At 38.2% G+C, this 72,089-nt stretch overlaps 2 protein-coding genes across 2 annotated transcripts; one reads left to right on the forward strand and one right to left on the reverse strand.

Annotated features, from left to right (window-relative positions):
• Window positions 1–20,150: 20,150 nt before the first annotated feature.
• On the forward strand, window positions 20,151–36,123 carry aga (aspartylglucosaminidase). Its single transcript, XM_028009521.1, has 9 exons — window positions 20,151–20,415; window positions 23,602–23,755; window positions 24,753–24,865; window positions 26,382–26,494; window positions 28,705–28,813; window positions 29,234–29,309; window positions 30,970–31,077; window positions 32,999–33,132; window positions 35,787–36,123. The coding sequence occupies exons 1-9, from the start codon at window positions 20,307–20,309 to the stop codon at window positions 35,885–35,887; spliced, it is 1,017 nt and encodes a 338-aa protein (XP_027865322.1). The 5' UTR covers window positions 20,151–20,306; the 3' UTR covers window positions 35,888–36,123.
• Window positions 36,054–55,763, reverse strand: neil3 (nei-like DNA glycosylase 3). The gene is made up of 10 exons (XM_028009520.1): window positions 55,532–55,763; window positions 54,512–54,621; window positions 51,823–51,957; window positions 51,236–51,449; window positions 50,435–50,509; window positions 50,174–50,340; window positions 46,998–47,161; window positions 37,489–37,903; window positions 37,007–37,181; window positions 36,054–36,901 (listed from the first exon to the last, which is right to left on the reverse strand). The coding sequence occupies exons 1-10, from the start codon at window positions 55,634–55,636 to the stop codon at window positions 36,719–36,721; spliced, it is 1,743 nt and encodes a 580-aa protein (XP_027865321.1). The 5' UTR covers window positions 55,637–55,763; the 3' UTR covers window positions 36,054–36,718.
• Window positions 55,764–72,089: the final 16,326 nt, after the last annotated feature.

Consider the following 72,089-nt stretch of genomic DNA (forward strand, 5'->3'; position numbering starts at 1 on the left):
ATATTTTAGACCATCAAACAATCTTTAATACCAGACAAACAGAACCTGAATGGATACAAAAAGCTGTTTTCAAAGGTTGATTTATTGAGGTCTTCCCAGCAGTCCCAAAGCTTTAGTAATGGCTTTGTATTCTTTTTCTTTTTTGTATTTCTCTCTTTCCTTCATTCTCTCTTTCTTTCTTTCAACTATCATTTGAAACATGCGTCTTGTATTAACTCAGGTTACCTGTGGCTCATATAAAAATTTTGTGAAAATATGAAGCATGTAAATGTTACATAAAAAGCAAAAGAAGAAATGTCTAATGGCAAAAAATACTTTCTACAGCACTGGACATTTCAACCACACTTCTTCAGTCAATGAAAAATGAAAAGTAAATCTGAAAATGTGAGCTATAAGGCACTTTGTCATCAAGGCTGAATAGTTGGGTCAAAACGTTCTGTAATGTCTGCAGAAAAGAGGACAATACAGAACCCAGCAGGCGCAAAGGTGCAGAGCAGGAGAGGTTGTAAAACTTTATTCCTTCATTTTAATCAATAACATTTTAAGATATCATTGGTTCCAACGTGCAGCAGGTGTTGTGTTTGCATTTATATGTGGTGTGAAGCTGAATGGGGAGATCTGAACAGAGAAAGCAGAGTAAACTTCATGAATCAAAGTTGAGGAATCATCAATACATTTGAGCATCCGGTTCTGATTTTTAATGATATCAATGGGACTATTTTAGGTGTTAGGAAAATACTATAATACATCTATAAATACGAATATGAAAAAGTTGATTCATACTCATCCTGTTTGCTGTATGAATTGTTTAAACTAAATTTAGACTCTTGTTTTGCAGACTTTTCTGCTTTGGAGGGAAGTTGATCTTTCTTTGACTTTTCAATTATTTAATGACTTGCTTATGAATTATTTACTCAAGGACTGGGAATATGTTTAAATATTCAACTTTACTTAATCTAATGATTGTATTCATTATTCTCCAACACAATAATACTTGTTAGACAATGCATACCCAAGGTTTATTAAACTGAACAACAACTATTTGATGTGGAGCCACCCACCTGGTTCACCACATATATATTTTTCAGAAGATGAGACATAGCAAAAAAAATATTTTTGATTGTTACTATTTATTATTATTATTATTATTATTATTATTATTATTATTATTATTATTATTATTTTATTTTTATTTTTTCATTATTACTATTAGGCTTAAAAATAATGATGAGCAATAGGATCCCCAAACCACTAAAAAACAGCCCAGCAGAATAAAATCACATTAGGGTAAGATTTTTAGGAAACTTTAAAATGTTTGTGTAATTAAATAGGCAAAGATATTTTAATGCAAATTATATTAGTTAGAATGAAAAAGTAAAGCTAATTAAATAAAATCTGATCAAATTTGTTGCTTATTGGTATTTCTCAAAGGATCCTTGTGTTTGTTATTTGCCAGACCCTGGTAATGTGTACAGTCTGCAAACATTATAAAAAAATACAATATTTATATTCTTGGTTTTTGTTTGTGTCTGGGATTTTGGGGATTTACGTAGACTTTAGGATTTTGGCTGGATTTTTGTTTGATAAACAAAAACATGGTAAAATTTGTGCTCTCTGATTTAACTATACCACATCATACCAATTTATTTGGTCAGCACTTCAGAAATACTGAACAAAATTATACAAGACCAAACATAAAAAGCACAGGTCAGCGCCTGACAGACATCAACACAGAAACGTGTATATAAAATATTAACATTTTGTAAACTATGTTAAATTTTATTTATTTTAACACCTAGTTAGGTTATATTATTTGTACATGAAAATCCCAGAATTCATTTTTTACTAGGACTACACCAAAGAAACATAACTATACTTTTGTAAAAGGGTTTAAAAGTTGAGTTTTAACAAAATCACCCACCATTTTTAGTTCTTTTGTTTTACAAAAAGAAGTTTTACTTTATAAAATATTTTTTTGCTTCATTAGTAAATAACAGAAGCAGTATAATTATTCAGCTTGGCACAATGACTTGAGACAGTAATCACCATTACTGAGAGTAATTACTACCTGGGTTATTTGAAACATAATCCTAGATGTGAACAGAGACCAGTTGTTAATGGGCATCTTGTCCCTGTGCTGAGTGATAAACACACTCATAAGAACTGAAAACATAAAGGTGAATCTCAGGCGCATTAAAACCTCGTGGCTATTTGTTAACCTTCTAACCCTAACAGAGCTGAGTTACTGCGAACAAAGTCTTCCTAGATGCAGAGACTTTAAAATATGATTTAAAAGAAAGCAGAAAAGCATAAAAAAATATAAAAAATTGAATTTATTCTCCTGCAAATCCAGATTATATTCCACTAAAAAAGCTTCTGTTTGACATTAAGTATGCTGTGATAGTTTTCTCATATTAACTTGCCTTTAAAGGAGCTTACCTCTGCAGGTGCAGTGCAGCATCAGGACAGCAACATGCCGAGCCATTTATAGCGCAGATTACAGCACAAGCTATTTTCAGGGGCAAGACACGGTGGCATTTGTGAGTAAAAGACTTAGTTTGTTTTTTTTAAATCAAAATAGTATCTTTTCAAATGAGTCCAAGTAAATTTAGATCAAATAGTCTACTTTCTTATAATGAACAAGTTTTTCAAGAACAAATAAATAAAAAACTATTTTTTATCAACAGTATTACCGTCCATCAGGAGAGGTCAGAAGTACAGCCTCTGGCAGCGAATCTTCACTTATTGCTGCCTGTCTACCTGACAAAGGCTGGATTGACACTTGCTTTCCTCTGTTGCAGGATTTCTAGTCTAAGTTGTCAACAAACTTGACAAATTGCTTCGTAACCAGACTGTTCAAAAGAAACCATTGTCATAACCGTTAAGCATCAACAGGAGAAGGAGGAAAGAAAACTCTCTTCAGCTTAGGACCAAACCAGCCCCACACACACGCATGCACACACCCTCACAAAATGGAAAATTATTATTATTAATATTATGAAAAGCAATTCCTAGTTTCATAATTTTTCAAAAAGCTAAAATAATACTTTCATACATTTAATTTATTCTCTGTTCTAAATAATTGTCATAAATGTTCCAACACACATTGCTCTTACTTCAGAACTACCACATTAACAGACACATAGTGCTATGAAAAAGTTTTAGAGATATCATCTGTTTTAGTCACACTTTAATGATTGAGCTCAAACTAATTTTAATATCACATATAGATAACCAGAGTAGAAAAGCTGTTCTGAAAATAGGATTCTATTAACTAAGGGGAAAAAAGATGTCCAACCCAAACTGGTATTCTGTGGAAATGAAATTACTCCTTTTATTTTTAAATATTGTACTAAACGTAATATTTTAACTTTTTTATTGTTTCAGTTTACCACCATCTTACCTGTACAATAACAAAACCCAGAACCTGTCAGATAGCATGAAGTAGGCTGAGCAATATCTGATCTGATCAGAAGATGTTTGAAACCAGGCTGGAAACATTTCAAGTTTCAGGTAGTAAAGGGTTAAAACTGAGTTTAGAGGCTCGAGTGAATCACAGTGAGATCCACCATCGACCATTAATGCAGGTCGTCACAAAAAACAGAACAACATCAAAAGCTTTTCATAAGTCAGTGTTCATGATTCAACAATAAGAGAGAGACGGGGCATCAACGGTCACCACCAGGTCAGAACCAAGGCTGCCCTGTTGCATCTGGTGCAAAGCAGAATTATCTTCCTCAGAACGTTTTGACTTTTCATTAGTTGTATGCAAAAATCATCAAAATTAGCAGAGACAATTGCTTGAACCGTTTAATTCTTTGAGTTTTAACTCTGAATTCAGTAAGTGAAATTAATTCCGTTTAGGATTATATTCTAACATATTAAGATCCACTTCAGCAAGAGCATAAACATTTACTCTAACTTTAGTACTTAGGCAAGGAGAGCAAAATAAGGATTTTCTAAACCCCACAGAAAATAGACCCCAGAGTCTCGCAGACGAGCATTAAGGCATTGAGGAGATTAGATGGTTTTCCTCTGCCAGTACAAACATTGTTTGGGCTAATTAGCACATTTTCTGGTATAATTTTCTCTAAGTAGGTTGTTTACAAACCCCCTCACTGTCACACCGCATAAAGGGGAAAGGTGACTTAAACAGATTAATACCTACACCCTTTCATCCATTTGCAATGAACAGAAAGGAGGTAATGTAAAGGGAGACAAAGAGCAAAAACTTGGTCAAATTACTGCATTAGGTAAACTTTTATCTCCTAATGGCCGGGTGTTTTATGTGCCTGCTAACAGAAAACAAATTAAGCAGCTAATGATATGGATTTATGCACATTTTTAAAATAGGTACTGACTTAATAATGGCTTGTTCTTAGGAATATGAAAATTGGATGTTGCAAATTTAATCGAAGAGGGGAAGTAAAGCAACAGATCATAATGAGGATTTACACAAGAACAGGGACCCGGAATGTCCCTGACAGACTTTAAGTCTGTAGCTACTTTAAAGACAAACAGTGCATTTCCATCTGATGGCTTGATTAACAGCAGAAGAGTACAACTCAACACAGACTGAGTGAGCGCTGGCACTGCACTTTAACAAAGCTATCAACTTCTTACAAAGCCTTTATTGATCAGCTGTGCCTCAGTCAGTCAGCAACTGACACAAAGACAAAACAAGGTATTGATTTGCAAATGAAAGAAGAAATTCACAGAAATTGTCTAAATTTAAGACAACTTGAAAATTGACAGAAGTTACAACAACTCTGTTCTCTTATTTCTAAAAGCCTTACGTAAAGTTACAAAAGATGTTAATCATCACTCTGTATAAAACCTTTTTCACCTCAGCTCAACATAAAGTTGGGTCCAAAGATGCACAGGTCTTATGAAGGAAGTCAGCATAAAAAGTGATCTGCAAAGATTTTCAAACTAAATGCACTTTCCAATTATTTGATATCAATTCCTTCTCAAGACAGTTCTTTCAATCCTTAGGGACTCAAAGAAGAATTTATCTCATTTTGGAACAAATCCTACAAGATTTGGAGCCCAGAGACTATCTTCAGGACAAACTCCTCACTGTTCCAAATTTGTTTTGGCACTCTGAGGGTGCAGAAGTAATTCTGTGATAACGTTCCAAATTACTAAAAGCAATGATGACATAGGACCTAAGAAGTAATTATTTACTCCTTAAATAGGTTACCAGGTTGGCCTTAAGCTGCAAAGGCTAATTAATAAGGTGGTAGGCTCACTCTCTGCTGGGAGGCTGTATTCCCTGTGTGCCTCCAAGTGTTTCCTCTTTAGTGCAGAACAACATTGAACACAAAGCCCTTGACCCCAAAATGGTCAAACTTAAAGCAAATAATGGATCGTCAGCTCAGATTGAGTTTCTCCTGCAAAAGGATCAAATCTGCAGACAGGTGAAAATAACTGCTTTATCCCGCTGGTGGATGTCCATCCACATTTCACTTTAAACCAAAGATTACACACTTCTGAATCAAGTCAAACATGACTTATTCTCTTTTCAGTGAAACTTTATAATCAACAGTAGTCAAAGCCTTTGTTATTCAGCAACATTTTGCCTGTTTCCTTGGTATTTTGACAGTTTACCTATAATGACTCGTTTTAAGGCATTGAGGTTGGAAAGCCTCTTTGGCATCAGCCTAATCTTTCGTTCCTTCCATAGATCCTGGGTCACCCCAAAACACTGATATTGCTTCCAGTCAGAAGAAACATGTTGGTGGAATTAAAGATTATTTTAAGCCTAAAACAGCTGGAGGTATGAATAATTAGGAGCATAACTGTTCTTCATCCCTATTCAAGAATCATTTCTGAATGATCATTTCATCATTTCAGATTTTATCTGGATCTTGACTATACAAACAGTTTGTTTTTCCTCTGAAACTGATGGACTTTTCCTCCTCCTCACATAGTGGCTTGACAGAAAATCTCCAACAGCCCCACTCTTCAGGTGCTGGTTGTCTCATCACAACACTACACCACGGAGTTAAAAAAGATACAGTTAATCAGTCGCTCCATCAAACAATTTGAATTCCTCCTCAGCATGCTAAGGTTACTCCTCGTCAGGCAGTTGTGCGTCTTATCAGAACATTTCAGGCAGTCTGGAGTAGAGAAAAAGGGAAAAGACAGACATGACCCTGCCAGAGCTGGAAAAAGTGCCTCTTCTTGCTCTTTTATGCGTGAAGAGGAATTTCAATCTCAAGAGTAATACCTGTGGTTTTGTGATACATCTGCCAAGACATTTTTCAACTAAAGACATCTCCATCCTCTCCCTCCCTCTTAAAAGACCCTTTGAAGATGTTATGGGATCAGGCTTTATGCAGCAGTTGTATCCAATGCAGCAGGAAAATCCAAGAGTTTGCAATGTAACAACACTTTACTTTCAGGGGAATAGCCCCACAACCATCCCATTTTCTTTTTATATCATGTTTTTATAGTTGTTTTACCGACGTTCAAATAACTCGCACACCTCAGTAGGCTGTCAAGCAGACCGTAGCCTCATGGAAATCTGATTCCGAGTGATCTTCAGCTTTGTCATGCAAGTACGAGACTGCAGTTTTATTAATCTGTGTCATAAAAATGGATTGAACAATAGCACCGTGTGGTTAATGCTTCAGCCCCATCCTCTGGAACACAGGCACAATTACATTGTGATTGACTCAGCTGGATCTCTAAAGCTACTCATGAACACCGCTCTGCCTCTTCCCTTTGTCTAACTGCTTTTTCCCCTCCCAGCTGAGTGACCTTAATGGACCCGTGGTATGCGAAGTGCATCTAAAACCCTCTACCCGCGTGTTTAAATGTATCACTTGTGACAGCGAAAGGAGGAGTGAAGAGTGATTTCAATAACTGGAAACAACAGCACAGAAGTCAATGCAATAGAACTAGGAAGTCTGGTCCCAGAAGTTATCCTGAGAGGTTCTATTCTTTACTCCAACTTACAGGCTGCATTCAACGTTTCGCATTGATGTACGTCTTTGTTCAGTTTTATTGAAATCAACTCCCAAGATGAAAAAATAAATAAATAAAAATCATACATAGAGGAAAAAGTGAAATAATAAATAAGAGCACTGCTCTCATTCTAGTTGTCGACTTATAATGTGTAGCAAAAATGCAACGACTTATTGTGCCATTAATCATAAACTTACTGCACAGCAAAGGAATGAGAGCACATTATACTTTATTAAACACACTGTAACCTAAGCAAATAACTGTCTGGATTTAGATTCAATTTATTTCTTATTTTAAGAACAAAAAGCTTGCTTATGTAAGAAAAAAAATAAGCTGGCAGATTGTTCATGAACAACGGTCAGGGACAAATAGGCTCCTCCACTTGAAAGGAAAACATCAATTACCAACAACAAACAAAGTTAACAAAAAAAGGTCACAGTATAGAAAGCTACAGCAAGACAACAAAATGGTTGCCTTAACCTCTGCATACATTTTAGTCACTTCAGTGGACTGCTATTCAAATGCTGTTTTTTCCATCTATATGTTTGCTTATGTCAGACTTTCATATAAACTCCTTCCCTTGGATGCTTAAACAGTGGTTCTATAATCTGTCATAAGAGGAAACAAATTAGGATTCATTTTTCAAAGTCATACTTTAACCAAGTTATTCATTCATTTATAAATGTTAGTTTCAAACTATTTCATTAGCAGTTTAGCAGTTTGGTTTAGAAACTAAATATTTAGCTCAGAACAAAATATTTAGTGAGGAAACGAAATAATTACCATTATTTAGTTTAAAACAAATTAGCTTCAAACTAACCTTTTAGCTCAGTGCTAAGTACTTCCCTAATATGCAAATTCCCTTACTGATGACGACCAGAAGAGGACTGCCAAAATAAAAGTTGGGTCGTGGTACCTTTATCATAAACCTCTGCTGGCTTTACTAATTATCTTAAATTTTTGCTCATGGGAGCCAGAGCAGAACAAAAACCATAAATCCAATGAAAAAAGCCAGCAGGGAGTGTGAGCAGGAGAGGGGTTTAAATACTGAGGGTGAATGCTGAAACAAAAGATCTGATGAACTAACGGGTTGAGAGCAGAAGACAGGCTGAGGAGAGAGAGAAAGAGAGAGAGAGAGAGAAATATAAACATAAGTAGAAACACTTAGGAGGACTGAGCTTAAGTAAAACAGAAACAAGACTGATCTAATCAAAGAAAGAAACTAAGGAACACAGAATAATCAAACCTAAAAACAGCTCAAAACAACCCAGGAGATAAAAGAATGAGCCATTAAAATGCAAATACAGATGTTTACCTATGACTGTACCACAACACTGACTGTACCAGCAAGAGTTTGTTTTGAGAGGTTGAGCTTTTATTTTGACAATCCACTTCCGGTTATTGCCAAGTATCTTTTCGTATTAGCTAAGTATTTACCTCTGAGCTAAATATTTAACTAAATCCATTTTCAAGCTAAACTTTTAAATTGAAACTAAATATTTACTATAAGGCTGAATATTTAGCTTGGTAACTATTGGTTGGAGCTATATGTAGTTGGAGTTAAATACTTGGCTTACGAGTTAAATATTTGATTTAAAACAGTTACATTTTGTAAAAGAAAATTAATAACATTGTGAAAAGAACTGAAAAATTAACTCCAAGTTTTTGCTCTAATGTCAGGCTAAAGAACTACAATTATTCCTGTTAATTTTTGACTAACTTTACAAACTGAACCCATATTTCTGAAGCCTGACCCTTTGGGTGAACTGTACTGCATATTTAGGTTTTTCTCTGCCTAACCTTAATTAGCAGGTGATTACAAGGTTTCAGCAACATGATCAGGAGGTAATGAAAAGTGTCCAGGAACACAGACACATAAAAAACATAAAGAACTGAGCAGGACTGAGAACCACTGTTCTGTCATGCCTTCAATTGCCACCTAACTGGTCAACTAAGATCAACAAAAACATATCAAAACTCATGTGACAGATGCCACACAATTACAGTCACATTTTCTGATAATAGATTTCAAAATCCATGACCAAGTGTATCTGAGTCCATCTTCCTAATGGTGCCCTCTGGAGTCTCAGAATCAACCCTATCCCTAACCCTACATCTGCAGGCATACAGAAATACTACGCACCTTGGAAGTGCCAGCCCTTTACTGGTTTCAGATCCTCACAGGTAACTTACAACACCTACCCACTTAATAAAAACACATCAGTAAAAGATCATTTCATGCATGAAAAGGTTGAATTTATTCTGAGAGCAGAGATTTCTGTTTCTTTGCTCTGCAAACATTGTTTTTCCAATCCTAAAGTGAACCTGGACATCTTTTGTGTTGAACAAAACAAGCTGTGTGGTTGTGTTTTCCAATAAGCAGTCATTTGACCGCAGCCCATGACAACAAACCATTATGCAGCCCACACTGTGGGGTACGCTCCTGTATGAAACTTGCTTCTTCTCCCCATGGGGCAGCAGCCCAGCATAAATGACATCTAACTGGCCACCATCCTGCTCCTGCTTAGCTATGCAAGTCATTAGAAGTGCATGCATGGATTTATCTTTAATCCTGCATGTCTGACAGTCTGTTCGGCAAGCTTTCACAAAATAAAAAATAACCAACATTGGATGCTCTCAAACATAAATTTGCAGGCGTCTCAAACATTCAGTCACAAATAATACAGCTGTATCTAAGCCCCTGCAGACTATGTAGATGCCTCACTGACTGTGCAGATTTAGCAATATGATCTGAAGAGCTGACATAACGGAAGGTAAAAAATGGTTTATGCAATCGACGGGCTAAAATGAGGTCTTGTTATTGAATGACATTGGCTCTTCTTAGCATATGTGCATAGTATGTAAATCTCTATATAGGGTAAGTGCATTGTCGGTGGAGATCGTGCATCAAAAAATGCAATGCAAGCATTTATGTGATTTATCTTAAGGCTTCCCGACAACACGTGAATAATAAAAAAAGACAGCTTCTGCTTGGCCTAACAAGACCAGGATGGATTTTTCTTTTCTTCACCGGTCAACATTTCTGACAAAAGCTTTTATTTATTTTTTTCTATTTACTTTCTATAAAATGAGAAATGCCTATAGAGCCATATAAATATATCAAAACAGTCAGCTCCATGGGGTAGATTTACTATTGGTAGTCATTTTCACCAAAGCTTTGACATAAGCTCCTACATGTTATGAGAAGTACCAGGGTGTAATAAATTTTTTATTTTGTTGTCCAATTAAATTATTAAAGCCAAATATGAGACTAAATTATATCAAAATAAAAAAGGAACCAATCGGCTCCTTCACGTCTTCATACATCTGTTCCCCAGTATGAATATAAGCCAAAGGCTCAATAAGAGGTGCATTAAGATTCCTTTATGTAATAGACAAATCACTACTGCATAAATGTAAGATGGTGCTTAGCCTCCTTCACTCTCAGATCCCTAAACTCCAGTCACCTAATTACCAAATGAAGAATACCTGGGTATAATTTAAGATAAGATGCTGTGTGAAGACTTCAGAGGTTTGATAGAGAAGATTATTGAACAAACTAAGGAACACAGCAGATGGGTCAGGGATAATGCAGTAGATAGGCTGAAAGCAAAGTTAGATTATAAAACAATATTCCAAGCTTTGAGCATCTCAGAATTTTGTTCAGTCCATCATCTGAATCTGAAAAAATGTTGCACAACCACAAATCTACCAGACAAAAATGTAGGACAACTATTAGTCTTTCAGTCTGCAAATCTGGACCTTATGAAATCTAAAAGCCATTGTGGAAAGAATATTTTTCACCAGTCATGTTAGGGACACTGCAAATATGATGGTGTTCTGGTCAAAAGAGACAAAAATTGATGCAATATGTGGAGGAAGACTAACACAGCACTATCAGATTAATTATGTTAAAATGACCCCATCAAAATCCAAATTAAAATCTGTGGATAGATATGAAAGGTGATGATCACAGCAGCTCCCCATTCAGTGAACCCCTAATATCACCAGGGATTAAAGGTGACAACTACTTGTGAATAGTTGCAATCCACAAATAAGACCCCCTGTTAAAATGCTTATAGCTGCCCATTTCACCACCCCAAACACCAAATACCTTAATGTGCATTGGCATGTACCATCTCAGTACTACTGTAGCCAACATGTACAGTCTACATTATCTCTACTTATGGGAGTACAACCAATCAGCAGCAAGAAAAATGTATTGTGTTCCTGAATTGACTGCCAATACCAGCCAATAATGTGTCAAGTATCATTGAAATAGTTGGTCCAAAATACCTCAAACTTTGCCCAGCCAGACCGTCTTAAAAGCTTACACAGAACAAGATACAACTCAGATACAGTAACTATCATGCTTAATGTGACTACATCCATGACAATAGGAACATTTTCATTCTTCAAATGAAATCTTGACCAAATCCCATGGGGGTTGTATTTAATAGTTAACGCCAAATACATCAGCAGATTGAACACCGCAGCTCAATGACAATATCATTTTATGAGTCCAGGGTTACTCTTAGTTTCCTGTCATCTGGAAAAAAGTAAAACTGTAAAGACATTAAACATTAAACCCAGATGACTTTTTAAAATATAAACCTTTCAAAGCAATTAACTGTAATCAATTCCAAAAAAGCAAAAATAATTAATAAAGCATGACAAGTTACATGAAAAACTAAGCCACAATAAATAATTAGAAAGGTTTATTTTACAATAAATAATTGCTAAACATTTTTCACCATGATATTCATCCCAGTTCAGCTTATCTGCCTTTGGAAGATCCGTAACTTTGGAAGTTTGCTTTTCCACACATTTGACAGTTTATGGGTGTTTTCACACCTGAAAATCTGGTAGACTCTTGGAATTGGGGCCAAAATTGCCACAATTTGTTAAATTTGTTAAATAATATTTTAGAGCCGCTCTGTCATAAATAAATAAAAATATATATAAATATAAATATTATTTACCTTCTTCCTAGCTAATTAGGATTTCTTGGCTATGTTTCCAAAGGAAAACATTGATAGACCAGTTGCCTTTTTTTCTCCTTCTTTGTAACTTCATGAAAGAGGAAACCTAACTTTTCAGGTATTGAAGGATTCTACTGATGTTAGCTGACAGACCTAACTTGACTGTTCTCTGAAGACAGATCTGTTCCAAGTCTGTGCCAGACCATGAGGTTTTTCTATATTCCCTTCTTGGGTCTGACAGCTGGTATTGGATCTTATAGTTGGCATTTTACCCCATTAACAGGCTTTGAAAAAGTCAAGTTGTGTTTTAACATACCTGTCAAAGCCTTCAGAACTTTGGCAACTGGGTTACAATGGCAGGTGTCTGGACTAACCTTCGAACAATCCAACTCCAAAACCAAAGAACAATGTTTAATAAGAGAAGAAAAAGACAATTGTGATATATAGCAACATATATTTACGTGTTAAAAAAAGTTATTCATGCTGAGGAATTGGTTTTGTTCATTTAGGGTGTCTATGTAAATGGCTGAAGGGAAACCAATTCTTGTTTAAATGGAAATGTTTTTTTGTTACATGAAAAACTAAGCCACAATAAATAATTAGAAAGGTTTATTTTACAATAAATAATTGCTAAACATTTTTCACCATGATATTCATTCCAGTTCAGCTTATCTGCCTTTGGAAGATCCGTAACTTTGGAAGTTTGCTTTTCCACACATTTGACAGTTTATGGGTGTTTTCACACCTGAAAATCTGGTAGACTCTTGGAATTGGGGCCAAAATTGCCACAATTTGTTAAATTTGTTAAATTTTCAGTTAGTAGAGTTCACTTTCTGTCAAACAAACCAAACCCTTTGAGCAACCTATTCACTCACTTGCCTGTGGTGGCACTGTATCAAGAATCACTGAAGGAAATGACACAAAAACCTCTGAAGAAGACACTGAATGCAACTCCTCCCTTTACAAATCCATCCATCCATCCATCCATTTTCTGGTCACCCTTGTCCCTAATGGGGTCGGGAGGGTTGCTGGTGCCCATCTCCAGCTACGTTCCGGGCGAGAGGCGGGGTACACCCTGGACAGGTCGCCAGTCTGTCGCAGGGCAACACAGAGACACACAAGACAAACAACCATGCACACACACACTCACACCTAGGGAGAATTTAGAGAAACCAATTGACCTGACAGTCATGTTTTTGGACTATGGGAGGAAGCCGGAGTACCCGGAGAGAACCCACGCATGCACAGGGAGAACATGCAAACTCCATGCAGAAAGACCCCGGCCGGGAATCGAACCCAGGACCTTCTTGCTGCAAGGCAACAGTGCTACCAACTGCGCCACTGTGCAGCCCCCTTTACAAATTGTAAACAAAAATAGATTTTAGTGGTTGTAGGATTCCTCTCTTGTCTTTGGCAAATGACAATTTCTCCCACTGGCTCTAGACCCACACATTTGTTTTGGTGTATTTACCCAGGATGCCCTAGTCAGCTTCCTGCTTTTGGAGCGGCCTCCGGTCCGTTTGGTGCCACATATGCATTCAAACTGCACTAGAGTTCACTGCAACAGAACCAAGATCTAGGATTGTAGGCAGATCAGGTTTTGCTTTTTTGGTCTACATCAGAGTTCAATTGTGCATTCACATCTAAAAAAATGAACTGAACTTTCAAGGCAAACGGATTGGAGTTAGATTACAGCGGGCTACACAGGGCTGGTGTGAATGCACCCTGTCACACTGATCCTGAAATCCAGGCCTCAAATTTCTTGCCACTTCAAGACACGTCTCTGGTCCAACGGATATACGTTTCGTAGCATTTTAAAGTTACCAATGTTAAAAAAAAAAAAAAAAAAGAAATTCAATGTCCAGTTTCCTGCAGTGATGTTGGTGTAGAAAAATGCTTTAACCTGTTTTCTGCCCAGACATTTGTCAGTGTTGCCGTTTAGACAGCAGGTACTGTCCATCAGGGATTATACAAAGTGCTTTCTGTTCTCTAGTTCCACATGCTTTTTGTTCAGGTACCTTTACAGTCACCTACACCAACACTGTCACTACCCACAGAGACTTCTGACTGATTTTAAAAAACAACTTGAGAGGACATTGTGATTGATGAAGTTATTATTAACAAGTTTCTTTTATGTGCTGGTCTTTAATTTGGATCAATAACACAGGTGAAAGCAATACTCTCTGTTCCTCTCATCCATTTTTTCTCCATCAGATACCTGTCAAATCACACTACGACTTCCTATTGTTAAAGAAAAAGCAATGAATAAAATATTAGTGAAAATTGTATTTTTATATATATGAATAATGTAAGAGGGTGCATGCTGTTAGCGTCCACGTCTCAAGGTTAGACTATATTGTTAGTTTCCCCACCATGGCTCAGGCTTTGTTCTTGTTTGGTACAAAATCAGAGAATCCAATTCTATCAAGTTTTTTTTTTGTTCTAAGGGACATTTTGCCTCATCTGCCAGGATATGTTATTCCTGGAACTTGAAAGAAAATCCCAGCATGAAATATGTAATGTCAAGGCAGTACCATATGGTATCATTTGGAGAGTAAGCCAAACTTTTCACCTCAGCCTGTTTCCTTCTCTCTGTCACAATCAGCTGCCTCCTACTGGGAGCTAAATTGAAGCAGATGAAAAATAAGGACTAATGGAAAGAAATTTGTGATATATGCTCAAGTGACTCGACAAATAACTAATAACTTTATGCCAAAATTGTTCCCCAAAGGAAACTTTCTGAAAAATCCACATCATCAAGGTTTGACCTTTTTTATTTGTCTCCATCGATACTGAGTATGAGGGAGAATAAACACATTTTCCTGCTTGATTCTGCGTAGAAGGGAAGGAAAGATAATTGTTTGGCCTCAGCTTTTTATGTATTGTAAGACAAAAACATTGATAACTAAATAGAGTGCAAGGACTTGGGAGAGCAGTACCTGTCTGTCTGTTGACGTCTAAGAAGCAGGTCTCACAGTATTCAGTTAAACTAAGTCAGTAAAAATGTCTGTTCACTATGGTACAATCAGTTTCCATGGTAACCAACTGTTGCGTACCAGCCTGTGGGTGGCGCTCTCCACTCCTTCCATTATTTCATGGGGATTTTAAATCAGGCAATCACTAGAGACCTGAACTGGATCCCCTGTTTTGTGGATTTCAGTTGTCAGCAGTAGGGATGCAAGTTATCATGAATGAGTTCATCTAAAGTTGATTGAGCTTATGCATCGACTAACGACTAAATAGTATTCAGCTATTTTCTTAAAAATATTAGTTTTCTTTTGTATCAAGAGGGTTGACAAAAAAGCAGCACGCCATTATATTTTAATTATTTATAAAGGATGGACTTTATAATTTCTATCATTTCTTCCACCATTCTCCAATTATCATTAAAGACCATCGTTATTTCCCTCAAAACCCAGAATAACCCTTCTTTGCAGTGACTCAAGTAACAACTGAAAACCTGTAAATATGTGTACAACCATATTATTTAAATACAACCATAGTATTTAAATCTGATAATAACCTCCTGACTGTAAAGATCTAGTTGCTTATGTGTGTTCAAATACTTCCTGCTAAGTGTTGCTCCCTACAACCATTTGAGTTATTTTATTGGTCAGCTATAGCAATTTACTCAGTCAAAAGCATCCACTCTTCATCAGCTATGCTGTAATGAAATTGTAGGCTACCATTTTATTGAAAATACTAATAAGAAATGACTCTTTTGCCCTTTCAGAGCCAGAAACACGTGGCCCTGAAATGACAAATGAGTTACATCTAAATGGACATGAAAAGAATGTTTTATCAATCCCAGATGGGAAATGATTTTTCCTCTGATGTTAACAGAATACGGGCTGCACAGTGGCGCAGTTGGTAGCACTGTTGCCTTGCAGCAAGAAGGTCCTGGGTTCGATTCCCGGCCGGGGTCTTTCTGCATGGAGTTTGCATGTTCTCCCTGTGCATGCGTGGGTTCTCTCCGGGTACTCCGGCTTCCTCCCACAGTCCAAAAACATGACTGTTAGGTTAATTGGTCTATCTAAATTCTCCCTAGGTGTGTGTGTGTGTGAATGGTTGTTTGTCCTGTATGTCTTTGTGTTGCCCTGCGACAGACTGGCGACCTGTCCAGGGTGTACCCCGCCTCCCGCCTGGAACGTAGCTGGAGATAGGCACCAGCAACCCTCCCGACCCCATTAGGGACAAGGGTGAACAGACAATGGATGGATGGATGGATGGATGGATATTAACAGAATGTGGTATTTACTAATTTATGAAAGAAAAAGCAAACAATCAGAGCATATGGAAAAGCATGTCATTGGTTTTATCTAGAGTTATAGCAGCAGATATAGTCGCTGTAAAGCGTTGTATCAGTGGGCAGGAATGACCTTTTGTACTTTGGATCTTGTTGCAGAAAAAAGGCTCACAGTGAAGCCACTTCATTGTTTAATCAGTATGCTTTAAAGGGTGTGTACTGCAGTGTATCAAGCTGAACATCTGCAACTATTTTTTCTCAAAGCTGTAAGGCCTCAAACACCGTCTCCAACACGTCATTTCTCTCAGTTTAAGTTTCTTCTTGTCTCAAGCTTTGATGTTATAGCACCAATATATGACTGAAAGGACAAATACACCATCTATCACAAGCTGAGATGTGAAATGTCCTCTTCTTTTCTGTAGAAAGCATAGTTATTCCTTTCCAGACCTTTCCTGCTGGGGTGAACAATCATGAAGGTGTGCTGGTCTGCTTTATGTGAGGAAGTAACACTGCACATCATCTTGAAAAACATCCCTATGGCAACATGTGGTGGTATAAGCATCATGCTTTGGGGGACTTTTAATCAGCAGTGACACAGAAGCTGGTCAGAGTTAATAGGAAGGAGAGTGAAGCTAAATTTAGGGCAATACTGGATGAAAACCTTTTAGAGGGTCAGAGGTTTATCTTCCAGAAGGACAACAACCCTAAACATTCAGTCAGAACTACAGTCAAGTTATTTAAATGAATTAAATTGGTCTAGTCAAAGTCTCCAGACCTGAATCCAACACAGAACCTGAGGCAAAACTTAAAAATAGAAGAGGACAGACCTTCTTGGTATATTACAACTGAGCTTTAAAAATTTCAAAACGCAAAAAATGTTAACAGTTTCACTTTCTAGATGAGCAAAGCTGCTAAGGACATACAAAATGAGACTTGTAGATGAAATTACAGTAAAATTGGTTTCACAAAGAACAAGCAAGGTTTGATTTGCAAAATCATTTTCCTTTGACTTAAAAAACACCAGACAAAATGTATTGAAAAAGCCATGAATACACCTGCAAAACACTGTGATCTTTGCAGGTAAAGTCCAATCTCTTTTCACTATCTAGATTATTTACACACTGGTCACAAGTATTTTTGCAGAAATTAAAGCTCTTATTTGTGCTGATGACAGAACTAAGAGTTCACCTGAAAGTTTGAGTTGTAGAGGGTAAAGAGAAGTGCTGAGTTTCAGGTTCCCTGCGGTGCAGCCGTTCTGCCAACCACCTCCTCAAACACAACTCTTCTTTCTTACGAACTGTGATCTGTCTGTCAGTTAGTCAATAATCCAAGCAGTTGTGGGGGCAACTACCTTTATTTTCTGGAGTTTCTCACATAGTGGTAGTGAACGCTGAATTGTGTTAAAAGCACTGGGGAAATCAAAAAAACATTATCCTCTCAGTGTTGCATGCTTTGTCCAGAGGGTAGTGTGCTCACTGAAGAAGGCAGAGAAGTGCTCATACTGACGCTCAGTAAAGAAAACAAAGCCAAGCAAAATAATATAGAATAATATAAAATAGCTGGGATCATAACACTGCTTCCATGAGTTTGGGGACTGGCAGTACCCATCGTGATGCAGCAGAGAACATCTGGACTCATCAGACCAAATGACCCAGTGCACTTCTTCAGAGTCCAGTCATTAAGCTGTCTAGGCTGCCTTTTTAACTTTTACTACGAACAAAGACAATCTCCCAGAACCCCAAATTACTGCTGATTTTCCTTTATTCGTTTAAGTGTTTGCCAATGATGGTAATTCTAAAGTTTCTTTCACTTTTTCCCACTTGAATATTATGTTTTATCAATCTCCTTTAAGGTTTCAGTAATGCACTGCAGCCTTGAACCAACTGTTAGTGTTTTTGGTAACATCCTGAAATGTTTTTCCTTTTTTTTCTTAGAAGACCAGAAAAGTAAAATATAATTCTGAATCAGAATGGCATTGATCTATAATTTACTCTGCTGTCTTATTATTTCCATCAATAGATCCATTATGGGATGCACAATTCACTAAAAACATTCATGGATTGTAATGCAGGATACAGCAAAATTAGTTACCAACCTTACATTTTACACAAGAACAAATTAGGACAATTGAAAATGACAAACAAATTCTAGGTAAATGAAAGGAGTCTATGCATTTTGGGTCGTGTAAAAAAACAAATAGGTAACGACAAAGCTCCAGACAGACCACATTTCATGGTGAATCAAAACTTCAGACGTTTTGTTTAGATCAATCAAATGGTAAAAGTATCAGAAACATCAAATCACAACAAATATAACTTCAAGGCATTTTACAAACATGTCATTTACATATAATGGAAAGTTTTTTATGTCGTAAATTCAGTTCAAGTTAAGTCTATTCATTCCAGTTTCATGCAGTACAATACAGCACAATCAGTCAGTAGAGAAATTGGTCAGTTACTTAGTACTTGAATTGCGTTTTTGCTAAATACCTTATCATTCTTACTTGATTAAAAAGATGTCACAGTTTTTGGTTGCTCCACTGCATGTGAGCCCCAAAATAAGTTACATTAGAACTGCAGGTCAATTTCATGAGGTCAGAGTGAGTGTGAGACAAAGCAGTTTGTTTTTCAGATGCTCTGGTTCAGCATTAATACTTAATTAAACAGAGAGTAATAATTAGTACTACTTATGTGTGGAAGTATGCAACAATTTGTTGTGTAAAATAATAAGTTTCTGAATTTTGTTACAACCTAAAACCGCACAATGTTTTTGTAGATTTTTCTGCAAAAATATGATCCCATAAAATGATGCACTTCCAAAAGAGGTGGTGCAGATTTAGGCAGGCACTTTATCAACTATGAAACGATCCTAAGGACAACCGTAAGAAATGATATACATTCATAATACAAACAACCTGAAAATGATTCAAGCTACAAAGAGAGCAGTAAAAAAAAATCATAAAATGATGTGAGCAATAGCCAACAAGGGCTGCTTACTCAGCTTGCTGACATTTGCCAAGCACAAACAAACCATCCAACATCTACAAAAGCACATGCAGCAAATACTTACCTTGGTTTCCTTCCGTCTCCAATGTAAATTAAACCCTTGAGAGGAGTCACGGAGATCCCAATCTGCCAGCAGCATAGCAAGGTTTCACTTCGCACCGTTTAAGTGGTCAGCTTGGAGCATGCTGGTGTAAATAATGAGCGTGCCCTCTGAAGCAAGTCAAAAGGATGCGCACCTATATAAAAAAGTGGATGCCATTTGTCAAGTAAGTTAATATGAGAGCAGGTCTGTGTCCAACTACAGCAACATTTTACAAATGTTAGAATAGTTGAGTTTAAGGGTCACAACATGATAGTTCTAAGAAAAAAATAAGATTTTTCCAGAAACACTCTTGGAAACGTTAGCAGTTCTGCTTTAAATACAACTATAGATGTAAATTTTGCCTTATTTAACACCTCTCTCTGCATATATGATAAAAACTAACTAAAAACAAATATTAATAGCAAATCAGAAATATGTGTAAATTTAAGTATTTAAGTACAACAGAAAAATTACAGCAATGTCTTTGACTAATTTGGGTACAGAATATTATTACAGCTTTGATCTTTCTTAAAAGCATTCCAATAATAATATAATGGTAACGTCTGCAGATGTTGACATATTAAGTCAGGTAAGTTTATATCTAAGTATTCATTTAAACTGGTGCAGGATCAGCTTATTGAAGGACAGTCCATGGGACAGAAATGTCCTTCTCCTTTTTAACGCACCACAGTGGGGAGATTCAGGAAATGCAGGATACAGTCTGTTTTTATAACTGTGCAACAATGCGAAAATGTTTCCTTTTTAACCCAGGCCGTCTTCTATCTAATTTGGTAAAAGTAAACTAAATGCGTGTTGAAGAAAGATGTGTAATGTCTCTTTAATGCCGACCCCGCCCACTCAGCATGTGACACAACAAGGAAGTCTAAAGTCCTGACAACTACAAGAGAAGTAGTTCTCTTTAAAGCTACTTCTCTTTGAAATCTCCTCTTTATTTTTAGTTTGCTGTCACCTGACAGCTTCATGTTTTAGTGTCTATAAGTTAACAGAACAGAGCAAAAATGCTTTTATCACTCCATTTTTTCTTTTCAATGCTGTATCTTCGGCTTGGACATACCTCATTACCGCTTGTCATCAACACATGGCCATTTAAGAGTGCAACGGCTGCAGGTAGGTCACAATCTCCTCTTGTGTGTGTTTACATGTTCACTGAACAGATTTAAAAAGGTGGGGTCCGCATCATTTATATGCCGCTGTAGGTAGCTGTGCGGCAAGTGACGTGGGTGGAGTTTAAACACAAATCCTGGTCATATAAGAATATGGTCCTCATTAGTTTCGAAACAATATGTTGGTGCATCCGCCTAATTATGAGTAGCAAATTTACTTTGAAAACTTAGTGGGATTATATTTTCTAACTGAGATTTCCTAATAAAAGAAACATGAATGTTTATGTAAAACAAATTTTAATTGTTTTATATCAAACAATATAAATTTTAGTTGTAAAAATGGCGATAGAGATAAAAATGATTTATTGTTTAAAATAAGATAAAGCAATGAAACACGGATTTACCTTCTCTGATTAATTTAAGTTATAGTTATAATTGAATTTTATGCAACAATATTATTTTATAATACTATTTAAAATAAATATTCTTGCAACAATTTATCAACACCCTTCTTCCTGAGAGGACAAAGAGTCCTTATGGAATGAATAAAATCACTCAATTTGGTGAATCATGCTGCAAATAACTCAATTTATTACATTGTAATTATTATTTGGTTTTATTAATCAGTTTTATTTGAATTACAAACATTTTCTTTTGCGTTCACGTGAGATAAACTCCTCCTTCACAGCTTGTAACTAGCCCTGCTGACAGCTGCTGGAAAAGAAGCAAATCCATTCTTTTAGTTTGTGCTCAATCATGACAAAACGTCAATCCAAGACATTTTTTAAATGTAGAAATGTTTTTGAATTGTTTGACAGAGAATATTCTTTATGTGTTTGAGTGGAAAATGCTGCATTTTTACCTTATTCAGTTTGATTCTCCATTAGTCTTTAAAATTCAGTTTACTCAGCAGTTGGATGTTTAGATCAGCTTGTAACCAAATTGTAATATTTACTGCTGTTGTAAAAATGTATATTGAATAATTACATTTATATTTTTTTTATTTCAAGCAACCTTCTTAATTTTCTTGTAGACCTTTGTTGCCTTACATATATAATCTTCAACCACTGTGATATCTGACTTGCTGACAGTGATTAGATCCACCTCTGTTAATTATAATAGGTTAAAATGTCACAATGTGAGAAATTATGAACAATGACATTTCTGTAAATATTCAAAATCCCTTACTATTCATTAGCAAAAGTTATATGTTTTTTACTTACCTCTTGTGGACTAAATGATTAAAAAATCTAGGAAGTATAATGAAAGTTTCAAGCTCTGAAAATATTTGTGTTGTCACATCTTAGCTGCAAACTTATTAATACCTGAGAAATGAATCCCTTGGACTAATTTTCAACCATGAAAGCAGAAAACCGAGTGTGTGTGTGAGTGTATGTGTGGTTAAGTTCAGGCCCGGGCCGATTCATAACCGCTACTTTCACGTTTCTCTACTCACACCATTAATTTTTTTTTCTTGTATACTTGTGATTCAGCTAGAGCTTATCCGTATGAAAGACCAGCCGAGTCTTAGATGAGGGTATGAAATAGGCTGAACCCACGAGGCTTCATAGCTGCCGCCAGCAGGCCTGCCCTCACTCTGTTTGATTTCCTTCAGGGTGATACATTGGACATGTTCAAATTGAAACTGAAAATATTTCGTCGTCGCTTGTGACTTATCCATCAAGTCGATTTCCGGTGGGTGCACAGCTCAGTGCCAAAAATGATAGAAACGGTATTCAAAACATCTTAAGCATTAACTCAGTTGATGATTTAAGTTCAGCTGAGAGTCTCGCTCTTGGATAGATGGATGCCCGTTAATACATCAGGTGTCTGTCAACTCTTTCTTTTTTTTTTTTCATGCAGAGGAAATGAAATTGAAAAATACACCCGGGAATATTTTGTGGGAAATATTTAATGATGCAAGCCGCAAACGTTAATTTACCCCAGCAACTGTTTTCCATTGGGGGATTACAGTAACAGGCATCAGTGGGATCATCTCCACTTCTATTCTGCTTGTTTTTGTAAAAGAGAGGAAAAAAAACATAATTTAGGTTTGGACTGAAAAGAAAATAACGCCAAACTAACCAGAGCATTTAATGGGAAGATGATGGCTGTAGCATCAGTTGGTGTGTTGATCCCTCAGGGGCTCTTAGGGGATCAGTGACCAAATGCTTTTGAGCCCCCCTGTTTAGCAGGAAGCCGTCGCATTGGTCATCTCGGAGATCATGCAAAACTGACTCGTTTTGGCTCAGCACAGATTTGTGTTTTTGCCAAATCCGCCTTCTTTTTCACCAACTTTTCCACATTTCGTCACGTTACAAAAACAAAGTTTGCTGTGCTTTGGGGGGATTTCATGTGACAGACCAACACAAGGCTGTGTAGAAATGGAAAATGGAAGAAAATTATAAATAATCTTCTTTTGTTTTTACAAATAATAGTCTAAAGTCTGGAGTTCATCTCTATTCAGCCCCCCATTGCTCTGAAACCCATAAATAAATGCCTGTGCATCCAATTCATTTATCCATTTTGTAAGGTTATAAAACAATACTTCCAGCTTTGAACTTTTCATGAAGAACTGTGCAGTCTGCAGACAAAAAAAAGAAGAATTACCAAATGCAGTCTTGCCAAGACAAGAAGGGCAATAATCATAGAAGAAAGCAAAAGGCCCGCCGTGGCTCTGGAGGAGCTGCAGAGATCTGCCACCTCAGGTGAGCGAATCTAGTGACAGGAATCATTCGCAAAGAGGCCAGAAGAAGATGTTCTGCTCAGAGGACCTGAGAGGCAGAAAAAGGAAACCTTACCCCTGCACATTACCAAAATACACCATCCCCACCACCAGACATGGAGGTGGCTGCAGCATTCTGTGGGTTCACTTTGCATTAGCAGGTACAGGAAAGCTGAACAAGCATGGGAAGTTGAAGTTTTTTCTTCTTATTATTTTCAACTTGGTGGGAAATACACTGGAGTCTGTGGTTGTAAAATTATTCTAGATTCCAAAAACAACAAATATTTTCTATTATTGACCTAAAATCAGTTACTTTCCATTGGTTTATAATATTTCATTTTATTGCTGGTTGGGTAACTTTTATCTCACACACTTTTTGACCTGCAGAGTATTATTCTCATGCTGTTTGTGGTATCTTAAACATATTTCTGACCCTGCATCCTGATTGGCTGTCTTTCTGTGTAGCATGGCATGCCCTGCAGTCCGGCGGCTCCGTGTTGGACGCCGTGGAGAAGGGCTGCGCCCGCTGTGAGATGGACCAATGTGACGGCACTGTGGGCTTTGGCGGCAGCCCTGATGAGACCGGAGAAACTACACTGGATGCCATGATCATGAACGGGTAATGGGCAGACACCCTGCTTTCACACAAAGAAAAAATTAGAATTTATAGAGTAAAATCATTTAGAAAACACATACTGTATATTTACAAGTGAAGTCAACATTATAAGCAGAAAATGTTTTTCTTATATGGTTATTATTTATAACTAGCTACCATTTGCACACCATGTCAAGCCACTGGAAACAAAACCAGCTCAAAGCAGCTTTGTTTTAAGTCATAATGCTTCAATACTATCTGATGTGAGCGTGAAATATATTTAAATTGACAGAAAAAATGATGTGAAAAGGTTTAAAATTAGAATGTATGTTTACATGATTCACATCTTAAAAATGCTAATCAGTCACATGCGGCTATCAACATATTCCTTTTTATTTATTTACTTATTTTACAATTTGTGCTGCTTATTTCCATGTATCTTTAACATTTCCACACTTAACTGGCTGACCTTTTCTTCAAGCCTTCTGCAGGGAAGTACTAATTAAGAGTCTCATTATGATCTGAAAGCGTTCCAGTTATTAGGTTCTTAAATACTAACATTTACAGTCTCAGAAGTTATAATGAGAAGTAAATGTCAACTTACAACAAAAGACGAGTAGCAAGATGTTTATTCTTTCTATAGTGAATGGCCCCTGAAATTTTACCCTTTTTTGTTTCTCAGTTTTGACTATGTTGTGCGGGGATATTTTCCTTTACACGATTCAATATACATGGAGAAGAAATTTAATAAACACCAGCAGACACGTTGTACATTCATAAGAGCAGGAATCCAGACAAACACCTGCCTGATGATCCAGTAGAGCAGTCAACAGATAAATACTGTATCTGTGAGAAAAAAAACTATGAGCACTCTTCAGATTCAAGCTGTTTTTTTTGTTAAATATGATCTTTGAAATCTTCCCCAACACTGATTTATAATGGAGATATATTGCTCACAGATGGTATTTGGCTGGAGTCAACCAACAGGAATGTTTCTTGTCTGTGTGTGCTTTCTGAGTAGTAACTCGATGGAAGTGGGAGCAGTGGCAGACCTGAGAAGAATCAAAAATGCTATTGGAGTCGCCAGAGCCGTGATGGAGCGCACTGAACATACGATGCTAGTGGGAGAGTCAGGTATGTGGGGATTGTTGTTCATACACCCTGGGTAATACAACCAGGAATAATGGACTCATTTATTTGAACAACACACAGAATGTAAATTGCATTTCTAACATAACGGCCTGTTTTAGTATAATTCTATAGAGTGTAAAAGGAACCGCTTTCAGCGTCTGAGGACGCTCGAGTCTGCATTAATGATCTCAATTAGAACCCAAACCTTTTAGACACAGCATAGGCTTTTAAATGAAATGACAATCATTAGGAGTAAGTGAAAAACACATGGGTCATATAGTCCCCTGAGCCTGAAGAGCATAATTGTGCACTAGTCGTACAAAAAAAAAAAAACTGTATAAGAGCGCCCTTTATGCTGTGGACGAGGAGAGAGGGACGAACAGGAACTGAAGGCTAAAACTGAAGCTTTTTACCCCAGCATGATGTACAGTTCTGTTCACAATGTTAGCAGTCAATCATCACAAATCAGTTTACAAGCAGCAGGAAAAATAAGTGCCAAACATCTCAATGTTTTTAACTGGAAATATGTTTTGAATATTTAAATTTAGATGAAATTCCAGATGTTTTTAAAAACCCAAGTAATACACACAAAGAGATAAAAAAATACACATGTGGAAAGTTGTGGAATGAAACTGGTGGAAATCAATCAATCAGTGAATCAGTGAATCAATCAATCAGTCAACTTTATCATAATAATAAAAAGCCTGAGCCCAATAACCAGCTGTCTGAAGACAGCTGGGTGACTGGAGACGGCCTGCAGGTCTCTGCAGTTACCTGAAAGCACTGCAACAATCAAAAGACAATCTGGAAAACTCCCTGCAAAATCCCATTGTTGACAAAATGACTCTGTGGAGACACTAAACATTCAGTTGGAGGTAAAACCAAGAGATCTTAAGAACCTGTGGAATGTAATCCAGTCATTATGGGCTGTTCACCTGTTCATAGGTACCAGAAGTTGTTCGACTGCATGCAGTCCAGATACGAAGCAGTTGACAAAAGCAGTGCTTATGTAACTAAACGTTAGTTCAGGGATTCACAGGAAAACTCAATCTCAAGCATTTTTCGGTTTATACAGGAAGTGTTAGAGTTTGCAAAGAAAATTGCAGATGAATTTTTTTAAACAACCTATAATTCCTTTTCCTATAGAACATTTTTCTTCATGTTTTTTTTGTAACAGAACGAACTTTGTTCTCAACGTCTGTACAGCTTTATATGGAGCTTTACCCACTATAATTATGAACATGATTATATCCAGGAGATTTAATAATTTCTGTTGTATGTCATGATGATATCCTTCTGATGACCAATTCATCATAGTTGCTATGCCATTCCTCCCAAAGCTGAATGATGAAAACCTTTCAAAGCGGCAGCTCTTTTTAAACCAGATAAACCGATGCTGAAATGAACTAAAATTGCTTTCAGTCTCTTCTTTGTCTGTGAATCTTTTTTAAGTCCTAACCGGAGGTCAAAGTGGTCTCCTATGTGCAACTTGACCCAAGTGTTTCCTCTCTCTTCTTAGCCTCTGTGTTTGCTGAAAACATGGGCTTTGCTGCAGAAGACCTGACTACCAACGAATCATTGAATGTTTTCTCACAGTGGCTGAAGGGCAACTGCCAACCTAATTATCGAAAGGTAAGTGCATGTGTGTGAGGCTGTTTCTTTCCTCGCTTGTGTCTGCCACGGGCGCACTGCTTCCAAAAGATTGATTTCAAAAGGGAAAATTGACAGGCATACTAAAGTACCTCAGAAAAAAAGTCAGCTTTTGTGGTAAAGGTGATGCCCTACAGCAACGAGCTGTTGCTTCTCTTCAAAAGACTCCTCTTCATTTCCACAACAATGTCACAACATCTATAGAATCAGGGAGGCGTTATGTATCCAGAGATCATCTACTGTTCCATTGATCAAATTCTTTCCATTCATACTTTTAGGAGCAGAACTTATGGCTCTGAAGTTCCTGGAGCTATTATTGGAAATATCTGCAGTGCAGAAAACCTCAGGCTGAGTGGATAGGAATGTTGGAAGTTTGTGTAAAATGTAACTAATAAATCAATTACTCTAAAATGATTCGTCTTTATTATCTATGATTAAATTAGAAGACCTAAATGCAGAAGAAGACTTTCCAGCAGACCAACCACCCTAAACATACAGCCAAAGATACAATGGAGAAGGACTTTCATATGTTGGAATGGCCTAGTCAAAGTCCTGATCTAAAGCAATCTGAAAATCTATGGAAAAGAAGACTGAGCAACCTCAGTTTTTAAAGCAACATGATTTATTCAACTTAAGCCTTACCCATATCTGATACCTTCTGAGGCCGACTGAATGCTTTATGTCAGGAATCTTCAGTATAAAATTACAGGAGGAGATGTATGATATTTAAAAAAAAATATGGATCAATATGGCAAATCCAAACAGGGAATACATCCTAAAGAAGAGGAGCAGTAAAGATTGTGGAGTAGGAAAAGATTATCTGTCGGGTTTAAAGTCTTCACTTGTTACATTGTGTTTTTTTTTAATAAAACTGAAAACAGCTTTCCTGAAAATGGACTCAAAGAAGAAAGAGGAGACACTGAAGCTTTTGATTCTTTTTAAAAACTTCTGCTGTCGTCTGATTTATGCTTCTGATGAATTATTTGTACAGCTGTTGAAAATATCATTGTTACATTGTAAACTAAAAGTTTAGTTTGTTTTCTTGGTTTGTTTTGCGAATCAGTTAAGATGGGCAGTTTTTGAGCTGAAGCCAGAGAGACGGATGTTCTGAGTTCATCATAACTCTGATTGTCAGTTTGATTTTCAGGTGGAAACGTCACTTTCACAATTCTGTCATTCCTAAACCACATTCTGAGCAACAATAAACCAATTAAGTACAGATTACAGATTGGGTTCAGATTATCTCCTTCCAGTCTGACTGAACTGAAGTTATTTGGAAAAAGAAGATGTCTGTACAGCAGCACCTAAAAGACTGCAGCTGGAATTACAGCCAAATGTGGTTGAATAGAAAAGCAAACCACACATTCTTAAAACATTTTTGGTGGTAAATGTAAGACAAAATCAATTTGCTGTACTAGAATACAATAGAAAATGATGATTAAAAAATTTCACAAGATGCGCATGTATATTTGTGCATAGAAAATCAACAGACTATTTACAAGAAGTGAAAAACTGCCAATATCCACAGGGATGTTTGAGTTTGTTGGGATCAATGATGGATATAAAGTCTAATAGCTGGAATGAAAGATCTGTGAAAACACTCTTTGTGCAGATAGGATGCACTGAAGGAGGTCTTCAGTTACAACTTCATACACAGGGTGGTAGACATTATCCAACAGAGATACTAGAAAACTAATATTATAATATTATATTACAATATAACATGATAATTCTTAGTTTGACCTTTTTAGAAGGAAGTTTAACAAAACTTGTTTTTCATTGATATTAAAAGTGGACGTTCTTTAGTTTTTATCAGAATAAAACTTCTACTTTAACTGGGTAGAAAATCTGATCACACTACTCTGCAGCTTAAACTGAGATGCTCAAACCCTCCAAGTTCTCAGGTAATCACACCTGAAATGATGCCTAAAGCCACTTTGAATGAACATGGAGGTACCTGTACATGGAGTACTTATGTCTTTTTTCTTTTAGTTGTCAGGTTTTATACCTGACAGCTAAAATTACATTTTAGCTGCGAAACAATTTCCACTGAAAATCTGCTGATTTTTTTATTTATTTTTTTTAAACTGCTTAAAATTTGGGGTACTTAGGTTGTGTTTTGCTGCGGTGAATCAGTCCCAGGACGAAAAACGTGATGGAAGAAATGATCTCTGTTCATCATCTGTCAACAGAACGTCAGTCCAGATCCGTCAACGTCTTGTGGACCCTATGGACCAAAGGCAGCGCAAACACAGTGTAATGGAGAGCGGCAGGTTAATATACACTCCCATGACACCATAGGTAGGTGTTGCTGAGCCCCGGACTCAGCTTTCTACTTCCTACGGTTGAATACTTGTGTTCTGTATCGGTTCAGATATGAAGGGATGCTCATTATCCTTTTTCCTCTAAGTATGTATTCAGGGAACCACTACTGAGCCCACAGAATCTGTTTCAGTACCAGTTCATAATAAAACTTTATATTAATTTAACTACAAGTTTATTATATGCTACAAGTCTATGACTTGTTGCAATCTGCTGGGTTTCTTTAGATGTAAACTTTTGAATAATAGCTAATTTGAATAATAAACTAAGCTTCATGCACTATTTGATTATCAGTTGAAATGTATGTGTGATTGAATTGAAATGACTATATGCTGTGAATTGGTTCTTTACAAATAAACTGAATTGACTTATCTTGCTTTTTTTTTCTCTTTGCACCAGGGATGATTGCCATGGATACAGATGGTCACATGGCTGCTGGAACATCAACTAATGGACTATCACACAAGGTTCCAGGGTGTGTAGATTTTATTTTACTGATGTTCTAAAATTTCAATGTTCTGAGAATATTTTCTTCCATATGGGCTGATTTTTCCTTTATAATCTCTTCAATAGACACAGACTCACACTAAACCTAATAGAGACTACCGATCTTTAAACCTCTCTTGGCCTTCCTGTAGAATCATTATAAACTTTCTTACAACATTGATCTGAAATGGATAATGCTTCTCGGGGTGACAGAGTGTTTTTTTAGCAATTGATCATGTCTCAGGAATGTTTATGAATTGGATTCCGAGTTCCGCCTAATAGCTGTTTGGAGATGACCATGTTGGTGAAGAAAAATACTTTCCTGCGTGTCAAAGAGAGTCTGGCTCCTCTCATGCTAAATACTGAGAAATGTGTGTTTGCCCGGCTCTGTATTTATTTGCAGGGAGCCGCTGTGAGAATTTTAAAATCATGCCTGCAGACTTTTACTGTCTGACTACTGCTCAGTTTTTGAACAGGAAAAATGAAGCAAGTTTGAATTTTGAGCTCGAAGATATCATGAACAAACAAAAGCAAATTCATCACTCAGTGCTTGGCAATAAACACAATCAGCTCTGTTTACATTGTCAACAGGTGCTGAAATTTTAATAAGTGACAAAATTTCAGAAGACATTCCTTCAAAGAGCTTCAATAACTGCAATGGATGTTCTTAGTGTAATGTAGAGGTGGGTGATATGGACTAATAATTTTATGACAATATTTAGACTTTTGTTCTCAGATTTTCATGATGTATTATGGAAATCTGAAATCATTTGACTTAATCCTCCTCTGTATAGCTGTGATTTCAATAGAAGTGACGATAAAAAGCAGTTTATTAATTAGAATTTTTTAAGGTAACCGTATATAAACTCAGTCTCATTTTGGATATTTCAGTGGCTGAACTTCAGACACAAACATTTCACATGATTACTTAATTCTGAATGTTTCCCAAAACCCTTCAAGGCCCATGTTTATATTTACCATTCGTGCAACTTATGTCAATATCCAACCTTTTATGTGCATTGAAGCTAAAAAAATAGCTTGAAGGATTCTGCATAAACTTCAAGTGCTGGCAACCTTCTGGAAACGAGTGAAGTTGTTTTTTTAAAGCCATGTTTGGTTCATTTCCTCTGATCTGCTATAAAAACATGCTGCTGGAACACCACTTTGGAGAAGTGATAACAGGCTGTAATTTTGAATGTAAAATCCTCCTTCAAAGGCATTTTCCCTTCAATTACAAACCAATAAAAATATAGTTAACATTATATTTAATCTTCGCAGTGGACTGCATAAATCAAGCATGAAATATTTACTTAGAACTTGAGTTTTCATATTGGTAGATGAGTCTTTAACAATCTGGCAAAATTAATAGAAACAAGCTGTTTCTCAGTATGAAATGAACAAATACTTGTTTGCATCAGGTATAAAAGCTTTTTGATGGTGTGGACACAGGATAATATCTACTTAAAAGCTAACTCAGAAATACTTTAACTGTTTAATAAGCTCAAGTGTTTATTTCTGGAAATGTTAAGTTCTGGGAACAAATAAATGTTGGATTCTAACAAGTGAGAAATAAACATCCAGTTTTGTGTGTATTTTGTTGTGTAGGACTTGTTAATGTTTAGATGTTGTTACTGTCTGGTGTGCTGCAGCCGCGTTGGGGACTCCCCCATCATCGGAGCAGGAGCCTACGCAGACAGCTCAGCTGGTGCTGCCGCCGCCACTGGAGACGGAGACATCATGATGCGTTTCCTGCCCAGGTGATTTTTTTCTGTTTCCCAGTGATAAAACGTGAGGACGGCATCACAGACACGGTCAGGGCTGTGCAAACTTGATCAGACCCCTTCTTGTTTTCCAACAATGAATTCAGCCCTGAGTCGATACTTGAGGACCCTTATGGGGTATGTCTGTCTGCTTTGCACATGTTCCCAGATGGTTTCTTTTATGGACTTTGACTGGGCCATTCTAACACAAAAGCATGCCTTGATCTGAACCTCTCAGCTCATGTTAAACCTTGAATATCCATCACAGTTTCAAGTCCTTTTAGCCTCATGCGTATGAATACCTTTGCCAGTCACTTATCAATGTGTATAATAGTTGACTTGAAAGTCCAAAGTCTTTTAATGTAGGGAAGAAGGTAACATATAAAAATAGTTTGTTTGCTGTGTATTCAGCTGTGTGTATTTAAATTTACACACAGCTGATCTGTCTTGATCATGATGGCTGGATCCATCTCATGGTTCTGAAGTTTGATTTTTATTCTTCAACCGTTAAAAACACAACTGTAATATAGTTTTCTGTTTGCTTCACCTCAGCAGCAAAAAATGCTCAAAAAATATCAACACTGGTGATGTGTTGGTTTTAAACCCTCAGCTGCTCGTGTCACCCCTCGAACACCAGTCACATAAATAGTATGAGAAGAAAAAAGAGAGGCTACGTTGCCCCAAAACTGTCACCAGCACATTTCTGAACAGAAGTGAGATTTTACCTTTTTTATTTCTTTATGCTATAGCTTTTATTTATGTCAGCCCAGTTTGGTGAACACATCTGAGGGTTGTCTGTTTAAATGATTGTTGTTTTTTTTTCATCTGGAATATCTGCTTATTAACGACTGAGATGTGTTTTTGTAAGCCCACATTTCTCCTCCTAATGGTGTGATTGGAGGCCAACCTGCTAACCATTATCCATATTTTTATAACAGTTTCTGATGTGTATACTGAGGAGAAACAGCCTCTAGTTTTAGACTTTAATAACGTAATGCACTGTTTTAAAAGAAGAAAAGCCTGGTTTCCTGGTATCTAACATGTAACAAACGACATATTGATGTATGTTCAGAAGGATTCACAGGGGAGCAGGATTTATAAATAGTACTTTGAAAAAGCCTTGGTTTTTCACTTTAATATTTTCAGCTCAGACAAATTCAAAGACAAAAATAACTGGACCAAACTTATTTTTAACATTATCTTATTAAAAAGAAGAAAACTATCCAAACCAATCATGTGAAAAAGTAATTGCTCCCCTGTCTTTTCCAACTCTGGAGGAATTCTGGCCCACACTGTTTGCAGAAAAATTCAATCACATTGGAGAAATTTTAAAATGATTGACATATTTACAGTTGTTCTACATCATCTCAATTGAATTTAAGCCTAGACTTAGACTTCCAAACCTTCCTTTTTTTCTGCCCCTCTAAGATGTGAATTTTCTGGTGAGCAATTTCTATTTTCAGTTATGGCCAGGTTAGTTTAGTAATTTTTTTTCATTTGATTAATAAAATAATCTTTTAAAAACTGTTTCATATTGGATTTTCTTTGTTTTATACCAATACTTTCATCTGAAACATTTAAAAGTGACAAAAACAGAAGTAATGCAATGTGTAAGGGGACATTGTAGGTGTACCATCAGTGGTATTTTTTACTGGAAATGTCTGATGTAATGAAATGAAACTCTTATCACTTTGACCTCAGGCTAACAGGGTTAACAACATCGGTATTTAACTGTCCAGCAAACATAACTTAAAAGCAGAGGAAACTCACTGATTCACTGTTTCTTGATGTTTATTTTCTGTGCTCATTTCCAGACCACATTATTATTCTGAAGGCATCGTTAGCATGATCCTGGTCTGTGACCCTCTGCAGCCTTGTTAGCTTTGCTCATGTCTTCTCCATGTCATGCTGCCAACAGCTACTTGGCTGTGGAGCTGATGAGGAACGGGGCCGATCCCTCAGCAGCCTGCAAGTCGGCCATCTCCAGAATCAAGAGGCATTATTCAGACTTCTTTGGAGCCATAATCTGCGCTAACACAACAGGCCATTATGGTGAGTGTATGGGTTCACAAATGGACTCTTTTTCCAAAGGTAATGACGCATACCCGCTGGGATGAAAGGGGGGGGGGGGGGGGGGGGGGCAACTAAACATAATGGATTGATTTTCACCTAATAGTGTTATGATGTTAATATACAACTTTTTTCACAAGACAATCCTGCATAAATGAAGCCTATAAAGTTCCTTCCCAGGCTTGGATATTGACATCTTCTCCATTTATTTTTAGTCCAGAGCCAGAACATTTTTAAAGGAATAGCAGCCTGACACAAACATTGCTCTTTTTTCTGCAGTTTAATTTATGAAAATTTACCCCCTGCCAAAAAACAACAACAACAAAAGAAAAACACTTGACAGCAGACAGATATTCGTCTTTGTTTGACAGGAATGTTTGATCCAGTGACATGCAGTGAGGTTCATGATCTGATTCCTCTAAAATCAGACATACAGATTAAATAAAACCCAAAACTGAAGCTTACATTCCAAATTTGACCTCAGTTGAAACATTTAGTTATGCTTTCATTAATTCCATATTGTTTAACAATATGATAGCTTAAAGTCTATGTAAGCTCAAAATTTACATATTTTTTTCCTTGATCTCCCCTTTTTAAAAAATAAATAAAAATTCAAAATCATGTATGAACTCATCTTTATTTGTATATAAGGGCCATGCATCTGTAGGAAAATCTTCCTTGCATGCCCTCAGTTTTCAAATAATGCTGCTTCCTACAGTATTTTTCTGATTGTTCTCAGTTCTTTCAATGCCTAAAAGAAAAGCGATTGCTGCCCATTTTGCCTTTGGAGCTCAACACTGCCCCCTATCAGCGCTGCTTTCTGCCTCACCCTAAGAATTTTCACTGCATATTTGTGGCTGATTAGAAAAATTCAATGTCACATTTATAAAATATATTCAGCAGATTGTGGAACTTCAGGTACATTTTGAATGAAACATGCTAAGTGATATAAGATGTGCCAACTGCCTGCTTCATTGACCATAACATTTTTTAAATTATACAGAAAACTGATTTACAGGACAGTGAAGTGGCAAACTGATTGTCCACTTATACTTGCCTCCTCTGACTTTACATTACTGTTTTTAACACATTTCCCAAACTGCAGTGCAAGCTCCAGGCACAGATGATAAAAACAGGTTATGTGAACAAAATTGGTAATTCTGTGTGGTTTTGCTTGATGTTATACATGAAGGTAAACACCAGAATAGCTGTGTAAATGAGAATATATCTAACTCTAGACTGCAACATGTTATTGTGAATAAAAGCTTAAAAGTTTTTGATGAATCTCAAAGCTGGGCTGAGAATGAGATCCCAAAAAAAAAACTATTCAACAATCATCATCTAAACATTTTGGTGTACAGAAGGAAAAGCGACTCCTGGTGATGAGTGGGGATTTGTGATATTGTGAAAAAAAAAAAAAAAAACTTTTTTAAAATCTATTTCAACTCACAACTTCTTGTGAGTTTAAATAGAATTTTAAATGTGAATACTCCAAAAACCATCTGAATTGTTATTTTACCATTTTCTTCATTGTTTGTCATAAAAACATTAACAAATATTATTAAATGTAGTTAGTGAAGCCTGTTTCAACTGAGTGTTATTTAAGATAAATATCTGTTTGTAGAGTTATAATTACTGCAGTTACCTCAAGAAAAAAAAAAAAACTATGCAAAGAAGTAATCAATACTTTTTTAATTATTATTACAACAGTACTACAAAATAGTGCGACCAGATTTTAATTACATATGACTCACTCCTTTTCCCAGTTAGGCGCCTTTGTCTGCAAAGGAAAGAACTGATTCATATTTATTCTACATATTTTGTTTGTCATTGTTTTTATTTGAAACAAAGAAAAAAATAATACAGAATAACAGGATACCAAACCAAAATTTCAACAACTCAGTTCTGAAAACAAAAGAAATGTCCTTGTATATTAATATATATTTAAAAAAAACTAAACTTTTTTTTCCATTACTGATTTCTGATGAGAACATTAAACAGATCTCAAGATATTGAAACTGTTTTCCCACCTGAATCTGAATCCATATTTTCCAAAGACATTAATGTGAATACAGCAGCAAAACATTGCATTAGAAGCTGTGTTCACATTATGTGCTTAGGATTATAATGGTACAACTGATGAGTGAATTTTCTATTTGATGTTTTAGAAAAATACTTCTTTTTTTTTTTTTTTAAACAGAGGTCCTGCATTAGTTACATCGATTCATGTTTTCTCCAAAGGTTACTGGATCTGAGACCCACATCAAAGTATCTTCTGCTTTTAGGTTTGTCATCCATTGTTCCTCCAAGAACTCCCCCAAATCTGTCCAGCCCTCGAAATTTAGTTCTCATGGCAACGGTGGCAAACTTTGAAACCCACACATCTTTTGGCTTTACCTCTTTAATGCAGGTCTTGACCCTCTTTCAGCTTCAAATAACACATTTTCTCTGATATTTACAGTATATACACAATAATAGGAAAGAAGCAGCAGGATTAATAAGTATCTGAAACGCAGGTAGAGAAAGGTCTCAACATGCATTAAACAGGAAAAAATAAATAAAATCACATTGTTTGAGTCATAATGAGGAAGAAGTCTAAGTATTTTTGTCTAACAGGTGTGTTTATGTTTTCTCAGGTGCAGCGTGTAATAAGGTCCCCAGCCTCACAGAGTTCCACTACATGGTGGCCGACTCCGAGTCAGACACAGCAGTCCTAAAATCTGTGCCTTGCTTTTAAACAAACTCAGTCAGATTATCTCTGGATTACAAGGTGAAATTTTATTCTGATGATTTCATTTAATAAAACAAGTATAAAAACACAATAATAAAAAAAATTACTAAATAAATGGAGATATATTATTTTTATTGAGTCATAATCTGAGGAAGGATCACATTCCAGGTGGCATCATCAAAAATTTTATTAATTTCAAATTCACACCACAAAGAAACTAATTATTATAGATTCATTCAAAATGTTTCAACTTGTTTTTTATATGTATGAATATTTCAGTATTGCATCAAACAAGTAAAAGTAATATTATATATTTTTGTTAAGAATTACTAACAGAGAAGTCACCAACACTCTGCACATGGAGGGCAACCAACAAAATGTTGCTCCTAAAGAAGCTGAATGTCAGGACTTCAGGATTCAACCATACTAATGAAATTGAAAGTTTAGGGGAAGGAAAAGGTTTGTTAGCAGAAGGTTTGCAATCAATAGGGAGAGATTGCAGGTCTTTAAAGACTTTCAGAAAACACTGACTGTGACTGAAGTCACACAGACGAATCCATGACATGAGCAAGAACTGAACTGTGTTAAGAACCAGAGACATCATTACATCTGAAAGACTGAACTGGTTTCAAGGTCTTCCATATAGAACAAAGTAAGTTTTGCATTTCAGTTCCTGGAGTCTCTTTTATTACATTTTCAAAAACTGTAAATAACCAGAAACATATTGCCTTATGTGTATGTAATATCTTAGTTTCACATTTTGATTTCAGGGACTGAAATAGAGATTTTCTATGATTGTTCTAATGTATTGAGATGCACCTGTGGGGCTTTGATGAGTTAGCAGCCAGGAGGGATGGAAAGTCCTGGTCTGTTCTCGGCCCACTGGAAAAAGTCGCATTGTTTACCCTTTTGAAAGCTGCAGGTGTAGAAATTCCTGCCATTGTTTGGACCCAGCTTCAGAACCGTCCTCATTAAACAGCGTTTCCCATGGTGACAAAAAGGAAAGTGCAAATCAGCCCACTGCAACAGCGGAGGGGGGAAAAAAGTTGTTTCTTTAGTTTTAAACTTCTATTGTGGACAAGTTGAAAGAAAACCCAACAAAAAGAAGTTAGTTTTCAGTGTCACCTGAAAGAAGTTGCACTTGTTCTCTCTTGGCAGGGAGCAGGAATAAAACCGTCGTCCTTTATTCTCACCCTCCTTGTGGACCACTCTGAGGACGGAGGGACGACGATGGGATGAGCAACAAGGGGGACTGGGAGGAATGGAGGCTGCAGTGTTTGCTGCCTCTGTTCTGCACACACTGACAGGAGAAGAAACAGTCTTATTATTGTGAAATATGTTGCAGATAAAACACAGGAAATGCCTGTCACATCAACACTTATTAGCAAGTGAGGGCCATCTTTTCAGCCACATGTAACAATGTTTGTTGGCAATTATTGTATATGGCCGCTGCAGTGCCATGGCGATACGTTTTTGAATTTTTTTTAACAACGTTGCAAAGAATCTTTTCCCTAACTCATCTGCTTGAACTTGCAAACAAAAAGAAAAAAAAAACTTATCTTATTATAAAGTTGTTCATTATTTGGCCAAGGTAGAGGTTCACTCACCCTGAGTTGGGGGCTCCATTTTGAGCTTTGTTACTGGGAAGGGGGCTGTGATCAATTCTCATTTTCTTGGAAGGGTGAGTGGAGGAGGCCAGTGATTCCCCCTTGGAGAGCTCTGCACTTTGCTTCTGCCAGCCACCAGAGGCATAATTGGCGCTTGTTGTCCCTTGGCAGAAGCTGTTTTTATACAAACCTCGTTCTGCCGCCAAGGAATTCAAATGACTGCCGGCTGGGGAGAGCGGGGACTTTACGGGCTTTGGCTTCTCAGTCATGTCGGAGAAAACGAGGGTGGAAGTCCCGAACGCAGACCTCCAGTTGACTTTGAGCTCCTCTCGCGGCTTCCTGAAGGCGTTGCAGGGGTATTTAATTAAATCAGCAGTGAAGGGCGATGCTTCAGTGCTAATGTCGTCTTTGTGAACTGTGGAGATGGAGCCAGAGTGAGAAACTCAATTTATGTTCAGCAGTTGCAGCTCATTCTGATGCACTGGCTGCTCTCACCAAAATCCAGCTTGTTGTTAGCTTAAAGTGGTTACCATAAAATTTAACAGCAAGCAGCACGACTGCCATGCTCTGCTTTCTAATAAAAGTACCACAATCTATAGAGATGCAGAAATTGAGCCAAAGATTTGAAAATCTACCTGCTCTTAGTATGCAAACAATGAGCTCTGAGTCAAAGAGAACAAACAGAATATTTATCGACTCTGTTCCTCAAAAACCTTCAAAACAGAATTTTTATTTTTATGCATAAGCCTGTATGTGTTGATGCACACAAAGTAGGATTTTAAAGACTTTGCACAAAAAATTAATTTAACCAGAATCAATATTACTGCCAGTTTTATGCTGTTAAGCCAAGTGTTAACCTTTCCTGCTCAGTCTTCTGACCGTGGTCGGAGGACACAGGGGAGCTCTTCCTCCAGGGCCGAAGTGAACTCTACTTTGGGGTTAACTCCTTCATACGCCTTGTACATGAATCACACGGTGGCACGAAGGTGGCTGGAAGTTTACTTTTAATAGCGCCAGCTTACAGTTGGAAGTTGACAGAGTTTTTCCTTTTGCTACTGCCCCGGTCGTCGGCTACACTCACACCTCCCACATACTGTCTCTTCTTCGCTCCCCCAGCCTCCCGGTTCTTCTTGTTTACAGCATGCAGCGCCCCCCTTCGGACCGGAGGACGCCTGCCACACATCTCGCTCAACTACACTCAACATACACACCACTTACTGAGCTATCATCTCATACAGTGGAGGCACTTTCCGCAACACTACCCCCACTCTGGATGGCAATTAAGCAATAATTCCACTCCAGCTTTACAATGCATAAAACCGATACACAATCCCCATCGCAAACAAGAGATTACTGTGACAATCATTCATGCATATAGGTGAGGCGTAGCATCAAACCATAATTAGCCAGTGACATAATTAGCTCATTTAAGGTGTACCTCATGTGCAAAATTAAGCTTTACATGCAACAGGGGAGGAGAGGAATTACTCAGCAACATACATGACGACCGGGCAGGACACTAACTGAACTCCATCAGGTATGAGAAACATACGGCAAAACATGTCCTATGAGATAAACCGTTTGCTCTGCTGTTAAATTTTCTTTGCAGTTCGAACAACTGAACAGTAATAAAGAGAACAGACACATGTGGCCTTGTTGGACAGGTTCAACTAACTTCTGGAACCTTAAACTGAGTCCATGGTCCTACTTGGAACTATCCATGTGCCGAACCGGTCTGGTGCTCTACGCCGGCGCCTGGATCGTCGAACCGGCGGGCCCAGAGGAGGTGAATATCCCACCACACCCCCACCATCCTCATGGTTGACATGGGAAGGGGATGATGGGACAAACACACCCAGATTGGGATCCTTTGCAGTTGAGGTAGGCAGCAGAGAACAGCCAGCGCCTCCACTGGTTGCATCAGCAAACAAACCCTGTAAATCCAGGTCACCGTCTGCAGAGTTCTCCTCTAAGGTTGGTGGTGGAACCTCAGTAGGTTCCCAGTGTTGACTTTGCTCCAGGACCCACACGTTGTCCAGAGGCTCCCGGCTGTGGTAATGCTTTAGCTGGTCATGGTGGACGACTTTCACCTTGGACCTTGGGTTCTTTTGTATCCGGTAAACTAGATCATCCAGTTGGCCTAGGATGAAGAATGGGCCTTCATATGATGGGAGGAACTTTTGGACTTTATTCTTGACATGACGTGTTCCTTTAATGAGATACCACACAGGGTCTCCAATTTTATACTGTGTGTGGCAGCAGTTTTTGTCGTACTGTCTCTTTGCACGTGTGACCGAGTCCCTCAGGGCTTCTCTAGCAATTTGGTGGGCCAGCTCCAACCGTTCCCGCATCTGCTGCACATATTCTGGAGCAGTGAGCTGGTGTTCCGAATCAGGGGGCAAACCTGCGACGAGGTCCACTGGTTCATTTACTTCTCGGCCTAACATCATAAAGTTTGGAGAGAAACCTGTCGCACTATGTTTGGTTGACCGGTACGCCATAACAGCATAAGGAATCATCAGGTCCCAATCCCAATGACAGCGTGCTGCTGTAGTAGCCAGGATCTTTTGGAGGGTGGCGTTGAAACGCTCGACCTGACCGTCTGACTGCGGCCTGAATGGTGTCGTGTGAGTCTTGTCTATCCCAAACAAACTGCACATCCCTTGAAACACCTCAGACTCGAAATTGCGTCCCTGGTCACTGTGTAGCGCTTGAGGGATTCCATAGCGGCACACCCACTCACTAGCAACGATACCTGCAACTGTCACAGCTCGCTCGTTCGGAATAGGAAATGCTTCAGTCCACTTTGTGAAGTAATCTTGTATCACAAGCACATAGCGGTTTCCACGCTCAGTCTCATTCAGTGGACCCATAATGTCCAGTGCAATGCGTTCCATAGGGGCTCCTACCTGGACTGTTCCCATAGGAGCCTGCGGTGTCTTCTGGGGTCGAGCCCTTGATGCACAACTGGTACAGGTTTTACACCAGAGGGCAACATCCTCCCTCATGTGGTACCAGTAATACCGGGTTCTTAATCTGGTCAGGGTCCGCTCTACACCAAAATGTCCACCCACTGGCCCCTCGTGCATCTGTCTCATCACATCAAGTTGTAGTTTACGTGGCAGCACAATTTGTGGGTAGAATTGGGTGTCATCAAGGCAATAGAACCGACGGACCAGAACTCCATCTCTGAAGTAGAGTCGTTTCCATTGAGTCCAGTATGTCTTAGTGGCTGGGCTGCATGGGGAGACAACAGGCCACGGGGGGCGTTTATCACTAGCCTTCATCCAGCTGCGAATGGGTGCAATGTCCACATCAGCATCCTGGGCCTGGCTCAACTCCCCCATGGTCCAGCCATGAAACAAAGTCGTGTCAAGAGTCTTAGCCACATATATTTTCTCAGTCAATTTCAAAGTGCACCCATCATTGTGATGCATTCTATCTGTATCAGTGGAAATGTTTTGGTCTAAAGTCTTTGTATCTGTTGTAAGGGTGTTCTGACTGGACCCCCCACTGGACAAACCTCTGTGGTGGATGGTTGGTCCTCCTCCCCCACCGAACTCAGCAACAGGGAACTGATGTCAGAGTTCAACTCACACTGGACAGCCTGATGGTTGATGGGTTTGGATGATGTTGAGAGGTCCTGCACTTTACATGGGCAGGACTGGCGGCAGGGTCTCCTGGAGAGGCTGTCAGCATTAGTGTGCTGTCGACCCGGACGGTGGATAATCTCAAAGTCATATTCAGCCAGTTTCTCAAGCCATCGAGCTAACTGTCCTTCTGGCTCTCTCATTTTGGTCAGCCAGCGCAGACTGCTGTGGTCCGTACGCACCTTAAACGGCCGGCCGAGGAGATACTGACGAAAATGGGATGTGAAATCCACTATAGCCAGAAGTTCACGTCTTGTTGTGCAGTAGTTTTGTTCAGGCTTTGCCAACTTGCGACTGCCATAAGCCAACACTCGTTCCACACCCTCCTGCCTTTGCGACAGTACAGCGCCGATGCCGGTGTCACTTGCATCAGTATCGAGTACCATTTCACCGCAGTCCAGGGGATAGCCGAGAATGGGGGCTGAGATGAGGAGACTCTTTAATTCGTCGAAAGCAGCCTGGTGCTCAGCATGCCACTGGAAACGAGCATTTTTCTTAGTTAGGTTGTGAAGGGGTTCAGCAATGGATGCAAAGTCTTTCACAAATCGCCGATAGTATGAGGCCAAGCCAATGAAACGTCGAACCTCCTGAATGGATGACGGCGTGGGCCACATTTTTTGGACCTTGCTGGGGTCCGTAGCTACACCATGTTCAGACACTATGTGACCTAGGTAGGCCACCTCCCGGCGGAAAAGGCAGCATTTGGCAGGTTTTAGTTTCAGGTTAGCTTGTTGGAGTCTGTAAAACACCTGGCCAAGCCGCCGCAGCATCTCTGGCACATCCCTCGCCAGGACGATGATGTCATCCAGGTAGACTAAACAGGTCTCCCACTGCATGCCAACCAGGATGCGGTCCATCAGCCGCTGGAATGTCGCCGGGGCGTTACACAACCCAAACGGCATGACATTCCACTCGAAGAGGCCCGTCCTGGCACAGAATGCAGTTGCTTTGCGTGCTCTTGGCGTCAGCTCCACCTGCCAGTAACACGAGGTAAGGTCCAACGTGCTGAACCATCTGGCAGTAGACAGTGTATCCAGCGTATCCTGGATGCGGGGCAGGGGATACGCATCCGGTATGGTTCGCTCATTGAGAGCCCTATAATCAATGCAGAGCCGATATGTCCCATCCTTCTTACGTACCATAATTATGGGCGAGGCCCAGCTGCTGTGGCTGCGTTGGGCGAGACCATTCTGCAGACTGTCGTGTATCTGCTGGTCGGCGTATTGCTGCTTCTCTTTCGCCATTTTACGTGGATGTTGTTTGATCGGGGCACCTGGACGAAGTACAATATCGTGCTGGACGAGGTTGGTCCGGCCCAGGTCAGCAGGCCCAGTAGAGAACACCTGTCCATAAGTAGAAAGCAAACATTTAAGTTGGAGGCGTTCCCCATCATTGAGGTCTTTAGAGCTCTGAGTATAGAGCTCCTCTAGGTGCAGAGGAACCACCGGAGAGCTGACTGGCGAGTCTGCGGCTGGGGAGGCACAGGGAGGCTGCAGGGCCTCAGCTGGCTGGAGGAGACCAGCCAGGGATCCTTCTTTAATGGTCACAGCTTTATTGCCAGGATTAAAGAGGCGAAGGGGGACCGTTTTGGACGTCTGGGGATGAACTAAGACTCTAGCGAGGAGCACTTTGTGCTTCTCAATAAAACCTTTAGTAGGGCTAAGTATCATGTCGCTGCGGGCTGTCCCACTTAGATGCATGCTGCCCCTCACAACATACTCCTGTCCTGGTTCCACCACCACAGTTCTGGATATTTTCACTGCATGCGACTTCGGGTTAGATTCAGGTTGGTAGTAGGGCACTTCTTTACCAAACAGGGTGATGCGGTGTCTGCCGAAATCAAGACGGGCTTCAGCTTGTGCGAGGAAGGGATGGCCCAGCAGCACTTCTAACCCTGATATCTCTGCTACAAGAAAATCCACATCCACCTGACGGTTGTTGATGTGGACAGGTATCTGGGCCTCACCCAGCACTGGCACATCTACAGGTCCCACCCCAAGTAAAGTCTCAACATTTGATGGATACAGTTGAGGTCTCACGTCAGGGTGGATGGAATTATAGTAGCGCAGCGGCAGCACATTTCTCCGCGCCCCACTGTCCAACACAGCACACACCTCCACTTCATAGATTTGCATGTGGATACTCATTTCTTGGCTTTGGTCTTTCAGGTGGAGCACAGTAGGTTCTTGGGTGTCACAGGGGGAGCTGCTGGATGTCAAATCTTTGGTGGTCTTGTGGGGAGAAGGGCACTGCTTCTGGATATGACCCCAACCTTGACAGTTATGGCAGCGGACTTTCCCTTTTGTAGAATTTTTGCGGTTATTAAAGGCCGAGGGTGTGTGTGTGGCAAACCAATTCGGTGAAGAACTGATTACAGGTGTAGTTTTGATAACTCTTTCATGTTTGTCATTTGCTCTGACCACAGCAGTTCTGGGCCGTCGTTCAATCATGCTGCGGGCTCCTGGCTGCATGGCACTGGTGACATAAGCTGCAGCCCTTTTGGTGGTTTCATGAGCATGAGCTATTTCATATGCACGGGCGAGTGTGGCTGGTCGTTGCTCTAATAGTTTCTGGACTATTTCTGCATCACCCAGCCCATTTGTGAAAACTTCGACAGCGATAGAGTCCTGTTCAACTTCTGCCCTGTCGCCATAAGCCACCGTCACTTTCCCATAAATATCATCTCTGAATGCATGCAGGGCCTCTCCATGTTTTCGTACTCGCTGCCTTAGTTCTACTGCCACCGCAGCAGCATGATCAGAGGATGGACCATATGCAGTTTCCAGTTCGTCCACCAGGCGGCGGTAGCCCCACCTGGAAGAGCGAGGATTTCTGTGGACAATGGCCCCTGCTGCGCCAACCAGGCAGAATTTCAACTGCACTGTCATCGTTTTTTCGGACCAGTAGTTCGCTTCGGCGCAGCTCTCAAACCGGTGCAGAAATTCTTTCCATGGTGTGGTGCCGTCGTATTGTCCCGGACGCAAAGTAGGGACCCTCTCCCTAGGATCTCCATCCTCCTCACTGTCGGACAAAGGCTGCTGCAACATGAAACGGGTTTTATTGGCTTTTAATCGGGGTTGGGGCCGTGCAGGGGTTTGCCTGTAGCTTATAGTTCCATCCAGCTTAGGGGTACATTGCACGGCGGGAAATGCCACAGGGTTAAATGGGGCCGGCGTGCTGTGTACAAAGCTTCGTACATGAGCAGGAGCGAATGGGTTGGAGATACAATTATCTTTCGTTTGAAACGTGGGGGCTGGGTAGTAATGCGTCCCGTCGTCTGCATCCCCCCCATGGGCATAACCTTGACATTCAGCAGCAACGAATGGGTTGGTAGAGCTAGCCTGTGGTTGAGCGGGGCCGTATTGCGGTGCGAGCATGTCCCCTCCTTTGGCGTACGAGCCGAAACAGCGTTCGTCACACAGAAAAGGGTTGTAATGTTCACATTTCCTCACCGCCACATCTTCAGTAGCTTTTCTACACTCTGCACCCTCGCAGGACACATCCAATGTCATGAACGGGTTGGAATAATCTGTTTCAAGCCCATAGTTTTTACGGGAGTGACGAGCGGCGGCGTCCATCTTGCAGTTGTTCAGCCACGGGCTAATGCAGTCTCTCGGCTTTATTGCTAGCAGCTACTATCTCTCTTATTCAAAGCTCACCACTCGTCCAACAAGGCGTAGAGGTCCCTTCGTGGTCGCCAGTGTTAACCTTTCCTGCTCAGTCTTCTGACCGTGGTCGGAGGACACAGGGGAGCTCTTCCTCCAGGGCCGAAGTGAACTCTACTTCGGGGTTAACTCCTTCATACGCCTTGTACATGAATCACACGGTGGCACGAAGGTGGCTGGAAGTTTACTTTTAATAGCGCCAGCTTACAGTTGGAAGTTGACAGAGTTTTTCCTTTTGCTACTGCCCCGGTCGTCGGCTACACTCACACCTCCCACATACTGTCTCTTCTTCGCTCCCCCAGCCTCCCGGTTCTTCTTGTTTACAGTATGCAGCGCCCCCCTTCGGACCGGAGGACGCCTGCCACACATCTCGCTCAACTACACTCAACATACACACCACTTACTGAGCTATCATCTCATACAGTGGAGGCACTTTCCGCAACACAAGATAAAACCATACTCCCAAAAAATCCACTGTGCTTGTTTGGGATGGGAAAAAAAGCAGCACTTTTAAAAGACTGGTTGGAATATTTACTCTGTATGGTGAGGACTGAAGTTAATAACTGCATTCATACAGTAAAAAAATCAGGAGAAAAATGATCTTGATGATCTTTCAATGGCATACTTTGTTGAGCAAAGTGAAGCTGCAGCAACATATTTACACCCAACTTTGATTAAAAAAAAATAATAAAAAAAAATCTGAGTGGATGTTGCTGCCACTTTCTGATTCATCTATGCTTGGATATTATTTTATAAGTAAATAAAACAACAAAAATAAATAAAAAATAATAATATACAAATAATAAATTGTCACCTTTTTTAAAAATTAAAATGTAAAAATTTGACAGAAATGATATAATTGATTTGTAGCTTGCCAACTACACAGTGAACTCCCAGTAATTTGTATTTTTTTATTCGCAGATTTTTCTGTGGAATATAACTACAAATTATTTGAAGAAAATCCACCTATTTACAGTTTCTTCCATACAGCAGTTTAAAATATTTGTCAGAAAGTATTGGGTAAAAAAGCAGCTAATCCAGGTACGCTATTCATTTTTCTTTAGCATTGATTGGCTGAACCCCAAAGAGTGGAGATAAAGAAGACCTTTGATGTTAACTTCTGTAGTATTAAGATGGTTTCTATTGAGTTTTAATGCACAGTGAGCAATATTTATGTTTGAACTACTAAATATGCAGTTATTAGTGTTTTTATTGGACGTGGTTGTGGTCCCTAACCTCCACAAAAACCCTGGGGTCACAATGTTACTGTAATAAACATTGTTTATGTAATGAGATGGGAAATTTTTGCAGTTTTCAAATCTGTTTAAAACCTTGCAGTACCTTCATACCAATAACCCTCCTGTTCCCAGCGCTCAGTCAGGTTTGTGTGTAGCAAAATATGTTTATTATCTTCAAAGATTTTAGAGGATTCCATAAAAAAATGCAACCATTCTCATGTATTATTCTCACTCATGTCTAGTGGAAAATGCAGGGGCTTTACATAAACACAAGTTGTTTTAAAGTCTGGCTTCTCATGGTTATTATTTTAAAACAGCTCAGAGCAACATTGTAAAAATCCTGATGATTACAAGTGCAGTTTCTTTTGTTCACCCCTCCTTTAGAAGTGAGAAATTCACTTCATGAGACGAGACCAAAGAGGATTTGTTGTGGCACTGATTGAATAAAAAATCCCTTAAATTCAAAGCTGTAAAAATGAAACTACAGCCCCACATAAAGCAGCTGTGAACTGATGCTATTCAGCCCTTCAATCTGCTGTGATCTTAAAAAAAAGAAGAATTGATGTATTCCAAATCGAGCAGCATGATCTCAGAGTTGAAGCCATTTAGTTGTAGTTTGGTTGCTGCCGCGGCGACAGAGCGAGGACGCGTCTTTCTGAGCAAAAGTTCAGTGCAGCCGTGAGCGTCTGAAGACAGCCGGAGGAAAATGACCAGCTGACAGACGTGGTCATTATTTGTGGAGCAACATACGGCCGCTCTCATCACAGAGGAGTCCGCCCAGTTGACGCCGGTTGCCACTGCCTCTCAAAGCATTGAAGCATTCACGTCAAATTGCATGTTGTTATTCTGCTACACAGCAAAAGAAAACTTGCTCTTATTTTATCGCTTGTTAACAAAGCTATTCTGTCACCCCATTAGATAATGTGACAGTAAAAAGACAGAAAATGTTCACTTACCCTCAGGTTTTGGAGTGAGGCAGGCATCACAGGCTCTGGCTTCTGGCTGGTTGATGAGCGTACAGAGTTGACAAGCCCAGTCCTCTTCCTCCTTCTTAGCCACATCATTCCTGGTTCTGCCGTGAAGCGCCCAACCGATGAGGCTGTTTCTAACTGGGAGCGCACTGGGAGAGCAACACAGAGCAGCCAAGGTGACTCGGGTAAGCCTCTGCAGCTAAAATAGACATTTTCCACCACTAAAGACTAACAGAAAAATGTGCTTTATGTTCTTTGCTAAAGGTATGTAGCTGCTATAATGTAAACAGAACATAAAAGAATTACAAAATGTTCTTCCTTTGCATCAAAAGGCATATGTCCATAACCTGTAACAGTTTTGTTCAACATAAAATAGCAAATCAAAGTACACAGGCTAGCCAAAAATCCACCTGGATTTAACTAAGCAAATGGGTACAAATGTATTGATTACTGGATGGGTGATTATCTTTCAGCTGGCAACAAGCTGTCAAACCCCAATGATGCAGCAGGAAGCTTTCCATTTGTCAGGCCTAGTCAACACAGGAACATTTTTATTTATCTTTATCTGAAATAGGAAAGATTTTAAAAGTTTAAGTTTGACCCGATCATCCAAAGGAAACAGCGTTTGGCCAGGCACTGTGCAGCTGTTGACTGATGTGAGTTTGGACAGGAGATGGTGAGACTTCTAAGAGTTGTTGCATAGAAAAAGTCTGATTTCCAGTATTTGATCAGCTCTGATCAATAATCAGAGCTAAGAAATTGTTCTATTCCAATATCTGTTCAATTAATTTCAATTTCTACAGACTTTATGCATTCAACAAGACTTTTGTACTGTGAGTGGTTTTTATTTAGCATCTGATGCACATTGTTTATTCAAAAATCCCAACAAATCAGACAAAAGATGCATAATTTAATAAATCAGTGGCTGATCCTGTAAAATATTGGGGCAATACTTTTCATCTCAAACAGACAAACAACTGGATCCAACTTACTGAATTTCAAACAAAAGTAAGATTTTTCCCCCTAAATCTATAAAAAAATCAGATATAACCTGATTTAATATATAAGTTAATATTTACCATATGAAAATTGATTAAAGGTAGAAAAAATTTAAATCACCCTAAGTCTGATTGTGATTTCACTTTTTCCTTTTATTATATTTTATAATGATGTTCTTTTGTTTTCAAAAGAAAAGATTTCATTGAGCTGATGGATATGAAAGATTCAACACAACTAAAACAGCAGCTTTTAAAAGAAATTATGGGAAATCAGAAGGAAAAGCTCATTTCAGTAATGAGTGGGTGGTAATGATAATGATCATAATGACTTCTTCACGCACCCATTTTGCTAGTATTGCTTCATTTTATGTAGGAGTTGTTTTTTATGAGCTCCAAGTCACAGAAAAAAGATTTTCATCATGTAAAAATCCAAGTAAGCTAAAGAAGGATGCAGTAATTAATGTTGCAGTTCAAATATTGGATGCAGATATGAACGAACACAATGTGTTTAAAAAAAAAAAGAAGCTTTGAGCATAAATGTTCTCACTCTGACATGAAGCTGGGGTATGTTTGACAAAAAGGCAAATCTTCAGTGCCAACCGTCATGGAGAAGGAAAGAAGCAGCGCCTTTGGAAAACTTCTCACAGATTGCTTTATCAGCTGTGTAATGCATTGTAAGGGCTTTGCATCCTAACCCCTCAAAGCTTTGCTCAAACACAGCCCAGGAGGTGTTGAGCCTGTGCCCTGTCTGGCAAACACAGTCTTATATGCGCATTAATTCTCACCCCATAACACTTCCCACTCCCTGCCAAGCCCATCTGCCTGCAAAGATGGCCTCTGTGAATGTGAGCCTAACATCTAAAGCGTGGCGCTATTTCTGCAAAGTTAGGGTTTGGAACTCAGATCTGGCTCCGCCGACGCTTCCTGCTGGGTGGGTGTTTCATATTTCTGATAAAGACGACAACAAGATGATTTCAGGCTTTTAGGGTTCATTGGACCAGTTTCCAAATGGGAAATCGATGTTTCTGGCATTAAAACAAGATGTCACAAAATATTTCAGGGATACAATCAGATTTTCTGCATTTCCCTTTTTTTTTTTCATGAAAACTGCTAAAAATATAAATAAACAGAAAAAAATCAGTTATGGAGCGCCACAATGAGAGCTCACATCACACTGACTGTAAAATCTCTGCAGTGGCTACCCGTTTGTTTTATTGTTTTTCTTAATTAAGTTTATTTATCGTTCAATTTGCTTTTATTCTTCCAGTCCAGCAGAGCCCTCAAGGCTTTTATTTGGACCTGAAATAAAAAAATAAAAATAAAACACACCTTATTAATTCTGGCCGTCAGCTTTGGAACAGACCTGAGGGCAGCGCAGAGTGGTGATGCTTTTTATAAAAACCAAATAAAAAAGTTGTTTTAACCTGGCTTTCACTTGAATTTCAGAAATTTGGTTTTATTTTATTGATCAAATTTTGCTAATCAAATTTTAACATATCTTCATCAGCTTGTGTTGCATATTTAACTTTTTCTTAGTGTAATCAGTAATATTCATTGTTTTACTTTAGTTTTTACCACTACTTTGGATTTCACCATAACTGAAGCATAATTTTATTTCTAAGTATTTTTGTTTTTTATCTTTAAACGTTTTACATTGCTCATATCAGTCCCTGGTGTTTCCTCATTTACATCTGTGATTGTACTTTCTTAGATCTTTAAATTAGATTTTATGTAGTTATCTAATTATTAGTATTTTATCTACTTACTGTGACTTATCAATCACGAGAAGACATGATTAATTAATTGATCAATGCAGAGAAAAAGGCACATCTGACTTTTCGTTTTTCTTTTAGTTTTTCTTACAGTCCAGCTTTTAAATTTTGGTTTCTTTGCTGATGCATTTTTATTAAGAACTAAGATTTTATATCAATATAAAGGAAAAAAAAATGGGTAGAGAACTTTACTGCCAGGTTGTCTATTTATATGTTTGTTTTGAAGCCACAGAGAAACCAAAAGATAATCCTACTGTGTCACTGCGTAGAAACAGTGAGGTATTACAACGGAGTAACAACCAACACCCCAAACCTTCAAACAAGCAGCTTTTACAGGAATGCAAAACAACAGTTTCTCCGTCAAAGTGCCAAAAGCCTACAAGGACGGTACCTGACGTCCACCCCGGTGGGATCTCCCTTCTGACAGCGCTCACAGAAGTACGTCATCCTGCCGTTGTCTCCGAGACGACAGACTGTAATGACATGGGAGCACTGGCCACAATGGGGACGCTTGTAGACTTTGTAATGTTTGTAGAGAGGAGAGCCAGATTTGCAACACTGAGAAAGATGAAGAAAAAAACAAGATTGTTGAAGGTAAAAAAAAATTACAATTAACTCTTAATAACCACATATTACTTACAAAATGACCAACCTTGTAAAACAAAAGAGTAAAATCGCGAGTCATCTTCACTAAATGCTGGATTTGAACGTGTGTCAACTGTTGAACCTAGAAATGAAGGTTTCCATGAAACAACAAAGTGAATTTCAGAGTCAGCAAGGCTACACAAACACTTAAACCAAAAAGAAAAAAAAAACAGATATGGATAAAGGCAGAGGTCAATGATTCAAAAGATGAAAACTGCATGTTGTATATTCATGGGGATTGCAGCAACTTTGTATAAGAGAGAAAAATATATTTTTTGCTCTTTTAGGGACTTGGAGGCTTGATAATGGAGGAGAAGCTTATAAACATTAGGCAGCCCCAGGAGAAGACGGGGCTAAAAGTCCGAGATTAATGTTTTGGTCCAGCGTGCCGATACACTCTGAGGAGGCCAGACAGCCTTGTACAGCAAATCCTCAAGTAATAGTTGAGTATTAGAAGTTTTTACACCACAAAGCATCTAATCAGTAACAGATAGGTCAATAAAGTTCTCCATGTGATCCTCATCAAAATAACAACTTTATTAATGTTTATTTAATAACTCTATGCAGCTAACCGGAGGGAGAATCCTCTTGGGTCTGTATGCAGTCATATGCATTCAAAGTGCACAAAAAGATGGGATATATGTGCCGCAATGCGCTTGTTTGTCTTATCCCCTTTTCACCTTCCTCATTTCCATGCGGAGCTCAGAAATACATGAGCTTCCGCTATTCTTCCCTGTGAGTGTTGTCTTGCATTTTTACCCTCATTTTTTATTCCTCTGCTGAACACAATCCATCATCTCTTCTATACCTTCACGGCTGGGTGGAGGCCCGAGTCAAACAGGGCTTCGTTTTTAATGATGTTGCCGACTCCCGGCATGACGGCTTGGTCTAGGAGAACGTCGCAGAGCATCCTGCTACCCTGGCTCCTCACCGCCTCCTCGGAGCGGGAGCAGCAGAACCTGGAGGAGCACACATCCAGACTCTCCATGGCCCTGACCTTCTGCTCGCAATCCTCCGTCAACCTGCAGGAAATACAGTTCCCCAGCACCGGGAGGATTTAGAAAATACATGGCTGCTGTTTTCACTCTAGGTCAACCGGAGATCTAGAGAGGTTATACATTTCTAAATTGTTTGAGGTTGTTTATTACTAGCCAAAAGAGCATAGGTGAAATTCTCAGACAGTACAAATGATTGTCTGTCTTGCTTCTGATCATAACACATGAAAGACTATGATCGTTACAAATGCCGAGCAAAGAAAGCAGCATTTTTCATGCAACAATAGCCACTGTCTTCAAAAGCAGCCTAATGTAGGACATCCTCACTAAATCAGACGCATACCCCAAGGTGAACTCCTGTCACCTCAATCTATCTTGCCTCCACTGTTGTCCCCATTACCTTATTTCCACTGCGCTGTCATAGAAGGCCACAGTGTCGTCGCTAAGGCGTATTTCTAGCGCTGCTGCAGAGCCCTCTACAACCTTCCTCTGAGCCGGATTTATACGCATCGATCCATTCATGCCGAAGTGGATTCTAGATGTTGAGAGAGAGAAAATGGTTTTAAGTGTCGAATATCTGATTTTAATTAGAGTTTGACAAAATAAAGATATATGGTTCTGGGACCTGAAGGTTGAGTTGGGACTGAATGCGAAAAATAAGGAATTTTACCGCTGAAATTTGTGATAACTATAAACACTGTCAAATACACATCCATTACACAAACCACTCTGTAAGATTTGGTACCTCAATCAATAAAAATATACATCAGGTGTGGTCAATGAGGACAGACGGATGATTATGGATGGATGGATGATGAATGAATTATAGATTGACAATGTTTATAGGGGGATTGATGATTATGGATGGACAGATAAGATGAAAAATAAAATTAAAAATAAAATTAAATTTCTGTAGTTTTACAGATTTCTTCATACTGGTGGAGTTTGTTTTTTAAGCTGATTCATTATCAATCTGAATAACTGGCCAAGAATATTTTTCACAAACAAAACATGAATAAAACTAAAAATCAGTAATTACCAAAACAACACTACGACTGAACATGTTCTTACTATTATTGCTGCCAAACAAACACTCAGAGGATAATATACGTTTGAATTAGAGACCTTCTAACTTCCTACAGAGAAAATGTTTCTTTCATAAATAAGTTCTATATTTCACATTTTACCTCCATAAAAGATGCAATTTACAAGTTTAGCCTTTAAAGAACTTATACAAGGTTACTGTATTAAACCATGTAATGAAAATACAAGCCGAGTTACAGCAGGGGAAAAGAAACCTGTGAAAGTCAGTGGTATTTCTGAACAAATTACTTACTTTGTAAAAGAGATGGAATATGAGGGGGAAAAAATCGTTCATAAATTGTTTTTGAACATTGAGTAAGGTTCAGACTGTGAAGCCTGAAAACCTGGGAGTTTTTGACTTTTCCCAGATGCCACTCAGGAGTGAGGTCTTCCAGTAAAGGACATCAAATTGAACGAATTGCTCCCTAAAAATATATATAAAAAAAGCTGTTCCTGAAAAGGGAAGATTGGTTGACGTGAGCAAAGCCTCAATTACAGCAACTTTCGGTGGACCTGAAAGCACCTTATTCTCCACATGCTTGATGTTAGAAAAAGCTACAAAAGCTTTTCTAAAGAGCCAGGGTGTCATCGTTCCACAATGAGGAAAAAAAGGTTCAAATGGAGGAAATTCAGCACTTTTGCTGCTGCTGCTGCTGTGAGTGGGTATTCTGCTAAAATCATAGCAACAACCAGACATAAAATCCTGGAAAAAGGGAGGAAATGCTCAAAGGTAATGGAACAAAAACTGCTTTATTCTGCTACTACTGCTAAGACTATCCCACACAATCGTCTGGACATGCTTATCCTTGCAGGTTGACAGATAATCCAGCTTAGAAAGCTGGAATACCTCGACAATGCTACATGACGCACTATTACATTTGCAAAGCAGCCAATCCAGGAGTCACATTTATTTTCCTTGGTGCTGATTGGTTGTATACCCAAGAACAGAAATAAGAAAGTTGATGTTAGCTTCTGTGGTCATGCTGGTTTCCACCTTGTGCATTGATACATTTTAAAGAGGGGGTGTTATGCAAAGTTTTATTTTTTGAGCTTTCTTATTCTATAAAATTGTACTATGTGCCTGGAAAATACATTGCACACCCCTTCTAAGGTAAATTTGGTGTTTGAACTATTAAAATAAGTGTGTTAAGTGGAGATCTAGAGTGTTGATGAATATTAGCTATTTGTAGGTGGCTGTGGTCCCAAACTCCCACAAAAACAGGCCAGGCATTCCCACCATATTAGAAAACCTAAAGTAGGAATACTCAGCTTTTCCTAAAAAAAAAAAAAAAAAAAAGAAAAGGCCTCAAAGAGAACACATTAATAAATTGGACCAAAAAAAAAGTCAGTACCAAAGTCTACAATCTGATATTAAGTGGAGGATCAGGCAATGATCCAAAACCCAGCAGACCATCTGACAAGTAAAAAGCACATCCACCTTGAAAGGTCACAACCTTCATGTAATCATAATGGTGTGGCATGACCTGAAAACATCTGTTCATGTTAAACTCATACAGAGGGTGTCAACAGTGTGAAGGGAAGGTCCATGGTTTGAAGGCACAGTATTTTTAGTCATTTATATTGAAATGTCAAAAGAAAAAGAAAACAGAAAATATTAAAAAGACCTAAATTTACATTTATTTCTTCATCTTCAATCATTTGTTTTCCAAGTTATTTAAAGAAAAAACAAACAACAACTGCTCATCTGTTTTAACATATTCGAATTTTTTTTTTCCAAAAAATCTACCAGAATATATGAACATAATTTTATAGCTCCAGACTTTGACAAAGTTGTTCTAACAGAAGAATAAGTTTGGTATATGTTATTTGTTACAACATGAATTATCTTTCCAGGTCACAATTATGCTCTACTGTGTGTTGGTCTGTCACATAAACCTCTAATAAAATACCCTGAAAGTTGTAGTTGTATTGCACTGTGTTAAATGTGAAAAAGTTCCAGGGTATAAATATGTTCCCACTGCAGAGACGTGTTGAGTTTACTTTACCTCAAAGCTCTTAAGCCGAAGTACATGAAGAGCTCCTTCCCAAGAATTTCCACACCAGTGTACTGACATCCAGAGAAACTGTGGAAGACATTCGTCTCTGTGCCGTTTCTCTAAAAAAATACAGCAGCTTGATTAACATTTAACACTGGTACTGAGTGACAGACTGCATTTTTCATAACCTTTCATTGTCAAGCCCTAAAAAAACAACAACAACAAAAAAACAAAGCAGCTCACACAATAAAACATTGCATTGTTAGAAAACAAAATGAATATTTGTTGTGCCGAAGTTAATCAATGTTATACAGAAATGAATGGGGTGTATTTTAGAGAAAATGAAAACATTTAATTTTATTTTTAGCTGTGGTTTAGGATTTTTGCTTATTTTTTACTACTACTGGATTAACGCTTCTGTTTCTATTTGTGCATCTGCTTTGTTTTCTCAAACCCGATTCGGTCCTGGTAGATAGCTGCTCCCAGTGAGCCTGGTTCTGGTTCTGCTGGAGATTTCTTCCTGTTAAAGGGGAGTTTTCCTCTCCATTGTCGGTACATGATGACCCGGACCAGTGAATGCTGTAGTCTTTTGGGTTTCCTCAGATAGAAAACATTTTTCACCAATTTGACTACTTAACCTCACTATGTTGTTTGATCATTTGGAATTAATGCACGACTGGACAAAATGCACTTTTTTATAGATTTTTTTATGCATACTGATCTTAATTAATATTGTAATTATCTGGGGAGTGTTATTGGACAATCCAAGACTAAAATAAGTAAAATCTTTCCCAAATGTGATTAACAGAAAATTCCCTCAGCAAAAGTACTCCCTATAAGTTACTGTCAGAACACTGTCTGTCGCTGAAACGCTTATAAATTGAGAAATTATCTGTAACATTTTTTTTTTTTTAAACTTCCAAGTCACTACCAGAAATAAATATAGCTTCTATGTGCCATGCATTTTCAATTTTTCCAGATAAATGAGGTTACAGGGTGAACCAATGTAGAAACAGGCCGTCAACTTACAGCCGACGCAGCCAAAGTGCCCCTCACTTCCTTCACTTTCTGACCTGTCCGGACCTTCGAGCGGATCTTCTCTCCGTTTAACGCGCAGCCTGGACCTTCCACCATCCCGCTGAACACAACCCGGAACCAGTCGAACCAATTCAGAACCAGCCAAAGTTCAAATACCCACTAAAAGTTCAGATAAGCAGCTCCTAAGCGTTTGTTGACGTTTATTTGCCCGCCATACGATTCACAGGCGCGCATGCGTAGTGTGGTTCACAGAACTCCTGATGGAAATATTAAGGGTACAGTAACCGATTTTTCCGGCACACAGATGCGTTTTAATCACCTTTTCCTCCGTAAAAATACATATTTTATGTTAAAAATACCTATCTTATAATTATACATCTACAAAAAATAAAACAATAAAACAAACAGCTAAAATAATGAGGACGTTTTCACTCGGTATCGTTTATTTATGGTTTTATCATATGAAGTATTTCTCTAACAGATTACTTTTATTTTTACTTATTTTAAATGTTTCAGATGGTCGAATAAAGGTTAATGGCAGACAAAGTTAACCCGAGTAAACTGAAAATGTGGTTCTCAGATAATGATTTCATTTATTAAGATATATATTCATAATTTTTATTCATTTGTATTTGATCCATTTATGCATAATAAAAAAGAATTTTACAGTGAGCAAAGAAGCCGATTAAAATCCAATTTCCTCAGCTTAATATTACATTACAAATGCATAATTCATGGTAAATATGAGCAATTCCCTTTAAATTTCACTTGAGGGCGATATTGTACCATTCTTAGGCCTGAATTTGCCGACAGTATGGGAGGACGGACTGATAGATAGATAGATAGATAGATAGATAGATAGATAGATAGATAGATAGATAGATAGATAGATAGATAGATAGATAGATAGATAGATAGAGTAGAAAAACATTTTTCTTATGCAGTTTTGCCACCAAAACTTCTTCATTTGAAGATTTTTTTTAAAATCATGTTCTCTAGTCAAGTGTTCAGCCATGGCACAGGCATTTTGCTTGTTAAAACCAGCTGCTCTCTCCATTCAGCTCTAATGTACGAACCTAAAAGCAACATATTCCTGCAGGGTTCTGTTCTCCCACAAGGTGTCACATAGCAAAGAATAAAGGGCAGCGACCATGTGATCTCACCTAATTAGAGTCACAGCTGGTTCAGATTCAGCCTGAGTCTTTCAACATTCAGAGCAGCACAAAAGAAATGCATTACTTTCCAAAAAATGACAACTGGGAAACAATAAAATGAAAGCTGCAACAGCAAAATCTAGTGCCTCCACAGAAAAAAGCACAAGGGGAGACTCAGGGAGAATATAATGAGCGATATTCCTTTTAAACAGTATATTCTAAGCACTCTTAAACGCAAATGTATCTTGTCACATTCACTTTAAATAATGCACAGCTTCTGAGAAAAGTAGCAGCACATACTAAATTTGAGATACATTTGAAGAATACATTACCATAAGAATAAAAAAAGCTTATGATTGTTTTGAGGTCAGATTCTAAAATAAATCTATTTTTCCTCTACAATACACCACTTAAATGTATATTGATCACATGCCTAATTAACTAAGTTAATTAACTTTGATTAAATTCCAGGCAATTAGCTGAAAGGTTTAGGCTTTCTGAGGTTTCTGAGGTACAAACTGTGAGTCATAAAGGACCGTATGTAAGCTCAGGTGTGAGCACTTTGACTGAATCTGCTTGTGAATGTGCAGGCTGACACAGCAACTTCAGTCCTCAAATTTAATTAAAACTTTTAAGTGTCTTAACAGATTTGTCTAATTATCTCAAGACCTGAAAAAAACTACTTCTCATTCTGCTAATAGTCTCTTCCTAATTGTTCTAATGAGTCTTCTAATTGTTAAATAAAACCTTAGACTTGCAGCTAATGTTTCTCAGAATGTTCTCAGAGCAAACATATATGCTATTCTCATTTGTTTTGTTGATTCAGTAGTAATATAAATAAAAAAACATACAGTAAATAATGTGTTTTAAAATCACTGTTGCATGCTGGATAAACACTAAGGTGAAATATGACTTTCTTTTTATAGAACAATTGACAGCCAATTAAGCTGCTTTGATTATCATGAGGACCAGACTACTGATTGCATGCTTTGTTAGTTCACCACAAAAAGCCATGACAATCATATGTCCATGCTTCAATCATTTTAACTGTGAGCATTTTTAATTGCATTAAACTGCATGGGAAGCAAAAAAAAAGAAAAAAAATCCAGTTGCTTCTGTGGAGGAGGGAAGCTTAACTGCAGATGGAGATGTGTTGCTATGCAACTGGGATTTCATCACCAGGGTCACATTTGACTGTCTGTCTCCAGCAGCTTGGTAGGATGTGATGACTGCTAACAATAGCAGCATTTTTAAAACATTTTATTTACCTATTAAATCTCAATATTTTCCAACTTACATAATGCAGCAGAGTCATTTACGGTTATGTACGTTGTTAAGGAAATAGGCTACTTATGACCAACAAAGATCTGTGAATATAGTGTCTCTACATAAATATCTGTATCAGGTAGTTGAAAATAATATTTAGAACACAAAATGAAACCCATAAAATGTAAGGAAGAATGGAAAAGTCAAATACTCTTCCCTATGAATAAATCTGGCTGTTTTACCATAGCTCTGATTATATAAAGACATAAACCCATAAACAGAAGGTAGCAGCTGCCTACGCCTTCCTATAGGATGAAATGTTCAATGTAATTTTTATCTCAGACTAAGTCTTACAGGTCATTTTTCATGTTTATTATAAAAGGCTCAACATGCATTAATAATCATGTCCCGGGGGATGAAGCCTGTATTCAGTATTCAATCGGCAAAAGACAGGACAACACAGACAACAATGCACTCTCTCTGGGAATCTTAGAGTAACCAGTTGGCCTAACATGTTTTTGGACTGTGAGAGGAAGTTGGAGTACCCAGAAAAATCCACACTTTCTCCTGGAGAACATTCCAACTCCATCCAGACCTCAAGCTGGGATTTGAACCATGGACCTTCTTGCTGCAAGGCAACAGTCTAACTGTGCTATGCAGCACACAGAGCTACATTACGTAACTATTAAAAATATGTATCAAACAATAAACAATAGTTAAAAAATATCACTATGTCTTGACAGTTTAATAAGAGACAGATAATCTGGGAATATATTGAGCTCCTCTGCCTCCTCTGTTGTCCTACTGCCATCTGTAGAAATACACCACTTAAAACAGCCAATCAGAGCCAGGATGGAGGAGATGATTCATGTGTGGACTGCAATAAATTCCACCTGTAAGAGATCTCTGATGATCTGACCTAATCAAAGAACACCACTGGGATTGTGAAATATTTTCAGCACAGACTGCACCTTCTCAGGAACAGGAAACCAACATCCTCTAAATATTTCAAGGAGCTGAGGTTGACAATGTGTTGATGTCGTCTGGTCCTGGAGGCGACTGTGGAGACCCAGGAAGTTATTGGACTGTCCTCACAATCTGCTCATGATTGTTTCAGAGTCGCTGCAGGAACACGGCCCTGAACCCTGACTCTTCACGCCTCTCCATGGATATTTTGAATTCAGTAACCAGGTAAACGGAACCACAGCAACAGAAGCAGAAACACCAGACTGGAACAACTTTCTGGCTCAGGCTGGTAAATTCCAAATTTCTTTTAGGATGATGCACTTATCATTATTGCACCGATTTTCTATTTATAATGTATTTAATGATATTAAAAGAAATGTTTTAGAGTCCAGAGAAAACTGTCCTTTTATTGTATATTGCAAAACAATAAAAAACTTTCATACATACACTTTTTTTTCTGTAAATGTTATATTTTTTTAAAACTTGAAAGATGTTCATATCACAAATTATTTGGTTATTATGGGAGGATTAGAAGTCACTTCACCAAAACAAAACATGCAACACAAAAATATTTCTCTGCAAAGGTTTTAGTGACACAAAACAAAAGCTGTGGTAGAAAGCAGATTTACCAACAGCAGACAAAAAGCCAAGTTTTGTTTTTTTGGCTTTATTTCATCCAGCACAAAATGGCTGCAAGAAAAAGAAATTAATAAATGCAGGCTGTTGTGAACAAGTCTACCCTCTAGATGGCAGTATTTCCATTTTAATTTAGCTTTATTCTCTCCTGGTAATGATTGGATGAAAACACATTCCTCATCTCCATCACTGGCACCAGGCTTTATTTTTCACTGGGGACTCGGCAGAACATGACTGTATTAGTATAAATCAAAGTGTTTGGCTCGTTAGGATCATCTGAAAGCTGCTGGTGTCACAAGGAGAACTTAAACTTCAGCTTAAATCATTATTTTAACTCTATTACCCTCTCATGGTGCATCACAGACTTAGTCTGATTTAATAATGGCACATTTAATTGGATATAAATAATGACAACCGCAGTTAAAGAGACCAAGCACTGTCAGTGAGAGCATAAAATCAGCCTTTGATCAGAATGAAAAGCTAAGGTGTTCCCTTGCTGAAGGGCGTGTTAGCAAGACATAAACAAGGTTCCTGTAATGCAGATCATATCTCATCTCCAAAAAGCCATGAGAACATGAAGCTGTAGGCAAAAAAATCAGCTCTTTCCAGCATTGTTCTTGTTTTATTCAGTAAGGGCAGTTGTTTCACACAAATTTCACGTTTAAGATAAGCAAACAGGATTATGCTGAACAGCTCCTGGCCAACAGGAAACGAGGAAGGAAATAAAAGCAGCAAGCTCAAAGTGAAGATAAATAACTACAAAGCTTTCCTATAATTAACATAAATATACCTAATTTGGCATGTTTCAATCCACCGCATTGATTAAAACAAGCAAAGCAAAACAAATACAAGCACTTTATATATGATGTGTTATATTGTATTTATAGCTATTGCAACATTAGTTGCAGTTAGTTTGCCAATTCACTGTGAAACTGCAACATTTTCTAAATAAATTGGATCAAAAAATAAATAAAAAAATTGCAGTCGAAATAAACTTTCTAAAATGTAAAGAGAGAAAGTTAGAGCCATGGTGACATTTTCCTCAGAAACAGAAATGCCTTGCATGCCTCCCTGTTGATTTCAGGGAAAATACCATTAATAATTACATTTTATCCCAGGGAGGATTTTTGTGAAGCTCTTTGTTTATTAATTCCAAACAAACCAAAATCACACTGATTGATTAAGTAAACATTTCTTATGATGATTTGGGATTTAAGTGACTTATTTTTGAAAATTTTTTCATCAAACAGTCTTATCTTAGGTTTATTCACAGCTCATTGATCATCACTAACATCTTAAGTCCCCAAGGCAGTGCTGGAACATGTAAATCACTTTTAATATTTAGTTTCATGTTAGTAACACATTTACCTTTAATATGTATAATTTCCATGCAAGAAAGAGAAAAAATTATTACCTTTTACCCAGTTAAGGAATTTGTAATATTTCCAGATTATGATCTGACCCAGGTAAAGGGGTTTCATTTACGAAGATTGTGTCCAAAACTGAAAGTAGTTTCATAGTCCATGATTCAGCGGCATCTGGAGAGGGAGCGGAGGCGACACATGAAGTGAAGGACAAATAGATGAATCTGAAAATATGAAGGATGAATTAAGATGCTGTACAGTTTCAAAAATTGAATAAAAAAGGTCAGGAAACTAAGAAATAGACAGTATGTCATAGCTGCTATAAAATATCATAAAAGAGAAGAAAAGTAGCAGTTACTGATGTCATCAGTTCTCTAGAAGTAAAGATTTTGTGCAGGAAAATTATTTTTTATTTTCAGTCTGCTGTAAATATCAGTTTCAATACTTATTTATTTGATCAGTGATTAGATATTATATTTAAATAAAACATGAAAGCTTCAGATTTAATAATTATTTCACAGCAGTTGTAGCACAGGTGCACCCCCACACACACACACGCACACACCCCTATATCTCAACATGAACTCTTTCTCTGAGCATGTGAATTACTGTCATGCATAAGTATCACCTTGCTGTTTCTTATGCAAGTAAAATATAATTACACACTGACTTCAGCAACACAAAGCAATCAGTCATGACTACATAAGTGCCACAGGAACACCTACCATTCTGTCATTGCTACTTAGTCTCTGTTTCTCATCTCTCAGGTAATCATTCACCCATGGGTGGAGACATTTATGCTGCATGGTCACTATTTTGCCTGTTGCATAGCTGAGCACAGGTAATCCTTTGATTTGAAACCTTGGGTTTTGGGAAGCGGCTGTGTTCTCAGCATCTTCTCTGCCTCAGGCGGTGCTTGAGTTCTATTATTTATCACTGAGAATGGCGGGGAGCTGAAGGGAAGACGGAGGGGAAAACACGGTTCATACTCACAAAGAAGGCAGAGAATCTGAGAGAATCCAAATGTCAGGGTGACTTTTAATTGAAATATCATTCCTTTCCCGTCATTTTGTCTCAAACAGTGCAATTCTTTAAGGGGATCTTAGTTGATATTTAACTACTTGCATTCCAATTTCAAGTGGTACAATGAGATTGTTGTTAAGCACCATAAGGTGCTTTATTTAGCTGTGGTAGATTACAGAATATTCTGAATGTAATCAATTATTTTCCCTCCGTTTATTAACTTGTGTTAAGAAATTTAGTAATCCCATGCCCAGCAGTGTTCCCCAAATAAAGCTGTTTTTCTTGTTTTGAAGGGCAGTTACTGATTGATGCCCTAAAAGTGGAGCTGTTAGATCACACCTTCACAATGCCAGTCACACGCTGATGACATCAGGCCATGTCTCACTCAAAACCCTTTCTGCTTACCTTTCATTTTGGTTTTCTTCAAATATTTGTTGGATTAAACTGTCAGCATAACTGATGAATTGCAATGTTTTTTAAAATACTCTTTCTAAAAGGATTATTGTAACTAATGAAAAATTTCAAAAGAAAAATGGTTATAATGAATTCAGAATTCCAAACCTCTCGCCAGACGCTGGACTGAACTGGTCCAAAGGTCAAATTCCTCCAACTAGACTTTTAACCCTGGATCATCCATGTTCTTGGAAATTAATACATACCATGTCCTTATGTAAACTGAAAATAATAATAATGTTTGCTTGCATTGTAAAACCTTAAAAGCAAACAAATCAAAATATTATTTGCAAAAAATCCACAGGTCTGTAATTCTCCAGGGCTGAACAAATGCAGACCTGCATGATCTATCATGTATTTCCTGTCTACAGGAAACCAAAGATTTGCTACTTAATTAATTTTAAATTGTGATATACATGCCCTGGATGCCAGTTCCTAATTGTTGTAGAAAAAACTGTAGGAAACATAAATGTGACTCGGTCCATTAGTATCAGCATCTTTCTCCTGAAACACAAGTAATTAACTAATTATCTCCTAATTTCCAACAGAATCTGTGGCAGAAGAGTTTGTTAACTAATTGAAACTGCTTTGTGCCTAAATAAAAGTTAAATGATAAACTATTGATTTTACAACCTGACTGTACATGTGAATATTATCAGAATGCTTGCTAGGAGAATCAATGCGCTGTCTAACTTAACCATGCTGCCTGCACCTCTGCATGTCAGCCTCCACCCACACTAAAGTATAATAAGCATGGGTCTCTTGTCTCTGAGCTGAAGTTAAACTGAATCTATCCCTCACTCTGACCCCCATGTTGATTGTGCTATTTCCTCCCTGGTAGCCTAAAAATGTATGAGCAAATTGCAAAATAAGTTTAGTACTTTTAAGTAAGTGAACAAATAGAAAAACCACCAGCTGTAAATGCATTCTGTAATCCATATGCATCCAGGTATAATTTTTCTCCAGAGTCGGCAGTAATGACTCGGGTTTAGAACGTAAATAAGTCCTGCGGTGTGCTGACAAAGACAAATGACACAGTCTTTATCCAACTCTTAGCCCTTATGCTTTGTTCCTCTGTTCTCCTCTGGGTCTCCAGCTGAGCCACTACATTATATTTTCTCAAGCTCAAGTCCAAGATTTCTGTCTGGAGTCTGTGATAGAGGAGAGGCAAAGAGAGCTCACAGAGAAAAAAGCTGCTCTAATTGTCTAATTGGCCTCTTGTGTTCTCCAGTGTGTGGAAATATCCTGGTAAGATCTTGGTTTCTCTCACACAGGTGCTCCCCCAGCGGAATGAAGGAACTTCATCTTAGTTTTCCTTCAGAGGTCATTTGTGTTTTCCTCTTATATTAAGCTTTAAATCTTGCCCAAGTGGTTTTTGCTGTTGCTTCGCGTTAATTAGAATAACATCGTTCTATCATAATTTTAATAATGTATGTCAAACTTAACACTGTTTGATTTCTGTTATTCAATTAAAGCACAATTTTTTAAACAACCCATAGGCCCCGTCTACACAGAGATGATTTTAGTTGTAAAGTTTTTGAATCTGAATCTTCACAGATTCATCGTCATAAGGGAACAAAAACGTTCGGTCTTGAAATCGGGTTCCATTGTGGATACATTTCAAAATGCCGGGTTCATGTTTCCTTGTGTTGATGCGAGCCTATTCTTTTTTTATTTTTATTTTTTTTCCACAGAAAAAAAACATATTCAGAAAGCATCTACAAAAATCATAAATGTTATTTACAAGTAGGCAAAATCTGATTGTGATTGTGCATGTACACACATTTTTATTCTACTTTGGTTTGAAAGATGTCTTCATAGTGAGTTTTTATCTGCCAAGTAATACAAGAAAAAGAAGACAGCATAGAATGACAAGTTAAAATGCTCTCAGACATCTCTCAGAAGCTGATGCTCTGGAAGCAGACAGAATTATACTTGAGATGAATATCAATGTGAAGTCAAACAAGTCCTCTGCACTCAGGTGTCAGAGACCTCAACAGATCAGTCAGTTCAGCACAGAGGAGTATGAAACAGTGTATAAACTGACAGACTTAATATAAAAATCTGCAACTGAGTAAAATTTGTTTTATTATTACTAATAGATATACAGTAATAGTCAGCCATAAGCTACATAAACAAATTATCTGGGCTCATTTTCTGACAACAGAAGTTTGACTTCACATTAAATGTTACAAGGGGCAATAAGCTTAAAGTGTTTAGCAACAAAATTGGTTTGCTGGTCCGAAACGGTTATGAAACCATTGCAGGGGAGTTTTTTTCTTTTATTGCACATATGTTTTTTCACTTCTGACTAAAATGATTTCAGTATTTGCTAATATGGTTATCTTCCAATTTAAGCTATTTTGTTTTAATAGTTAGTGTTTGTTTGTGTCCTGGGTTATATTTACTAATGTCAATAAACCACTAAAGCACAGACAGCTACTGTATTCTATTAAAACGTCATACTCATCTCTTTTCTGTGTTGTTGTTGTTAGCCATTTTCCATTTTATTTAACAAGCTTGTTCTGTTAATTAGTCTCCATCCCTCAGTTTCCCTGCTCCGCACTCTTCCTCAGCTTTTCTGCATTCCTCTAACAAGACGCACCTGACTTCATTGCTAGTCTTTATTCTTCAGTATTTAGGGACTTTGGTATCCATTGTTAACTGCTGGTTTCTTCTGTTGTCTTCACCATGGTTTCATGTCCTGTTTTCTTAATGCCAAGATCTGTATTTTTTCTTTAATTTTAAATATTAAATCTTTCCCTTCACAATGGTTTTCCCAAGTTCTTCTCTGTATTTAGGTTCTGGACCAACACAACACAATTTAACAAATACATTTATGTGTAAAATCTGTAATTTCCAAAGACTTTTAATTGAATCCAACTCAGGTAATTGACTGTGCTGTTCCAGCTGTATTACTTTCTTTGTCTGAAACCGTTTAAGAGGCTGTGTGTTTGGGACTATTTCACAGTCATTTCACCAGCAGATTCTTATGAAGAATGTCTTGGTAAATTTCTCCATTCATCCTTCTTTCAGTTGTATAAAGCCTGACAGAAACAGATGCTATACATCAGCCCAAATCATGATGTTCCCACCTGCTAACAGTGTTCTGTTTTGATCCATTCTTCCTCCAACCACAGTCTCTGTGTGTAACCACACAGAAAAAGGTCAGCTTTGACCTCATTTGACCAGACTATATTCTCCCAGCATTTCATTGGGTTGTCCAAATCTCCCGCAGCAAACTTCAAACAAGCTTCATACTTGTGCAATAAGGATAGAGGCCATTTGTGGTTTAGTTCATTGCTTATTTTTTCCATGGAAAAAGAGGATCTAATATTTGCAGATCTTCCTGAAAATCCTCTGAGAGTGCTCCTTGGCTCTTGGAAAACTTTTCATTGTCCTTTTGACTCCTGACATAAGTGCCTTATACATGATGAAATGATATTGTTTCAATTCAGGTTCCAGCGGGATTCAGTGGAACATACATAAGTTTAGAAATTCAGCAGGAATCATTGCCATTAGAGGGTTTTGTAGGTTTTTTATGAGGGTCATACTCATAAGCAAATGAGTAAGCAAAAAAGCTTTTGCTTACCTACTGTTGCTGTAGCTGACTGATTTGCACATAGCAGGAATGCTTTCAAAGTGCTGACCAATGTCAGCTGGTTTCTTGGTAAAATAGGTTGAAAATGTGCTTCAGACAGTGCTAGCATTATTTGTTTACGGTGTCATTAACGGATCCTTTCTGAAGTGAAGAATTATTCAAGACCTGAGGAAATGTCGCCTTGTGTTTGAGCTTAACAAACTGAGATAACTCACAGCAGGAAGGTTACAGAAGAAGTTCACTACTTTACCGAAAATAAGTCAGTAACACATGATGCATTTTAAAATAATTTTTACAACTTTTTATTTGTGATTTTATGAGCCCTTAGCATCTCCAGCTGTAAGAGTTGTCTCTGTGTACTTTTTAGATTATAAATATTCCACCTCGTTTCAGTCAGACAGGTTACCACCATTTAACATTTCTCTACTAGCCATAATCCTATAAACCAGTTGGATTACAGTCAGTTACTGTTGGATTACTTTCTGTTACTTCGTAGAGCTCCAAGAATCCTCTACTCATTTAGTATTACTGTTACAGTGTGGCAGAACATCTATTGCTGTGAATGCTTGGAAAACATGCCAAAGTCAGTCTATGTTGCATTTTCTCTGTTCACTGCAGACGCTTGGAAAAGGCTCTAACCATTTCTTTAAAGTTTAAGTAATCTGCTGAATCTAAAAGCAAAATCCACTGATACATGTAAGACAGTTAGTATATGATTTAAGAGATTACTATAAAAATGTTATTATATAAGTATGCAACAATTTCTTTGTATTAAGTTCAGTCAATATATGACCATCAGCAACACAGAACCAGATCAGTGGCCTGATATCAAATCCAACATCAGTATCGGTTCTGGAGCCAACAATGGACCTGATTGGTTCTGTTACCTGCAAAATAAGAGCACTATTCCATCTTTTTATGACTATGGCAATCTACTCAGATATGTTAGTGATATCTGTGCAGAAAGAGGGGTTCAGAAGCAAGTAAAAAGACGTGTACATAATGTATCATATCTAAGCTGCTGAAGGCAAAAATATATCATAGATAAAACATCAATGAGCAAGGACTATGAAACTAGTGCATGTAAGTAGACAGACTCTTCCATTTTTAAATGCATTTAGAGTTTCTGAGTTGGTAATGTGAAGGATTAAAAAGGAAAGAGTGAGAGAAGTGCAATAAAGAAATGAACATGAAAAACAGTCTAAATGTGACTGAGTCCAGAAGAGTCCAGTAGGGTGACATAAAAACTCTGCAGCCTTCGGCGTATCTGTAAATCATCTGACTGCTTTTATGCTGAAACCTCTTGGTAAGCACAGCCATAAAGGATCTAAAGAGGAAAATACAGACAGAAAGTTGGTGTGGGAGGAAATTTATCTCCAGACCAGACAGCAGATATTCAACAAGGTCTCAATCACATCCAGGCATTTTAATGGACACAGTCACCCACAGGCAGAACATTTGTAATGTCAGAGCTTGATGCAGGAGAAAAACTTAAATGTGTGATAGCATCATGCAGATTGAGTAGATTTCTTTTCTGCTGTTTCTCTGATTGAACTTGTTTTTATTTTTAGCCATGTTTTATGTTTCTTACATGGAATTCCTCATTTTGTTTGGATGGCTTCCTGTTTGATCTCTCTGGGCAGAAAGATATTGTAGAAAAGACATCAGTGCCATTTTCCTCTGGAAAATGTTTCCTCTTGGAGTTTATCTCTATTAAACTGGCTCTCAAATGTTCCAACTCTGGCATATTATATTCACATGACTCCAAAGAGGTTAAAACACACCACTAGTTCAATTCATGCAAAACTGCTTTGATATCCTCATACTTTTAATCCATATCTGCCTTTGGTCTTGTGGTAAATTTGTCAAAGCTGTGGAGAAATGGATTTCAGAGTATTTTAAATAATGTGAATAGTACATTAGGGTCACATTTAACCTTAAAGTTAAACCATAAAATATCCTCAACCACTATAGACACTGTGTGGTAAGACAAAATGCTATCTGTCTGTCTGTTCTGTCACTTAGTGATCCTGCTAAGCTATGCAATTTCTCTGTCTGCACTGATGAAGTTTCACTCACATCGGCATGCTGAGAGCTTGAAGTGGCCATCACTTCAAGCTACATCAGTAGGGGAGTTGACTGTTTGGTAACTGATTCAACTGTTAAGTGTTAAGCAGAGAACTTCAGCAGATGGAAATTGTTCAATGTCCTGGATAAAAGAGCCAGAACAAATAAGTTTGTTTTTTTCCCAGAGAAATAACATAACTTTCACATTCAACATAGTCTAGCTAAAACCATCCATCAGTTGCCACATACATATTTCATATACATGACAGGATTAACATTATGGAGGATGATATTCCGCAAAATGTTTTTTTTAGCTTTTTTCTTATTAAAACTGCTGAAGTTGAAACATTCTTTTACCTTTCCTGAAGTGTTTCATGCTTATTCTGCACTGTGTTTGACCACTTATTCATCTTCAGTTTCTCTATTCTGCTCTACGCTCCTTAAAAATGAGAGAGGATGTTTAATGCCTTCAGTCAGGTCTTGGGTCATCATTTCACCTGACATGTTTAGTGTTACATATTTTATGGTTTCTTGATGTATGGCTTTTTTTATCCTTTCCAGATGCTACATTCCTAAAAGACAGAAGAAGCCAAGATGTGCTGTTTACTGCTGCATCTTCTCTGTTACCATACCATGAGCTCTAGAGTAAATCCCTCAGTGTATGATGGCAGTGAGATCCCTTCTAACCGCTGCACCTCCAGGCAGCTTTTCTGTCATTTATGCTCCGCCTGTGGGTGATCTTCACATTCACAGACTCTGCTTTTAGAGAGTTTCTCCTTGTGCACTTGCCAGGATGCATATTACCATAGCAACACAATCTCTCACAGAGCCAGAGGAGAGCTTTCAACAAACAAGAAGTCTGTTGCAGCAATCCCTCCAGTCATTTGCAGAAATACCGGATCAGTGGCAGAGAAATCACTTTATTCGATTATGGGCCTTTAGAAAATGGGGGTGTATATTGTATTACAATACTATATTTAGTTGCATAGTTCACTTTTGTGTGAAGGCCTTTAAAAACGTCTTTCCAGCTGAGTTATATAGAAACCATTGAGTCTTATGTGATATATGAAATTAACTGTTTGGAAAAAAAGCATTTCTTTTTGAAATTTTCTCAGCATTAAGAAGGACATTTTTGCTTATTTTCCTTTCAAAGTTGCACAGATGTGGCCATGCAGTGGTCAGCGCTCCAGTGGTCAAAGGTGTGGAAAGAGTTTGTTTTAATATGTCCATTTGGAAAATCCTCGGGGGAAATATCACAGATTCTGCTGCAGATGTTTCACTCTGTTTGTGTGCTTGGAATTGGGGTTTGGCCCTTTTGATCTAAGAAAAAAAAAAAACGTACCGCAGGGGTTTGCTGCACTGATGAGTCAAAGTTCTGTTTGGAGCGAATTAGAAACCCTTCCCACCTCCGGATTTTCCCAGTTTCCGTGCAGAGTGTACCTTCTGTGATCAGGGATGTGGGAATACCGCAGCCCATCGCCTTGATCCATCTCTGTCTTGGCACAACCTGTGACCATTTGGCATCTCCAGTGGAAACGCTCTGTCTGTGCCAACAGTGACAGACCACCAACCTGCATGCTTCCTCCCACAGAGTTCATTTTTATTTTGTCTCTGCTCTATAATCAGTCTGTTATGCCTGTGTTGTTTAACCACACACCAAATCTTTAACAATAACAGATCCTTGCATTTCAGGCAATGGATATGAATATCTGTATAAGGGAAATGGGCAGAGAAGCATAAACTGAACACACAAGTTGAACAGATTGGTCAGTTAAAGCTGCAGTATGTAACTTTCAGATTGTTTTTTTATGTATTTGTTGAAACTGTCACTATGTCATGACAATGTAATATGAGACAGATAATCTGTGATATAATCGAGCTCCTTCCGAATTCTCTACTCCAATCAGTCAAAGCCATCAGTCTGAAGCAATCAGTCAAAGCCAGGAGGAGGGTCTTAGTGTTGTCAATCATGCTCATGTACGCAACGCTAACCCCCTTGCTCTCTGCTATGTTACAGCTTCTTCCTGATAGCAGAGTCTGCAGGGAATGGAATGGTTAGTTATCATAGCCAATGATATGGTGGCTAAAAGGTTTTCCTGGAACAGTAAGTTGTTTCTCTGTCATTAATACATTGGGCAATGCATACACAAGCTTGATAGACAATGCTAAGAACCTCTTGGTGTAACTGCATAGTAAAATGCAGCTACATCAGTTTTCAGAGTTGGGATGTGAACTTCTGGTGTCAAAAATGCGCTGCTGTCCTTTTTTCACACTGGAGAGTCAGAACTGTTTTGAGCATGGCCAAACTTCCAAAGGGAGGTCATGATGGTTTATTATCATGGAGCAGCAGTGGCAGCATATCCCTCAGGTCTGATGTCTGCACCCTAGCTTCATTACAAAACACCTGCACCAAACTTTAAGAGGTTCTTGAAGGTAAGAAAAGTTCCGGCTCTGTTAACTGTTTGAAACGCAGTTATCATAGTGTCACTACAAAAACAGAGCAGACTGACATTCCTTTGTTTGTTAAGAGGGGTTTACTCAGGAGATATTCCCATGGGAAACTCAGTGATTGAAAAGGAGACCCCACAGGGCACATCTCTCCTGCCTTCAAGGTTAATGTCTGCAAAGGAGTGTGTTTGAGATGGTGTGCATAGCAGCATTCACATGCATGCTGCATTATGCTTTCATATCTCCAAGCTTTGAACTTTAGCTTTTTGTAGATGTGTATAACCTTTGCCTCATGAATCTATCGATTTATTGCTGAAAATTACATTTTATTTTAAATCTGTCACTACAACACAAACATTTTCAAGCACTGACCGTGTGAAAGCAATTCACGCTGCAGCTGATTGACTGAGTGAGTCACTGTTTCTCTTCTCACATCTTTAAAAGGCAAACCAGAACTTATCTCATCCATAATATATTTCTTCAGTAAATAAAGCCTCTTACCGCACATCCACTAGGATGTGAATTAGTCTGCCAAGTTGGAACCTTTTTAAATGAAAACTGAAATTACCTTTACCACAGTTATGTTAAGGATGTCTATTAGCAGGGTCTATGTGTGTGAGATACTGAAACCTCAGGCATCATTAGACATTGCAAGGACCCCAAACACATCTGGCGGTAAAGGTTTTATCAGCTACAGAGAATAAATAATTGTTTTGTGGGTAAAATAATTACAAACTGACTCATTCACCACAGAAGCTGAGAGTCCAGACCTCACAAGCTCTTTAACTCTACAGGCCATGGTTGCTTGAGCTAAACCCAGCGTGAGCTTAACACTAAGGAGCCAATAAAAGCAGCCTCATTTAGGCTGCTGCTCTTTGCTGTTCAGTGCACTTGCAGATGAAAATGAGCCTCTCTGCTCTGTCAAAGTTATGTGGTTCTTTGTGACAACCTGCCAGATGAACCTAGAAAAATATATGTTTTTTGAAAAATTTACATTCCTGCCAATTAAATGGCTTAAAAATACAGTTTACCAACTCCAAGTGTAACCTTTTTTAACCTTATTTTGAAAGTCTCTTAAAGGGGAGCGGCAAAAGTAAATGAGGTGGATTAGCAACGCTGAAAGTAACTTATGGTGTCTTAATGGACAGGCATTGAGCTGTTAGCATGTCATAAGGCTGTCATACAACAACAGTCTTCAGTCAGAGGTCTCTTAGGATTGTTACAAGACTGACTACTACTGGAGAGTCTTTCTGCCCACAGCATCGCCATCCTCAATGACTGAAAATGCTTGAATGGTATTAGTTATGTCCTTTAATTTCTCATTGCAATAAAATATTAGAATTTTAAGTAGAATTGAAAAACCTGATCTGAATTTATTTAGCTCAGGGTAAAATGTTACAAAGGAGAGGCGGTAAAAGCATCCTGTCATTCTGATTGAATAAAAGGATGCTTTAAAAAAACAGCGGTGCTTGAAATCTTTCTTCTTTTGTCAGTTGTCATCACCACTAAGATTTCATCACTGCTTTTCATCAAAAGGGTTTTACAGAAAAGAAAATTGCTGCTGTTAATGT

The sequence above is a fragment of the Xiphophorus couchianus genome, chromosome 23, assembly GCF_001444195.1.
Source record: "Xiphophorus couchianus chromosome 23, X_couchianus-1.0, whole genome shotgun sequence".
NCBI classification, from domain to species: domain Eukaryota; kingdom Metazoa; phylum Chordata; class Actinopteri; order Cyprinodontiformes; family Poeciliidae; genus Xiphophorus; species Xiphophorus couchianus.

Bases quoted from the DNA above. Each gene is read 5' to 3' on its own strand.
- neil3 (XM_028009520.1), bottom strand. From the start codon at position 55,636: ATGGTGGAAGGTCCAGGCTGCGCGTTAAACGGAGAGAAGATCCGCTCG. The intron at 47,162-50,173 runs GTACCGTCCTTG...TTGCTCTCCCAG, and splicing joins CCCACCGGGGTGGACGTCAG to TGCGCTCCCAGTTAGAAACA. The intron at 37,904-46,997 runs GTAAGTGAACAT...CCATCTCCACAG, and splicing joins CCTCACTCCAAAACCTGAGG to TTCACAAAGACGACATTAGC.
- aga (XM_028009521.1), top strand. From the start codon at position 20,307: ATGCTTTTATCACTCCATTTTTTCTTTTCAATGCTGTATCTTCGGCTT. The intron at 24,866-26,381 runs GTATGTGGGGAT...CTCTCTTCTTAG, and splicing joins GATGCTAGTGGGAGAGTCAG to CCTCTGTGTTTGCTGAAAAC. The intron at 29,310-30,969 runs GTGTGTAGATTT...GGTGTGCTGCAG, and splicing joins CTATCACACAAGGTTCCAGG to CCGCGTTGGGGACTCCCCCA.